The 72,089-nt window shown below is 40.7% G+C and overlaps 1 pseudogene; it reads left to right on the top strand.

Annotated features, from left to right (window-relative positions):
- The first annotated feature begins 20,732 nt into the window (after positions 1 to 20,732).
- Positions 20,733 to 21,112, top strand: LOC116888721 (annotated as a pseudogene).
- The last annotated feature ends 50,977 nt before the right edge of the window (positions 21,113 to 72,089 follow it).

Raw genomic sequence — 72,089 nt, forward strand, 5'->3', positions numbered from 1 at the left:
TCTTCGGGCTACAAATATGAAGAGGTAAGAAAGCTATAGTGAAATTCTCTGTGTGCCCTGTCAATATTTGCATTCAGATCCACGGAAGGCTTTGCCATCCCCCAGAACCTCATCTGAGGAAAGCTTTGCCACTCCCATGGCGCTGAGGCCTTGGTCCTTGACATGACCGTACCCATCCCAACAATACTCTACTCGCTTCCTACCGTAACATATTTATTATTTTAAAATGACAGAACCGCACCGATTCCGTTATTCTTTAAGTGCAAATGAGCTTTAAAGATTTCTTTTTATTTATATATTTGTGAGTAGACTATTTATGAGCAGGTGTCCACACAATTCATAAAGCTACAGAAGATCGACATCTGCAGATGGAGCTACAGGAGGTTATGAGTTTCCCAACTTGGATGCTAGAAACTGAACTGATGTTCTCCTAAGAGTACAGGTGCTCTAAACCCCTGAGCCATCTCTCTATTCCAGATACTGATTGATTGATTGATTATTGGTTTTCTTCCTTAAAACACTTCCTTAGAAATGTAATTGCCCATTTCTAAGCACAACATCACTTGCTACTTGAAACAGAATGACAAGGAGAAACAGTAGAAACAATGAGTCATTGCCCTTTTGCAAACTAACCACAGAAACTCAAGCCTGTCAGCTACACGTGTTTAAAACAACCTGCCTAATGTCATGCTCACTTCCTTAAAATCTCTTGCCTAGAAAGCCAGCAGCAAACCACTGAACTGAGAACGGGACCCCTGTTGAAGGAATCAGAGAAAGGACTGAAAGAGCTTGAAGGGGCTCGGACCCCATATGAACAACAATGCCAAGCAACCAGAGCTTCCAGGGACTAAGCCACTACCTAAAGACTATACATGGACTGACCCTGGACTCTGACCTCATAGGTAGCAATGAATATCCTAGTAAGAGCAGCAGTGGAAGGGGAAGCCTTGGTCCTGCCAAGACTGAACCCCAGTGAACGTGATTGTTGGGAGGTGGGTGATAATGGGGGGAGGGTGGTGAGGGAACCACCCATATAGAAGGGGAGGGGGAGGGTCTAGGGGGATGTTGGCCTGGGGGAGGGGAATAACAATCAAAATGTAAATAAGAAATACTCAAGTTAATAAAGAAAAAAAATAATTTGGCATTTTCTTTTCCCCTCTAGTTGTGATTTATTTGTGTCTACTAAATAGGCATTGTATTTCAGCCTTAAAAAACCTTAACAAAATCTGTCCTTTTGAAATAACTTAATGCCAGTAGTGATTCATGGTTTGAAAAATTGGAAGGTTCTTTTGTCTGGGAATATATATATTTGGATTAATTTCTTTGATTTTCCTTTTTTTGTTTGTTTGTTTGTTTGTTTGTTTGTTTGTTTGAGACAAGGTTTCACTTTATGGCCCTGGCTGTCCTGGAACTTGCTTTGTAGACCAGGTTGGCCTTGAACTCACACAGATCCTCCTGCTTCCTGAGTACTAGGATTAAAGACAATCACCACCATGCCCACCTGACTCGTTGATTGTTCTTAACCCCAACTAGAGTAATTTCTACTTGAGTCATTTTTTGATGTCTGTCCTGATTCGAGGCTTTAAAACTCTTCAGGACAAGTTAGTGCTTGCCATTGAGAACTTAGTTTCTTTATTTTGCTCTGGGTAAAGTTAGAAAAGAGTTTCATTTCTGTCTTTAAGCGTCCATTGATTTTATATACATTAACATGGAAATTATGAATCCAGGTAGAAGGATAGAGTGTCAAGGAAAAGATTTCTTTGTAATAAAAAAAAAGATATTTATTTTAGTTTTAAAGGAAGTCAAGGCTATAAAAACCTCGACAGATTTGAAACTTCTACAATAATCAAGGTACATGCTGTCCTCTAGTGGCAACATTTGAGAAAGCAAGATACTGCCTTGGCGACAAGATTGAAGTGCATTACTTCATTCTGGGTACTCTGACAAGATAATTTAGCAAGGTAATTTGTGAGCAACAGAAATTGCTTACCTTTTTGACATTGAGACATCTATATTTAGTGTGCCAGGAGATTTTATACCTGGTGGGGGTTCTCCTTCTTTGAAGACGATACCTTCAGCCATAGTGGAAAGGGTGAAAGGGCCCTCTTAGAGCTTTTCCCCTGTCTCTTCAGAATTCTAATCTTATTTGTGAAAATAGAGCAATTCCAAAGACCAGGACATCTTACCGTTATAACATTGCAGGTTTTGTTTTATTTGGGCACTGCAAACAATCATACCCTAGCAATACTTTATATAGAGTAACTGCTGTGGACAAAGGCAATAGAAAGCTGTGCTGGAACAGAGGATAAACATATTGTTCTGATTCCAGATATTATAGTAGTGTTATCAAGAGAAACAGCCGACAGAAGACCTCTTCACCTGGATCTGTTTGTTATAATGAATCCTCTTACATGACTATTATGTTTTCACTTGGCATTTACCAGCCTGGAACCTACTTGCTTCTAGTGCATTTGTATGTCTAACTGCAGTAAGGCTTGGACTACAGAGAGGATTTTTAATAGAAAATCTGGATTAATCAAGTTTCTACAGGGAAAAAAATAGAGCTGTTAGCAGATGTGTATACATTCACATATATCTATCTGCAAATACACTCATATACTTATAAGGAATTGATTCACCTGAATACAGAGGCCAATATATTGGAAAAGATACAGTTATCAAGCTGGAGAAATAAGAGAATCAAGAGAGTATGTGTGGTTCTAGCTTAAGTAGAAAGGCCTGAGAATGCGAATGATAATCCTGTACCTTTAGTTTGAAGTCGGTAGGCTTTCAAACTGTGATGTTCCAGTTGCAGGGTAAGAGAAGGGTGGTGTCTCAACTCTAAGGCACACAGGCAGGAGGGTTTGCTGCTTCCTATGACTGTTTGCTACGTCCAGGCTTTCAACTCTTTCCACGATGCTTTCCTTATTATGAAGGATGTTACAGTTTACACATGGTTTTAATGTTCTGAACTCTGGCTGTCTAATGTCATACATCATGTCAAGACTCAGTCAGCAAGAAGGCTCCCACCAATTACAGACTTCCAACTTCTGGAACCACAATAAGCTTCCTTTCTTTCATAACTCAGTAAGTTTGTGATATTTTGTTATTAGAAGTGGAAAATTAATTAACTACAAACAATTAACTAAAAAGGGAAATAATCTCATTTCAAAACATTTTCATGAGTGCCTTCAGAAGAATGTTTAAGCAAGCATCTTGTACCTTATAGCCTACCCAAATTGACACAAAATTAACCCTCACAGAGTGTGTGGCTTTTTTCATTGTATTGGAATTATGCCACAACATTAAAGTTCTGGACTATTTATATTATACTAATGCCAAGTTTGTAAATGCTAGAGGGAGAAAGATTACCTCAGCCCTTTTCTGTTTTGGTTTCCTGGCCAATACATCTTCCCTCTTCTATGGTCCTGTCTCATTGCAAGCACAAAAGCAGTGGGGACAACTAACTATGGACTTATATCACAGAAAACTCGAGCTAAATAATTTCTCTACATTGATTATGTCAAATATTTTGTTACAACAATAGAAACCTGACCGATCATTTATATGTTAAAAATTTGGAACGAGATTAACATTTCACCAAGTAGACTCAATTAAGCACACTTCCTGCGGTGGTAGCTCATTTTGTATATAAATTCAATTGCTTGGGCTGGAGCGATCGTTTAGCGGTTAAGAATATGATTGTATGATTGTTTTCCCAGAAGATTTCGGTTCATTTTCCAGTACTCCTATGCAAGCATCTGTAACTGCAGAGGCTCTTTCCCCCTCTTCTGGCATATATGGGTACTACATGCATACGTTGTGCCAACATACATGCAGGCAAAAAATTCATGCACATAAAATAAATATAAAGAAATGATTACCTCCTCTGTCCTGTGATGAAAACTGTTTAACTATTCAGCCCGGTGCTCTATGGCTGTGACTTGATTCTTCTTTGAACTGTTTGTTTTGTGTCAAACAACTTTCCCAGGTTTACAAAGAAAACAATGGGTTCAAGCAAGTCTTTAATACGCAATTATTTTAACCTGATGTGAAAGTTATAGTGTAAAAAACACTTTTTGAAAGAAACACTTTTGTATTCTTTAGAATTGAGTGAGGAATAGAAATTTTCTGAGGGAAAAAAACTGGCAAAAAACCAGAATTGAATTTTAATGTAGTAGGTAACAGCTGGTTTTGTCCTCAGGCGGATGCTTGCAGCCAACCATTGGACTGAGAATGGGGTCCCCAGTGGAGGAGGTAGAGAAAGGAATGAAGTACCTGAGGGGTTTCGCAACCTCATGGGAAGCACAGCAGTATCTACCTCAAGATCTAGATATACCACTCTTGGGCAGATAAACATCCAAATGGTGCTGCATTCTACCAAAAGGACACTTGCTTGGCCTTGTTCCCTGCAGCTTTATTTGTTTTGTTTTTTCTCTTTTTTATTGGATATTTTTATTTACGTTTCAATTGTAATTCCCTTTCCCCGCTTCCCCTCCATAAGCCCCCTATTGCATCTCCCTCCCCTTCTTCTATGAGGGTGCTCCCCCTCCACAACCATCCCCCCTTCCCACCTCCCCACCCTGACATTCCTCTACACTGGGGAGGGGGTTCAGCCTTGGCAGGACCAAGGGCTTCTCCTCTCATTGGTGCCCAACAAGGCCAGTCTCTGTTATATATGGAGCTGGAGCCATGGGTCTGTCTTTGGGTAGTGGTTTAGTCCCTGGGAGCTCTGGTTGGTTGGCATTGTTGACCATATAGGGTTTCAAACCTATTCAGCTCCTTTAATCCTTTCTCTAACTCCTCCAATGGGGATCCCCTTCTCAGTTCATTAATTTGCTGCTAGCATATGCGTCTGTATTTGTCATGCTCTGGCTGAGCCTCTCAGGAGATAGCTATGTCAGGCTCCTGACAGCATGCACATCTTGGCATCAGCAATATTGTCTGGGTTTGGTGGCTCTGTGTATATGGGATGGCTCCCCAGGTGGGGCAGTCTCTGGATGGCCTTTCCTTCAGTCTCTGCTCCAAATTTTGTCTCTGTATTTCCTCCTATGAATATTTTTGTTCCCCCTGCTAAGAAGGACTGAAGCATCCTCATTTCACTTGTCCTTCATCTTCATGTGGGCTGTGTGGATTGTATCTTGGGTAATTCGAGTGTTTGAGCTAATATCCACTTATCTGTGAGTGCACACCATGCATGTTTTTTGTGATTGGGTTACCTCACTCAGGATGATATTTTCCAGTTCCATCCATTTGTCTATGAATTTCATAAAGTCATTGTTTTTGATAGCTGAGTAGTACTCCTTTGTGTAGATGTACCACATTTTCTGTATCCATTCCTCTGTTGAAGGGCATCTGGGTTCTTTCCAGCTTCTGGTTATTATGAATAAGGCTGCTTTGAACATAGTGGAGCATGTGTCTTTGTTGTATGTTGGAGCACCTTTTGGGTATATGTCCAGGAGAGGTATAGCTGGGTCCTCAGGTAGTTCAATGTCCAATTTTCTGAGGAACCTCCAGACTGATTTCCAGAATGGTTGTACCAGTTTGCAATCCCACCAACAATGGAGGAGTGTTCTTTCTTCACATCCTCACCAGGATATTCTGTCACCTGAGTTTTTGATCTTAGTCATTCTGACTGGTGTAAGGTAGAATATCAGGGTTGTTTTGATTTGCATTTCTCTGATGCCTAATGATATCGAGTATTTCATTTATTTATTTGTTTGTTTATTTATTTATTTATTTATTTATTTTCTAAAGGACAACATTTAATTGGGGCTGGCTTGTTCAGTCCATTATCATCAAGGTGGCAGCATGGCAGCATCCAGGCAGGCATGGTGCAGTAGGAGCTGAGTTCTACATCTTCACCTGAAGGAAGCCAGAAGCAGACTGAGCAGCAAGGAGGGTCTCCAAGCCCGCCCTCACAGTGACACACTTCCACCAACAAGGCCACACCTTCTAATAGTGCCACTCCCTGGGCTAAGCATATGCAAACCATCACATTCCATTCCCTGGCCTCCATAGGCTTGTTCAAACACATGAGTCTATGGAGGCCATACCTAAACATAGTATAATTAAAAAAGTACATTTAATCCAACTTTCAAAGTCCCAATAATCTTTAGTGTTGTTAAGACCCTGAAGTGGCCTTACCTTAGGAGAGCTACCCAGAGAACACAACTTGAGAGATCGCTGCAACGGCAAGAAGTTTAGTGATCCACGTACGGGGGGAGAGGCAACCCTGAACCCAAAAAGCACACAAACTTTATTCCGTACAGAGGGCAGACTTCAGCAACAGGGTTAGCTGGCTCATTCTCATTGGTGGTACACAGGACAAAGGATCTGGTCAGGTATTGGCTGGCCTGCTTAAGGGGCTGTTCTTGGCTCAGTTAGATACTTTCCTTGTCTAGCCCTACACCTGGCCTTGGAAATTTACTGGGAAAGGGCTAAGTTGGCAAGTCCCTTAGAAGCGGGGGTGGGTCGGGTGGGAGGAACTGGGTGGTCTGGCTATGTCAGGATGACATCTTGTGGTTGTTCTGGGGATTTATCACAGGGAGGGGTAGGGAGTCTTTTCCAGAATAGTTATCTTTGTTTTGTCCTAATTTCACTCGGTCAGAGTAGTCTGGCCATTCTTGACTGCCAAAACTTTGTTAGCTCATTAGGCAACCTGCGGTCAGATGTATTTCTCAAAACTTTGTTTTTACAACTTTGTTTCTCATACCTCTGAAAGTATAAACTATTTCTTCAGAACATGCCCCCCTGTTCATTATCACCATCGCTATTATCGCATTATCAGTAGATCCCCTTTTCTAACCCCTTCACTTCCTAAGCTTGGCTGTGCTGGGTCTTGCTCTGTAGATTGACCTTGAATTTAGAGATCTGTAGGCCTGTCTCCTGGGATTAAAGGTTTGTAGTAAGTTGCCTACAGCTAATTTAGCTGGGTGGGATCTTGCCCCAAGGTCATTACTTCCTCAAATCAATTTAATATCCTTGAACACAGGATTTAGCTTCATTTCAGTTTCTGGTGTCCCTTTAACACTCAAACCATATGTATTGTTTTTCTCTTTTTTCAACATCCCTGTTTTTTCCATTAAAATGCTCCCCCCACCAGATTCTATTTTTTCTTTTTCTTTTAAATTGGATACTTTTTATTTACGTTTCAAATGGAATTCCCTTTCCAGGTTTCCCTGCCAAACGCCCTCTATCCATCCCTCTCCCCTTCTCCTATGAGGGTGTTCCCCCTTCCTAACCACGCCCCTTTTCCATCCCCTTGCCATTCCCCTGCACTGGGGAGTCCAGCCCCAGCAGGACCAAGGACTTCTCCCATTGGTGCAAACAGCTGGAGTCATGGGTCTGTCCATGTGTACACTGTGGGTAGTGGTTTAGTCCCTGGGGGCTCTGCTTCGTTGGTATTGTTGTTCTTGTGGGGTTGCAAGCCCCTTCAGCTCCTTCAGTCCGTTCTCTAACTCCTCCAATGGGGATAAACTTCTCAGTTCCATGGTTTGCTGCTAGCATTCATCTCTGTATTTGTCGTGCTCTGGCAGAGGCTCACAAGAGACAGCTATATCAGGCTCCTGACAGCATGCACTCCTAGGTATCAGCAATATTGTCTAGGTTTGGTGGCTGTATATATATTTGGGATGGCTCCCCAGGTGGGGCAGACTCTGGATGGCCTTTCCTTCAGTCTCTGCTTCTGACTTTGTCTCCATATTTCCTCCTATGAATATTTTTGTTCCCCTTACTAAGAAGGACTAAGCATCCTCACATTGGTTTTCCTTTTTTTTCAGCTTCGTGTGGCCCATAGAGTGGATTGTGGGTAATTTGAGTGTTTGGGCTTATATCCACTTATCAGTGAGTGCATACAATGTGTGGTTTTTTTTGTGTGTGTATGATTGGGTTACCTCATTCAGGATGATATTTTCTACTTCCTTCTATTTGCCTATGAATTCTTTATTGGATACTTTTATTTCTATTTCAAATGTTATTCCTTTCCTAGTTTCCCATCCATAAGCCCCCATCCCATTCCTCCCCTTCTTGTATAAGGGTGTTCCCCCTCCCAACCACCCCCTTCTCCCCTCCGTGCCCTGACATCTCCCTACACTGGGGGTCCAGTCTTGTCAGGACCAAGGGCTTCTCTTCCCATTGGTGCCCAACAAGGCACCTGTGCTACATATGCAGCTGGAAACATGGGTCTGTCCACGTGTACGCTTTGGGTAGTGGTTTAGTCCCTGGGAGCTCTGAGTTGGTATTGTTGCTCTTATGGGGTTGCGAGACCCTTCAGCTCTTTCAGTCCTTTCTCTAATTCCTCCAACGGGGGTCCTGTTCTCAGTTCAGTGGTTTGCTGCTGGCATTCGCCTCTGTATTTGACATGTTCTGGCTGTGTCTCTCAGGAGAAATCTACATCCGGTTCCTGTCAGCCTGCAGTTCTTTGCTTCATCCATCTTATCTAGTTTGGTGGCTGTATATGTATGGGCCACATGTGAGGCAGGCTCTGAATGGGTGTTCCTTTTGTGTCTGTTTTAATCTTTGCCTCCCTATTCCCTGCCAAGGGTATTCTTGTTCCCCTTTTAAAGAAGGAGTGAAGCATTCGCATTTTGATCATCTGTCTTGAGTTTCATGTGTTCTAGGCATCTAGGGTAATTCAAGCATTTGGGCTAATAGCCACTTATCAGTGAGTGCACACCATGTGTGTTTTTCTGTGATTGGGTTACCTCACTCAGGATGATATTTTCCAGTTCCATCCATTTGCCTACGAATTTCATAAAGTCGTTGTTTTTGATAGCGGAGTAATATTCCATTGTGTAGATATAGCACATGTTCTCTATCCATTCCTCTCTTGAAGGGCATCTGGGTTCTTTACAGCTTCTGGCTATTATAAATAAGGCTGCTATGAACATAGTGGAGCATGTGTCTTTGTTATATGCTGGAGCATCTTTTGGGTATATGCCCAAGAGAGGTATAGCTGGATCCTCAGGTATTTCAATGTCCAATTTTCTGAGGAACCTCCAGACTGATTTCCAGAATGGTTGTACCAGTCTGCAATCCCACCAACAATGGAGGAGTGTTCCTCTTTCTCTGCATCCTTGCCAGCATTTGTTGTCACCTGAATTTTTGATCTTAGCCATTCTCATTGGTGTGAGGTGAAACCTCAGGGTTATTTTGATTTGCATTTCCCTTACGACTAAAGATGTTGAACATTTCTTTAGGTGTTTCTCAGCCATTCGGCATTCCTCAGCTGTGAATTCTTTGTTTAGCTCTGAACCCCATTTTCTAATAAGGTTATTTGTCTCCCTGCGGTCTAACTTCTTGAGTTCTTTGTATATTTTGGATATAAGGCCTCTATCTGTTGTAGGATTGGTAAAGATCTTTTCCCAATCTGTTGGTTGCCGTTTTGTCCTAACCACAGTGTTCTTTTGCCTTACAGAAGCTTTGCACTTTTTATGAGATCCCATTTGTTGATTCTTGATCTTAGAGCATAAGCCATTGGTGTTTTGTTCAGGAAATTTTCTCCAGTGCCCATGTCTTCAAGATGCTTCCCCACATTTTCTTCTATTAGTTTCAGTGTATCTGGTTTGATGTGGAGATCCTTGATCCACTTGGACTTAAGCTTTGTACAGGGTGATAAGCATGATCGATCTGCATTCTTCTACATGCTGACCTCCAGTTGAACCAGCACCATTTGCTGAAAATGCTATTTTTTTCCATTGGATGGTTTTGGTTCCTTTGTCAAAAGTCAAGTGACCATAGGTGTGTGGCTTCATTTCTGGTTCTTCAATTCTTTTCCATCGATCTACCTGCCTGTCTCTGTACCAATACCAACCCGTTTTTATCACAGTTGCTCTGTAATACACCTTGAGGTCATAGTGATTCCCCCAGAAGTTCTTTTATCGATGAGGATAATTTTTTCTATCTTGGGTTTCTTGTTATTTCAAATGAGTTTGCAAATTGCTCTTTCTAACTGTATGAAGAAATGAGTTGGAATTTTGATGAGGATTGCATTGAATTTATAGAGTGCTTTTGGCAAAATGGCCATTTTCCCTATATTAATCCTGACAATCCATGAGCATGGGAGGCCTTTCCATCTCTTGAGATCTTCTTCAATTTCTTTCTTCAGAGACTTGAAATTCTTGTCATACAGATCTTTCACTTGCTTGGTTAGAGTCAAAGCAAGGTATTTTCTCTAGTTTTGTCTGTTGTGAAAGGCATAATCTCCCTAATTTCTTTCTCAACTTGTTTTTCCTTTGAGTGGATGAAGGCTATTGATTTGTTTGAGTTAATTTTATATCCAGCCACTTTGTTGAAGGTGTTTATCAGGTTTAGTAGTTCTCCGGTGGAACTTTTGGGGTCACTTAAATATACTATCATGTCATCTGTAAATAGTGATATTTTGACTTCTTCTTTTCCAATTTGTATCCCTTTGACCTCCTTTTGTTGTCTGGTTGATCTGGCCAGGACTTCGAGTACTATATTGAATAAATAATGAGAGAGTGGGCAACCTTGTTTAGTACCTGATTTTAGTGAGATTGCTTCAAATTTTCTCCATTTAGTTTGATCTTGGCTACTGGTTTGATGGAGTAACTACTTTTATCCTGAAGAATAAAATAGATATGGAGGCTGATTTATAATTCTTTGATCAAATTCTCATTAGTGTTACTGTGGTTTCTATTATATATTTGGTCTTTAGTGAACTTAACAACTACATAAAAGGTGCCACCTACAATTTTATGAGTAAAACTCATTATAAAAGCTACGGGTTTAACACTTATGCATATAGAATTATGCTTGCCTTATTAAAGTTAACAAGTATACACTGTTAAAATTATCACCATAACTTCAATTTGCTAACCACACCTGTTAAACATTTATTTTTTAAAGAACTTGCTGACCCCATTAAAATGTACTGTATTACAAATTGCATTTCATAATATCATGTAAACTTAATAATTGTGTCTTGGTCTACTCAAGATGCTACAAACATGCTGTTTGGGATGTTATGATTTGGTAATTTATAAATAACAGAAACCCGTTGCTCATAGTTCTAGAGGCTGGGAAGTTCAAGGTCAATTTATAAGCAGATTTGATGTTTGGTGAGAGATATTGATTATGGAAGGAAGGCATCATGTCTATTCTTACATAGGGGAAATGATTAGGAGATTTCTTTAAACATTTTGTGAATAAACTGTTAAGGCTTCAGGTAAAATATTAAGGTCTAGATGGAATGTTAAGGCCTAGGTAACTGTTACTTGTCTAGCCTGCCATTTTGTGCTATTACTAATACTATAATTATAAGAAAACTTTCTCATATGTTGTTTCTGCTGTTACTAGGAGACTTTCTCATGCCCACGTTGTTTGCACATTCTTCTATATTCTGTGCTATTAGGAACTAATCATGATAGAAGTCAGTAGAACTGTTTTGTATAGGTACCCACAAGAAAGTTGAACCTAGACTAAATACCCAGCAGCATTTCCTTGCACCTTTGTATAAGCTTTTATAGTTTTTACTTTTATAAGCTTACCCTGGGTTGGGTCCCAACATATGAGAGACACCTACACCAATATAAGAAACTGTTTGGAATAAGACTTCCATTTTGAATAGAGGTCGAGTAAAGTTCAAGTACCTAAGACATCCCTGGAAACTGACATCCTACTTGGCAGAAAGAGGCATGCACATGGGTTGAAAGACCCTCAGAGAGAATCTTCCTTCGGGAAGGAGATCCCCAAGCCCAATGACCAGGCCGAGACCACGGGATGCAATCAGCAACAGGGTTGATTGTCCAGATACACAGGTACCTGCGGGCGTCTCAGTCAGCTCAGAAGGACTGGCGCACCCAGCAATTCCGGGGACGGGTTTTTATAGGGTTCTGGGGAGCAGAAGCAGGCATACAGAAGCAGATGCATGGTTACAGGGACTTGATTGGTGGATTCAAATGAGGCTCGGATGTATGGTTACGCAGCAAAAGAGTACATGCAGGCTGGGGCGTCCGGAATGTCAGGGGCTAGGGGCTTATCCCTTCCTGCCAGATGGCCTATGAGTCAGCACTGATAACTCGGGCTGGTTCCTGCATTCCTTTTTCCTTATCTTTATGGTCTGTTAGTCTTAACGGCGGGGCAGGCCCACAGGGCCTGGGTGTGCCTGTGCTCGCCCGGGCCTGTTTTTGCTCTGAGTCTGTGAATCTTAAGACTTACTTTTTACTTTTATAGTTGTGGACCTTAAGCTCATATAATTTTCCTTTTAAGGGAGGGTCTTTCAGGTAACTGAAATTCTCGTTGGGAAGTTATGATATGGATGTTAGACAAGACAAGTTTCCTGCCTCACCCAGTGTGAGCAGGATAAGACATGTTCCAAAGGAAATCCCCTATCCCTAAATCCTGATTGGTGGGATAACATGGCACAGATGTTTGTGGATTTCAGGTTGAAAAGGCATATAGGATCTTGACTTGAGGCCATGGTTCTGCTCCCAAATCTGGATTGTGGCCCTAATCAATCAGTTTTGGGGTGTGACATTCAGTAAACCATCCTAATTGAGATTGGTGTTTGAGTGGTTTGTGTGGCAATACCCAGGCCCCAACATAAATAATTTTACTCAAGAAGGCACAATGAGAAAAATCTAAATACTCACTAAATGCCTTTTGCTAGTTAGTTTTAACTTTCAACCCATTATAAATTAGCTTCAACTAGAAAGAATGTCTTGATAAGAAGTTATCTATATCCAATTGTCCCATAGGCATGTCTATAGGGGATTGCTATGGTTATTAATTGAGGTAGGAAGACCTACCCTGAATGTAGGTGGTATCTCATGTGCTGGTCCCTGGATTGTATAAGAACAGAGAAAATGCCAAGCACATACCTCTGATTCCAGTGCTTAGGAATTAAAGGCAGGCAGATTTCTATAAATTGGAGGGTAAGTCTGCTCTATATTGTGAGTTCTAGGTTAGCTGGGGCTACAAAGAGACATGCCATCTCAGACAACAACAACAACAACAACAACAACAACAACAACAGCAGCAGCAACAACAAAACAACAACACAAAATCATCATCAGCAACAACAGAATAGAGGAAGCTAGCTGAGCATGCAGGAATCTATTTATTCCCCCTTGTTCTTAACTGTGGATACGCTATGACTAGCTGCTTGCGTGCCTGCTTTGACTTTCCCAAAATGATGAACTCTAACTTGGAATTGTAAGCCCCCAAATGCCCTTTCATTCCCAAGTTGCTTTCTGTCAGCATGTTTCATCACAGCAATAGAAATGAAACTACTAAAAGCCTCATCTCCTAGTATTGCCCTCAGAGATTAGGTTTCAATCTGTGAATTTTGGGAAGACACAAACAATTATGCCACAGCATTCACTATACCTAAAATTAAAACATCATTCTCAATAAAAGTTCTCTATCAAATAAAATAACATGTTCATTCCCTCTCTGTCTCAACCCCTGATGACCTCTGTTATATTTTACGTCTTCAGGAATTGCTTATTTAAAATACCTTATTGTAGGTTGATGTCTATTGCGGGTGAGGGATAACAGCAGTTAGGTCAAGGCCATGGTTGGACAGTAAAAAAAAATAATAATAAGGTGGGTACAAAGTTGTTGTAAGGCAGGAGAGAAGGAAAAAGGAGGAGAATCAAGATGGAGACAGAGAAGGATAACCCAGATCTGGGTGGTCTTGAGTTGCCAAGGTGGTTGGGATGGATTTCTGTAGGCAAATTTATCTTATCTAGGAGGGCAATTTATATTGTTATCAATTGATTGTGAATTTATTGTGTAGATGTATTGTGGATTGAGAATTTAACATACAAATCTGATTGTTGGTTTGCAGTTTGTTTAATCTTGATTTTTTTTTCCTTTTTTTTTATTAACTTGAGTATATCTTATTTACATTTTAATTGTTATTCCCTTTCCCGGTGTCCAGGCCAACATCCCTCTAACCCCTCCCCCTCCCCTTCTATATGGAGGTTCCCCTCCCCATTCCTCCCCCCATTTCCCTCCCTCCCCCCAACAATCCCGTTCACTGGGGGTTCAGTCTTGTGGGACCAAGGGCTTCCCTTCCACTGGTGCTCTTACTAGGATATTCATTGCTACCTATGAGGTTGGAGCCAGGGTCAGTCCATGTATAGTCTTTGGGTAGTGGCTTAGTCCTGGAAGCTCTGGAGCAGCCTTATTTCTGATAGCCAGAAGCTGGAAAAAAAACCCAGGTGCCCTTCAACAGAGGAATGGATACAGAAAATGTGGTACATCTACACAATGGAATACTACTAGGCTATAAAAACAATGACATGAAATTCATAGGTAAATGGATTGAACTAGAAAATATCATCCTGAGTGAGGTAACTGGATCACAACAAAACACTCTTGGTATGCACTCACTTATAAGTGGATATTAGCCTGAAAGCTGGAATTACCCAAGATACAATCCACAGACCACATGAAGCTCAAGAAGAAGGACGACCAAAGTGCTGATCCTTCAGTCCTTCTTGAAATGAGGAAGAAAAATATTCATAGGAGGGGATATAGGGACAAAGATTGGAGCAGAGACTGAAGGAACAGTCATTCAGAGCCTGCTGCACCTGGGCATCCAGCCCATATATATACAGCCACCAAAACTACACAATATTGATGAAGCCAAGAAGTACGTGCTGACAGGAGCCTGATACATCTGTCTCCTGAGAGGCTCAGCCAGACCATGACGAATATAGAGGCGACTGCAAGCAGCAAACCATTGAACTGAGAACAGGGTCCTTAGTGGAGGAGTTAGAGAAAAGATTGAAGGAGATGAATGGGTTTGTAACCCCATAAGAACAACAATACCAACCAACCAGAGCTCCCAGGCACTAAACCACCACCCAAAGACTACACATGGACAGACCCATGGCTCCAGCTGCATATGTAGCAGAGGATGGCCTTGTTGGGCACCAAAGGGAAGAAAAACCCTTGATCCTGCCAAGGTTGCCGCCCCGTCCCCCAGTGTAGGGTAATGTCAGGTTGGGGAGGCAGGAAACAAGGGTGGTTGGCAAGCTTGAACACCTTTACAAAAGAAGGGGAGGGGATGGGATAGGTGGCTTATGGACAGGAATTTGAGAAAGGAATTAACATTTCAAATGTGTATAAAATATCCTATAAAAATCAACAACTTTGATATATGCCAACAATGAACTTGCTGAGAAAGAAATAAAGGAATTAAAAGACAATTTCTAATAAGAAAATAATAGTAACTGGGAGATAGTTGAGTGGATAAAGCACTTGCCACACAAATATGAGGACAAGAATTCAGATCCCCAGTACCCAATCACCATTGAGAGAGTGTCCCTGCTCACTGACACTTTGGAGAGTTGGAGACTGGGAATCACAGATCAAGGTGGCTGGCTAGACAAGGCAGTCACAGACCTTCCAAATCTACCAAAACCACATCAGAAAAGCGTTCTTCTAATGAAAGGGACACTCAAGCTTCCCATTTAGAACATGAGAGTAGCAAACCAACCTCTTTTTCAAAAAGGCAGCTCAGACATTCTTCAGACTGGAGAAATATGTCCTCTAATCAAGAGTGGATGAGACCTTCAAGTTCTGCCCTAGGTAGCCTCCAACTTACCAGAGCTCCCCAGTCTGTAAATGGGACCTCTAAGGCAGTCCATCTCAAGATGCTGGCCTGGGCCCAACACTTTCTTACCATGGCACTTTCTGTTCTATTTATCCACAAGCCGACCTCATGTTTTCCCACGCTACACCAAATTTGAACAACAGGAGTTTAGAACTTTTTATTCTCATCAACCATCTATCAAACTTACAACTTCTACTCCTAGCTGCCTCAGATCCACATTAAAGCATAAGATAAGACCCTCTGATTAAAAGCACAGCAAGTATTCTCCTTCTGATTAAGAGTAGATCACAATTTGTAGCCGCGAGAGCATGCTATACAATTTGCTCCTCATGGAGAATAATATGTGCTTCCTCTGACCAGTGTGGACCTAGACCTACTTGATCTCACCTAATTGGTGACAAATAAACTCCCTAGATATAAGGTGCACAGAGTGCATCTTACTATGACTCCCTGTCCTTATAACCTCTGTTCCAAGAACAGGTCCCTGGTGCCTGAGGTCCTAGTGCCTAAGAGTAGAAAGCAAAACCATAGACCCAGGATATAGACCTTAAAGTTGGTCAGCAAAAATGAGAAAGCCAGTCATGCTCAGAAGTAGGCAGCTGATTTATCAGGAGACCTAGCATGAACTGCCTCCTAGAATGTTGGAGATTGATTACACTGCTGGTCACCCTGCATGAAATGGATGTCCTAGGTTCCCATGAAGCCTGGATAAGGAAATACTCAGTCCTTCTCTACTCTCCAAACTGACTCTTGATCTTCCCCTGGTACAACAGTCTTTGGCATTTCTGCTTTCCCCAACATAGTATGAGACTTTCTGCCTCTAAAGGATGGGATCCATAATAGTTTGTTTGTAGATACCTCAGCATTCTCATTCTGTCAATGAGTCCTCCAAGTTGTGTTTTTGACACAGAGGCCTCAGATTTATTCCTTCAGAACCATGGAGATTCACACTTTCCCCAATACCTGAAGTGGAGATGAAATCATTCTCAAGGGCTCAAGGAGTCTTCAGGCATACCCTGTCTAAACCAGGAAGTCAAGGGCACTCCAGTCATTCTCCAGTAGGATTCAGACCGACTGCCTAAGAACCACACATTTTCTAAACTACTGTATGGACCTGGACCAGGGATCCTAAGATCTCTCAGAATAGCCTAAGTGACCTTAATCTTACCTGTGTAGAACCATTGAGTTTCACAACTTTCACCAGTAACTCACAGGGGTTTCAGATTTACCCTGTCAACATCAAATGTGTCAGAAACTCCACAGTGTTCATAGGAGCCTTAACCTACAGTTCCTTCAAGAACTAAGAAACGTCATGTGGGAAAGTCAAAGACCCTGGTTCCCAGTTGAGGAGGTTTGAAACCCAGGTGACTATGAGGAATGGTATGCATTTTGCCTGACTCCCAGGAAACCAGGCCAGTCACTAGCCTGCAGTCCTCTATAGATTTGTGACCATTAGTCACTTAAGGGCAACGACCCAAGTCCCTTCACAAACAGAGTACTTGAGCATAGGTCAGTTAGGCACAAGACAGATCTCCATTGTAACGAGGTACATAAAGGCCTAGAAGCTTTTAGCCAATGAGTTTTCCTTTCCAGACACTCCTCTCTTCAAAAGTTATTTAATCTTAGGCCCACCCTGAGAAGTGGATTACAGTTTTACTCATTCACCTTTTGCCATGACAATAAATGCCTCCAAATCATCGACTGCCTCTTTTCCTTGGGACGTGCGATGGGAAGCCACAGAGAAGGCCTTCGCCTATAGAGCCACCATCTAACGTTCTGAAGAAAGCCTCCCTGTGCTCCCAGAGGCGCCCACATTCAGGCCTGGACCAGCCAGATCTCCTCTTTTTCCCCCTTGGCCCTGGGCTAGATTCAGCTCTGTGGGACCCCATTCCATTCTCCCGTCTTCTGTGTCATCCCAGCAGCACCTGGATGCCCCTTCAAGAGCCTAAGAACCAGATGACCCCAGGCTTGTTGCAGGACTGGGACCCCTGAGCCAGCTCTGGCTGTGTCCCATGCCTCAGACAGCACTTCCCCATCCACAGAGCGGTGTCTTGCAGCTTCCCACTGCCAGGTATCCACCTGGCTGTGGCTTGGGGTAAATGCCATCAAACTTCCTGTGTCTTGCCTTCCCAAGCAACCCAAGCCTTGTGGCAGAACTGACACAGGACCTCACCATTAACCCTATAACAGTCACGAATGCCTGGCTAGCTCAGTTGGTACAGCATGAGACTCTTAATCCCAGGGTCATGGGGTTCCACATTGGACACCAGTTGTAGGATTAATTGCGGTATCTGCCGAGCCAGTGTTAGGCTGTGGGACACTGCTCTGGGGTTGGGAAAGTGCAGTCTGAGAGCAAGACACAGCCTGAGCTGGATCGGGGTTTCCCCGGGCCTGCAAGGAGGCTGTCTGGTTCTCAGGCTCTTGGGCGTCCAGGCACTGCTGGGATGCTGCCAAAGAGCTGAGAATGGAATGGGGGCCCGTGGGGCTGGATCTAGACTGGGGCTGAAGGAGAAATGGTGGAGCTTCAGCTAGTCCTGTGGGGAGAGACTTTGGCCTTCTCTGTGGCTCCCCACAGCAGATCCCAGTGAAGAGGCAGTCCATGTTTTCAGCGGGTTTACTGTCATGGCAGAAAGTGGATGAGTACAACCGTTCTCCACTTCTCAGAGTGGGCATGAGATTAAATACCTTTTGCAGGGAAGAGTGTCTGGGAAGGGAAATTCATTGGCTAAGTCTCCAGGACTTTAGGTACTTCATTATACTATAGATCTGTCTTGAGCCTTCCTGACCTGTGGTCATTTCCTCTACCTGTTAAGGGGCTTGGGGTGTCGCCTTTATATGACTGATGGTCACAAATCTATGGAGGGGCTTTGGGCTAGTGACCTGCCTGCTTTCCCTGGAGTCAGGTGAAATGCCTACCATCCCTCAGGGTCACCAGGTTTTCAAACCTCCTCAACCAGGAACGAGGGTCTTTCACTCTTCAACAACCTCAGACATTTATTAATTGCTCAAATTTACCTCAGACTTACCACCATAGAACAAAGGTGTCACATAGGTTTTCAATGATTCAAGAGGTCCTGAGACATATGACATAATAAGCAAAAGGACTTTAGACCTCAACAAAGTCCTAAGAAAGACACAAATATAGCCCTTTTAATATCAGCATGCAACAGAATTAATGAAATAACAACAGGGACTCAGAACTGCCCTTCTAGAGCCAGGAAAATGTATTGCTCCAGCTAATAACTCCACAATTCATGCCCCCTCAGAAGTAAACTATTCTATGACTTCAAGGGGGCTGACACCCAATTGGAATATCCTCTGAAGAGGGCCTGAGGCTTCTTTCCTCTAACCATAGTGGCCTCTGACTTTAATGTTTTCACAAAGGAGTCAGCTGCCCTGGAATAAAACACTTCATTCTCCTCTGTCTGCACTGGAGGGGTCTGAGACATGCCCCTCTGATGAAGCAAGCTATAGAACTGTCCTTGTGACTGAGGAGTGTGTCTCAAACATTCAGCCTCTGCTGTAGTGTGCTTGAGACTGAATCCTTGTGACCAAGAATGCATAGGAGATTCTCTCTTTGTTCATGGCTGACTTAGGCCTACCATTCAAATAAGAGAAGCTATAACTTCTTCCTCAGAACTTATTGGTTAGGAAATATACCTTTAACCATCAAAAACCTCCGAGAACTCTGGATTCAAGTCCCATGGCTGATGAATAAAAGCCCCAGCCTGGATCCAAGGCCATCTATGTAAGTGTTTCACCAGAAAGACCACTGCAACACACACTCACACCTTTGTGGCTTATTGTAAGTGTAAATGGGGAACAGATCCAGGGACTTTGACCCAATGTCGCAGTAGAAACCTCAGATTGCTGTCAATCTGCCGTAGAGTTCTCAGAGATAAGAATTCTCATGAGTCCTCTGAAGATATTGAGGCCTGGAGTGCCTGGACCATCCTCATCTACAGAAGGTAAACAGGGATAGTCCCCTGCTGTCCAACAGCTTTGAGGCCTTTATACTTTCAAAACTTTGATTGTTTTCTTCCTCTGATGATTGAGGCCTTAAAGTTACCACTTTGACCCAATGGTCTCTCAGAACAATCCCTCTGCTTAAGGGCCCATGGGATATTTTACCTCTGACCAAGGAGCATTGCTCCCTGTGGTCAAAGTTCACAGAAATCAAGAAGAGGAAGCAAATCTGGCAACCTTATGCCATTTCCTTGAGTCAAGTCACATGACATGGCATGAAGTCATCAGTCTGGCTCAGTTCTGGTTGGTTGAACATAGTTCTTTAGGAGGCAATCATGCTGAGGACACCCTCAGCTGTTCACAAATCACGGAATCTATATTTATTCTCTTGCAGATTCAGCTAAAGATATGGATACAGTAAAGTATGATGAACAGTTACAAGGTGAGGCAATGCTAGGACCTCACGAGCTATGGTAAGCAATTATATTTTTGCTCTTCTCTTCCCATGGTTACTCACTCCTTCTACCTTTGATTAAGGAGGCATCATATCTTCTCACTGATGCAAGGGTAGCTTCAGATCATTCCAGTTTGTCCATTGGAGGTTTAGACACTCATGTAGGGTGAGGAACCCCACACAACTTCCTGATATTATGGACTGAGCCTCAGATAATTTTCCTAATGTTTCCCAGGTTTCTTCTTCAGTTCAAGGTAAACTGTAGGTTCAATTGTGATACAGTGAAGAACCCCTCACAGACATATTCTATCAAGGAAGATGGCTACATTCTATTTTGTTTGAATAAGGGAAGTCTCAAGATACCCTTAAATTTGGAGGGGGCTTTACCTTTGCATAACCAGGTCTCAAAGTTTTCTCTTTCTCATAAGGGACCCAGTGCTTTCTCTCTTCCCAAGTTACCAACTAAACCAATTCATTTAGTTCATTGAAGAGAATGTCAGACCTCCCTGCTATGACTAACCCTACTGCAGACCTCCACCATTTGCCCAAGCTGGTCTCAAGTACTCATGTAGTGGAAAGACTCGCCAACTTTTCATTTCTTTGAACGTGTGACTAAGGCATTTTTTTCTGGCTAACGAGGCTCCAGCTGAATAAGCCTTGTGTCATTCCCTCTGTAGAAGCCAGAATCAGGCTGTAGCATGGGAAGGACAGAGATGGGCTGCGATGGCTGACTAGATTGCCAAGTCTCACGTGGCCCAGCCCGGTGGTGACAGGATCTTTGGTAAGGTCATCTGCAAAGAAATCCCCGCCAAGATCATCTTCAAGGATGATCGGTTAGTTACTTTTCATGACATTTCCCCTCAAGCACCAACACCCTTTCTGGTGATACCCAAGAAGCACATATCCCAGATTTCTGTGGCAGATGATGATGATGAAAGTCTTCTAGGACATTTAATGATTGTTGGCAGGAAAAATGCTGCAGATCTGGGCCTGAAGTGCTGTAATGAGGTGGTGGTAAATGAAGGTGAGGACGGGGACAGTCTGTCTATCGTAGTCACCTCCACGTCCTTGGGGGTTAGCAGATGAACTTGCCTCCTGGTTAAACATGTTGGGGACAAGTGTCCTTCTCTAGGTATTTGGCAACTCCAGTAAGTTAAGTGGCACACATAGTTTTGCCTATGTATAGAAAAATTGAAGAGATCATTTAAAATTCTGTGCCTAATAAAAGACATTGTTGCACGTAAAAAAAAAATAGTAGAAGAAGAAGAAGCCAGAATCAGGTTCACTTGCATGAAGGTCGGTGTAGGTCAAAAGGAGTCTATAATTTTCTCCTTCAACCACAAGGGCTGTAGACACACTCATATCCTGGCTGAGGGTGTATGTCCCAGGGAACAATGATGACTGAGACCTCAGGTTTGGCTCCGGTGGCCAAGAGTTTCTCATTCATTACATCTATATTCATAGGAGCTTCAAATGTGGCCTCTAGCTATGGGATACCCAAGAGCATTGCTTTGTTCCAAGGGTAACTTACACTTGATTTGATTTCATATTACCTTAGTGCCAGTCTCTGTGACCAAGAAAGACATAAAGAACTCCCTTAGAGAAATGCAGGAAAACACAAGTAAACAAGTAGAAGCCCTTAGAGAGGAAACCCAAAAATCCTTGAAAGAATTACAGGAAAGCACAACCAAACAGGTGAAGGAATTGAAAATGGAAATAGGAGCAATAAAGAAAGCACAACGGGAGTCAACCCTGGATACAGAAAACCAAAGGAAGAGACAAGGAGCCGTAGATACAAGCATCACCAACAGAATACAAGAGATAGAAGAGAGAATCTCAGGAGCAGAAGTTAGCATAGGAAACATTGACACAACCATCAAAGATAATGTAAAACACAAAAAGCTCCTAGCCCAAAACATACAGGAAATCCAGGACACAATGAGAAGATCAAACCTAAGGATAATAGGTATAGAAGAAAGTGAAGACTCCCAACTCAAAGGTCCAGTAAATATATTCAACAAAATTATAGAAGAAAACTTCCCTAACCTAAAGGAAGAGATGCCTATAAACATACAAGAAGCCTACAGAACTCCAAATAGATTGGACCAGAAGAGAAATTCCTCCTGTCACATAATAGTCAAAACACCAAATGTACAAAACAAAGAAAGAATATTAAAAGCAGTAAGGGAAAAAGGTCAAGTAACATATAAAGGCAGACCTATCAGAATTCCACCTGAATTCTCAACAGAGACTATGAAAGCTAGATGATCCTGGACATATGCCATACAGACCCTAAGAGAACACAAATGCCAGCCCAGGCTAAGAGATCCAGCAAAACTCTCAATTAACATATATGGAGAAACCAAGATATTTCCTGACAAAATGAAATTCAAATATTATCTTTCCACAAGTCCAGCCCAACAAAGGATAATAGATGGAAAACTCCAACATGAGCAGAAAAACCTCACCCTCAATAAGCAAGAAAGTAATCTTCTTGCAATGAACTCAAAAGAAGATAGCCACACAAACATAATTCCATCTCTAACAACAAAAGTAACAGGAAAGAGTAGATGGCTCCTGAGAAACACAGCCAGAATACAGCAAATACAGAGGCGAATGCCAGCAGCAAAACACTGAACTGAGAATAAGACCCCCGTTGAAGCAATCAGAGAAAGGACTGAAGAGCTTGAAGGGCTCGAGACCCCATATGAACAACAATGCCAACCAACCAGAGCTTCCAGGGACTAAGCCACTACCCAAAGACTATACATGGACTGACCCTGGGCTCCACCTCATAGGTAGCAATGAATATCCTAGTAAGAGCACCAGTGGAAGGGAAGCCCTGGGTCCTGCTAAGACTGAACCCCAGTGAATGTGATTTTTGGGGGAGGGCGGTAGTGGGGGAGGACAGGTGGGGAACACCCATATAGAAGGGAGGGGGTAGGAGTTAGGGGACGTTGGCCTCCTAAACAGGGAAAGGGACTAACAATTGAAATGTAAATAAGAAATACCCAATTTAGTATAGATGGAGAAAAAAATGAAAAAAATTTATTATATATCAAAAAAAAAAAAAAAAAAATAATGGTTACTCCAGCTTGTTTCTTTGGACCATTTGCTTTGAATTTTGGTTTCCAGCCTTTTACTCTGAGGTAATGTCTTTCTTTGTCTCTGAGGTGTGTTTCTTGCATGGTGCAAAATGCTGGGTCCTCTTCTTGTATTCAGTCTTTTATTCTATGTCTTTTTATTGGGGAATTGAGTCCTTTGATGTTGAGAGATATCAAGGAATAGTGATTGTTGTTGCCTGTTATTTTTGTTGTTAGAGGTACAGTTATGTTTGTGTGTCTTTCTTCTTTTGTGTCTTTGCAAGGAGATTACTTTCTTGCTTTTTCTAGGTTGTGGTTTCCTTCCTTATGTTGGAGTTTTCCATCTATTATTCTTTGTAGGGCTGGATTCGTAGAAAGATATTGTGTAAATTTGGTTTTGTCATGGAATATCTTGGTTTCTCCATCTATGTTACTTAAGAGTTTTGCTGGATATAGTAGCCTGGGCTGGCATTTGTGTTGTCTGAGGGTCTCCATGACATCTGCCCAGGATCTTCTGACTATCATAGTCTCTGGTGAGAAGTCTGGTGTAATTCTGATAAGTCTGCCTTTATATGTTATTTGATCTTTTTCACTTACGGCTTTTAATATTCTTTCTTTGTGTTGTGCATTTGGTGTTTCGACTATTATGTGATGGAAGGAATTTCTTTTCTGGTCTATTCTATTTAGTGTTCTGTAGGCTTCTTGTAAGTTTATGGGCGTCTCTTTCTTTAGGTTAGGGAAGTTTTCTTCTATAATTTTGTTGAAGATTTTTACTGGCCCTTTAAGTCATGAGTCTTCACTCTCTGGTATACCTATTATCCTTAGGTTTGATCTTCTCATTGTGTCCTGGAGTTTCCTGTATGTTTTGAGCTAGGAGCTTTTCTGTTTTACATTACCTTTGACAGTTGTGTTGATGTTTTCTATGTTATCTTCTGCTCCTGAGATTCTGTCTTCTATCTCTTGTATTCTGTTAGTGATGCTTGCGTCTATGACTCCTGATCCCTTTCCTAGGTTTTTCTATCTCCAGGGTTGTCTCCCTTTGTGCTTTCTTTATTGTTTCTATTTCCATTTTCAAATCCTGGATGGTTTTGTTTATTTCCTTCTCCTGTTTGCTTATGTTTTCTTGTAGTTGTTGAAGGGATTTTTGTGTTTCCTCTTTAAGGCCTTCTACTTGTTGACTTGTGTTGTCTTATATTTCCTTAAGGGAGTTATTTTTGATTTTCTTAAAGTCCTCCATCTTCATGATGAAATGTGATTTTAAATCTAAATCTTGCTTTTCTGTTGTATTTGGCTAACTAGTGTTTACTTTGGTGGGAGAACTGGGCTCTGATGATGCCAAGTAATCTTGGTTTCTGTTGCTTGGGTTCCTATGCTTGCCTCTCACCATCAGGTTGTCTCTGGTGTTAGCTTTTCTTGCTGTTTCTGATGATGGCTTGATCCTCCTGTGGGCTTGTGTGTCAGCACTGCTGTAGACCTGTTTTCCTGTTTTCTTTCAGCCAGTTATGGGAAAAGAGTGTTCTTCTCACAGGTGTGTAATTGCTCCTGGTGGCTGCCTTTTAGCTCTTAGCTAGTGCAGCAACCAGAAGTGTCCTGCCCTATTGCTCCTAGGTCCCTGTGCACAGGGGGCACAGATGGTACTAGACATTTTCCTCTTGAGTCGGGAATGTGGGCAGAGAGTAGTCTCTTCTGGTTTCTCAGGAGTGTCCACACCTCTGAGGGTCTAGCTCTCCCCCTCACAGGATTTGGGTGCAGGGAGCCGTTTGACTGGTTCAGTTCAGATCTGGGTGCAGATCTGGAGTGATGGGCTCCTGCAGCTGACTTCTCCTATATTCCTGTGTCCAGAGGCACTATGCAGTAGTCTTTGTTTCTGTTGCTTGTGTTCCTGCACTTGCCTCTCGCCTTCAGGTTGTCTCTGGTGTTAGCTCGTCTTGCTGTCTCTGACAGTGGCTTGACCATTCTGTAGGCCTGTGTGTCAGCACTCCTGTAGACCTATTTTCTTTCAGCTGGATCTGGGAACAGAGAGCTTCAATCTCAGGTTTGTAGCTGCTCCTGGCAACTAGCAAAATCCTGAAGGTTCCTGCCTCTGACTGCTCCTAGTCCCTGGGCCCAGGAGGTACAGATGGTATTAGGTGATTTCCTCTTGCATTGGGATTGTGGGCAGAGAGTAGTCTCATCTGTGTTCTCAGGAATTTCTGCACTTCTCAGCGTCCATCTCTTTCCCCACCAGATTTGGGTGCAGGGAGCTGTGTGGCAGGTTCAGTTCAGTTCTGTGCACAGGCTGGAACCCCCAAATAGTTTCTTATATTGGTTTAGGTGTCTCTCTTATGTTGGGATCCAACCCAGGGTAAGCTTATAAAAGTAAAATATATAAAAGCTTATACAAAGATGTAGGAAGTGCTGCTGGGTCTTTACTTTAGGTCCAATTTTCTTGTGGGTACCTAAACAAAACAGTTCTACTGACTTCTATCATGATTAATTCCTAACAGCACAGAATATAGAAGAATATGCAATCAACTTGGTCATGAGAAAGTTTCCTAGTAACAGCAGAAACAACATATGAGAATGTTTCCTTATAATTATAATTTTAGTAACAGTACAAAATGGCAGGCTAGACAAGTAACAGTTACCTAGGCCTTAACATTTCATCTAGACCTTAATATTTTACCTGAAGCCTTAACAGTTTATCCACAAAATATTTAAAGAAACCCTCAGCCCAGAAAGCTGAACTGGTATCTCTAACCAAGGCATTAGAACTGAGAAAAGACAAGAGACATAGATAGCTGATATGCTCATGTCCATGGCACTATATATAGGGAGAGGGAATGAGGCCTTCTGACAGAGAGGTTCCCAGGACCCATCAGGGATGACATTAGCATAAATAGCCAACAAAGGGGAGATAGAACCTGTAGAGACCATATCCAGTGGTTAGGTATAGCAGGTGATGGATGGGGTCACCCACCGATCTCAAAAATATTAACCCAGAATTGTTCCCATCTAAAGGAAATGCAGGGACAAAGAATGAAGCAGAGACTGAAGGAAAGGCCATCTAGAGACTGCCACATCTAGCGATTCATCCCATTTGCAGACACCAAACCCAGACACTATTGCTTATACCACGAAGTGCTTGCTAATAGGAGCCTGAAATAGCTGTTCCCTGAGAGGCTCTGCCAGAGCTTGACCAATATAGATGCAAATGCTTACAGTCAAACACCAGACTGACCCCAATGGAATAGTTAGGGGAAAAACTGAAGAAGCTCAAGAGGTTTGCAACCGCATAGGAAGAACTGACCAAACAGATCCACCAAAGCTCCCAGGGACTAAACCACCAACCAAAGAGTACATACACATGGAGGGATCCATGGCTCCAGCTGCATATATAGCAAAGGTTTGCCTTATCTGGCACTAATGGGAGGGGAGGCTCTTGGTCCTGTGATGGCTTGATGCCCTAGAATAGGGCAATGCCAGGACAGGGAGGCAGGAGTGAGTAGGTGTGTGGGGGGGAGCTCCCTTATAGAAGCAGGGGGAGAGGACCTGGGATAAGGGGTTCCAAGAGGGAAATGGGGAAGGGGAATAACATTTGAAATGTAAATAAATAAAACAACCAGGAAAAATAAAGCTAAAAATCCTCTTCCTACTAAGCACTGTATGGGTGCCTAAAAGGCTGATCATCATCCTTTGCTTGGCACACCGTAGAGGGAAGGGCCCAGGTTCAGAGGGCAACAATAGGACAGATGAAGTAGCTGGACACTACTGCTACTCCTAGAAACCAGACCTCTCTTGCCCTTAACGTCCCTGGGTCCAGAGGATCTTGTGCTCCCTGACCACCTAAGTATTCAAAAAAATACTTATAACCTGAGCTAGAAATTTGCCTATGATGGATGGTAGAGAAGAGCAGATTACGAACTCATTGTGCCAAAAGTAATGGGACTGCACATACTTCAGAATATGCCTTGCTCTTCCCACATGGGTGTCTGGAGAATGCAGGGTTTGATATGACATGCTAATGTCAGGATTAGGGAAACCAACTCAAAGATTATTGAGATTTAAAAAAAAAACCTATAATCCCTGCCAGCTAACTAACATGGTGGCTAATGAGAAGAATCCCAGTAATAGGTTCAGAGGCACAAAGCCTAGTGCCTATTAGAAGACAGAGGTAAAACTAGAAAAATTTAGATATAAATATTTACTGGTATTTATAGATAACTTTTCAGGTTGGATTGAGACTTTCCCCACCAAATATGAAAGTACATCCATGGTGACAAAGAAGCTCTTAGAGGACATAGTGCCAAAGGATGGTTTCCCCAGATGATAGGGTCAGACATGGATCAGCTTTTGTGTCCCAGGTATGTCAGGGATTAGTCAACATTCTGGGGATTGATTAGAAATTTTATTGTACACACATATGCCATAATTCAGGACAGGTAGAGACAATGAACAAAACTAAAAGAGACCTTAATTAAATTGACCTAAAAAACTGGCAATGACTGAATAACTCTCATTCCCTTTGCTCTCTGTGGGTTATGAAACTCCCCCTACAAGATGGGACTCACCCCTTTTAAAATCATGTTTGGGATACCCACCCCCCATTTTTCTTATCATACAGGCAGAGATTGTAATTAAGTTCGAGGATTGTCAATTGCTGGATTATCTCATAGGTGTCTAGTGGGCTCATAGACATGTTTGGCCTAAAGTTCATGCTCTGTATGAAGCAGGTTTTCCTCCAGCCAAAAGCCTCATTGAAAAGGTCACTATGTTGTCATTTTGACCATACCTACCACCATGAAGATTGACAACCCTGACCCCCTCTAAAATATGACTGGTTATGTTATGAGATAACATTTCTCACCTCAAAACATCTCTAGGCTCCATGGCAGAGAGTATAAAACAGAAGAGGCCTAGATACAATAAGGACGACTATATACAGCCCTCAAAGACCATTCAAAGAAAGTAAAAATTTCAATGGTCAAAGTCAGAGAGGGCCTTACTAAATGTCAGTGAAACTTGGGACTATTCAGTTTGCAGTCCTGTGGAGTCACTATCAGTTCTTCCAAAACTAGACAACAAGACCTATAAGCTCCAGGAATCCCCATGATTGGCACTTCTAGTTACCAGGGAAGAGGTGAATGAGAGACCAGACTAACTCCATCTTGGGTTCAGACTCCATGTTAGAGAAACTGACCTAAGGTTGAACTTGTATTAATAGGTTGGTACCTAGCACTACTTTCCAGGTTACCCCCCAACAAAACCTGCATCTAGTACTGGTTTCCAGGTTGTTCCCTAATAAATCTGCACTTCCAGATTACAAAGCCCCTGACATGTCACATCCTAATATCCACCAATCAGAAGGAAAACAGAAGTTTATGGTTTGGTTCCCAGCACCAGCCAAATTATGTTAAAGGCCATAATGCACACCCCCCCCCAATCAGATGAGTACCAGGCTAGCCACCTCCTTTTGCCTCTATAAATACTTGCCTGAAACTAGGCTTGGGGCTGCTCCCTCTCATTCTTTCGCATCACAGATGATGATGTAGCCCAAGCTTGAGCTTGAATACAGACCCTAGTGCGACTGCATCGGAGTCAGCTCCTTGATGGTCCTTTGGGGTTCATGAAAGCTTCCTGGCACGACAGTCTTAGGTAAAGACATGAATGAAAGTAAGTGTTGGACAAGATGTGGAGGAAAGGGAACACCACTGAACACAATGTGAACTAACACAACCATCATGGAAAAGGGTATGGAAGTTCCTCAAAACACAGAAAAGTGGAATTACCATATGATCCAGTGTTCCCAGTCCTATAAATGAAGTCAGTAAGTTGAAGGGAAACTTAGACTCTCATGTTTATTGCAGAGCTACTGCACAGTGGCTCAAAATGAAATCTACCCAATAATCTATCAATTGATGATTAGATAGAAAAAAAATGAGGTACATATGGTCCGTGCGATGGCCATTGGTCCATGTGATCACTATTCCTGGTTGTCAACTTGACTACATCTGGAATGAGCTACAATCCAGAAATGGAGGGCACACCTGTGATTCTATTTTTTCATGGTTCCAGTTTATACAGAAGGCCAGCCGGGACATGTAACTTCATGGAACTGAGAAACTACTAGATTCTTAGTCTTGTCATTCACAGCTGCCCATCGTTGGGTTAGTTAGACTGCAGACTATAATTCTAATTCTTGAGGCTAGATGACACAAATTTCTGACCTGGACCTTGACATGGGATGACACACACTTTTGATCTATATCTTGAGGCATAGTGGCTTTGAAAAGTGCAGGCCCAGGCACAGTAGTACATACCTTTAAACCCAGGAGACAGAGGCAAACAGATCTCTGAGGTCAAGGCTAGCCTGGGACAGAGCAAGTTACAAATCTAGGTATACAGCTTTAAACTGGGCCACACATTCTGCTGCAGGCCTACATAAGGACAATGGAAGAAGGAAGGGATCTCTACCTGCTTGCACTTACTTACCAGCACATCCGTTGGAGACTATTTCTTCAGGATTCCAGTTTATATAGAAGACAAGCTTAAACAACTAGCCTTGTGGGACTGAACAACTACTAGATTCTTGGACTTCCCATTCACAGCTGCCTGTTATTGGACTAGTTGGACTACAAAGTGTAAGTCATCACAATAAATTCCCTCAATTAGAGGGACATTCCATAAGTTCTGTGATTCTAGAAAACCTTGACTAGTACAGTCCATAACAGTATGAATTCTTGTCATTTATGATCACATGGATGGAACCAGAAGACATTGGGCTAAGTGTAAGAAACCAGGCACAAAGGACCATATGTTTGCACTCATATGTAGAATACAAAAATATTTGATCTTTTAGAAGTTGCTTCTCATGTCTCACAGAATAATTGTTACTGAAGACTGAAGAAAGCACGGGGGGGGGAGATTTAGTTCATCCATATTAGGTGGTACTTAAATAGGAGAAATAAGTCATGTTGTTCTATTACACAGTAGATAATGAAAATGCTGTATGTTTCAAAGCAGGAGTAAGAAATGATTTTGATTTTTTTAATAAAGAAATGATAAATAGGGAAATAGTTATGTTCATGCTAATTTGACATTTGCATACTATATATATGTATCAAAACACAGTAATACGTACAATTACTTTCTGTTAAAAACTAAAAATAGGGGCTGGAGAGGTGGTTCAAAGATTAAGAGTACCTTCTGGAGCAGAGTTCAATTCACAGGCCCACATAGGGTGACAATTCTCTGTAACTCCAGTTCCAGGGGGTTTGACACATTTTTCTGGCTTTCTCACAGACATGCATGTGGTGTAGTGCAGATAAAACATTCATACACATGAAAAGCACTAAAATTATAATAAATAATAAGTAATTATATATTAGTGACTTGTCATTAAAGTGTTAGAAATGTTTGGAAGAGTAATAAAATGCCCAAAAGATAAACAATATAATTTCAGGGAAGAAAAAGGAAGCCTATTAAGTATAACCTGTAACTAAAATTATAGATTTATTAACTTAATGGAGATAAAAGAGACCAAATTAACTTGAGAACAAGTTGAACTTCGTTTTATGAAGGATGTTGCAAGCATTAAAGTCTTTGAGAATGTAAAAATGTCAATAAACCTGAGAATTACTCTTGAGGGGAAACACCTTAGGTCATTAAAAATTATGACTTAAAACAACAGAAGAAAATTCTGTATGAAGTCAAGGATTCAGAGGAGATAGGCGAAACAAAGTTTGTCGCATCATTTCATTTCAGCTATTTCCTAAAAGCTCCTCAATGTAAATTTGATACTTGTAATTATACTTCAAGAAAACATTAGGTTACCTCTTCCTTTAGACATTGATTTATAGCTTTCCTACTTTCTAGATTTCAATATTCTGTGGCACCGCTACAATCAGCAATAAAATAGCATAAGATGCTTCACTCTTTCTTTAAAAGGGGAACAAGAATACCCTTTGCAGGGAATAGGAGGCAAAGTTTAGAACAGAGGCAGAAGGAACACCCATTCAGAGCCTGCCCCACATGTGGCCCATACATATACAGCCACCCAATTAGATAAGATGGATGAAGCAAAGAAGTGCAGGCTGACAGGAATCAGATGTAGATCTCTCCTGAGAGACACAGCCAGAATACAGCAAATACATAGGCGAATGCCAGCAGCAATCCACTGAACTGAGATCGGACCCCCGTTGAAGGAATCAGAGAAAGGACTGAAAGAGCTTGAAGGGGCTTGAGACCCCATATGAGCAACAATGCCATCCAACCAGAGCTTCCAGGGACTAAACCACTACCCAAAGACTATACATGGACTGACCCTAGGCTCCAACCTCATAGGTAGCAATGAATAGCCTAGTAGGGGCACCAGTGGAAGGGGAAGCCCTTGGCCCTGCCAAGGCTGGACCCTCAGTAAACGGGATTCTTGGCGGGGGAGGGCGGTAATGGGAGGAGGATGGGGGAGGGGAGCACCCATAGAGAAGGGGAGGGGGAGGGGTTAGGGGGATGTTGGCTTGGAAACCGGGAAAGGGAATAACAATTGAAATGTAAATAAGAAATACCCAATTTAATAAAGATAAAAAAATGATAAAAATTTAAAACCTACAAATAGTTAGCATAGAATGTCACAGGTAGAGAGTAGACCTAGAGAGGAGTAGGTATGCTGCTGACTGTTGGAAGTGAACAGATCAAAGGGACAATATCCATTGTCTGTCATATGAATTATGGCAACCATAATTTGTGTTCCAATCCTGCTTAAAGCACAGTAATATTGACTAGATACAGGGAAACAAAGGCATTCATACATATGCAATGTGTATGTACATGCATATTATTAAGGATGAAAATGACCATTTATGTACTCAGACACCCAGCTGATAAACAGTAAAAAGAAATGATATACTGGCTGCTACTCTTCTTTTGAACACTAGAGGGAGATCACGATTCGTGGAAAAAAATGAATGCGCCCTTTCAAAGAAGTGAGCAATTTTATTTTCTTTTTCCATCTTTCTCACTGAGCCGGTATTTTCTTACCAGGGAATTAGTATCTTTTTACTTGGTTCAGAAGCTTTAGATGTGTAGGTGTGATTAAGAGGATGAACTGATGTCTGAGGACATAATAGGAACTAGCAAAATTAAGGTTCTTTTTTTATGTTTGATTAGTTGCTGGATATGCCATGTAATTATGATGTACATGTCCTTCCACAGAAATACTTTTTGAGTTCTACACACACACACACACACACACACACACACACACACACAGAGAGAGAGAGAGAGAGAGAGAGAGAGAGAGAGAGAGAGAGAGAGAGAGATGGTCAGCATAAGTGGGCAGCCAATGGTGTGTGAAAGTTTGGTTTCTTTCTTTAGTTGCTGTCACGTAAATGGCATTTCGTTTGAACACAGTACTTAACTGAAAACTGCAACAGGAGAGCAAAGGGAGATTATTATTTTTTTTAAAATAAAAACAAGGACCTTAGTATTTGTGAAATGATTTTCTTTCTATTAGAAGGTAACATTCAAAGTCTTCACTGTAACCTTGTCTAGAAAATAAAGGCTAGAGAGATGAAAACAAGCATTCATCACTTTGCTTGGTCTTGTTCTTTCAGAGGTCCTGGGTTCAATTCCCAGCACCCTCATGGCAGCACACAACTCTACTTCTAGTGGACCCACTGTATTCTTCTGACCTCTTTGGGCATCCATTTGATGTATAGGCACATCTGCATGCAAAACACTAATGCACTTAACAGATGAAGAAATCCAAAAGCAAGCAAGCAAACAAAAAGAGGCAAGGCAGGCAGCGCTATTGAAGAGAAATTGGCAGTCCTAATGTTACAGAAAAGAATGGAATTTGCTTCTGGGTGGAGACTTGCCATGAACAAAAGCAAATTCCGGCATTAATCTGAGGCTATTTTTTTTTTCTGAAATGAGTACTGCTGAATGCAGAGAGATGAGAGTTGAGTGTTCATTCCTAAATAGGATGTTCATTCCAGTCTCTCTCTAGGGCTCAGGGAACATTGTGGAATGGGATGCAGAAGGAACGTAAGACGGAGTGTGAAGTGCTACATTCTGGGAACAGCACAGCCATTGCAATCATAGCACCTGGGCCTTTACAAGATTGGACCTGTCAACAGTCTATCATAGGGCAGGGAGGAGCTCATGGGGGCTGTACCACTATTTTTGCTGTAACTTAGGTACTGGATTCTGAGGGAAGGCAGTACTTTTCTTTAGTTGTGTGTATCTACCAGGTACGGATGAACCCATATTCAAACTGATGACCCTGGTCTTAGTCAGGCTTTCTATTGCTGCAAGGAAGCACTATGATCAAAAAGCAAGTTGGGGAGGAAAGGGTTTATTTAGCTTACATGTCCACACTAAGGAAAGTCAGGACAGAAATGGAAAAAGGGCAGGATTCTGGAGGTAGAAGCTGAACCAGAAGCAATGGAGGGGTGCTGCTTACTTCCTATGGCTTGCTCAGCTTGATTCAGTTTGCCCTCAATGGGCTGGACCCTCCCCTGCCATAAACACCTTATAGCCTGACCTTATGAAGATATTTTCTCAACTGAGCTTGCCTCCCTTCAGATAACTCTAGTTTGTCTACCACAGACTAGTTGACAGAAGACTAACCAACACAGACCTACTTAATCTCAGCAGGTCACAGAACAAGACAGAAACACACACAGAAATGCCAAAAAGGGGCGTGTTGACAGGGCTGGGAAGGAAATAACATGGCTCGTGAGAATCAGCAGAGTATGTCACATACATGTATGAAATTGTGATTTGGCCATGGTCAAAATTTATTATGAAAACTATTGAGCTTCAATGAGCTATGTGGATCAGCTGGAATCATAGAAGAACATGCTTTCAGAAATATTTTTGATAATACTGAGACATTGTCCCGAATGGCTGCAGTGCAATTGAAATTTGCTTTGTGAAAACAAGGCAATGTTTGAGAATTTCAAAGACTACAAAGATGTAAATAAAACATTTGAAAGATAAGAGATGTGAAAACACAAAGAGAAGATTGCATGATCACTGGAGTAATTAACTTGATTTGTTTAAAAAGAACATTTGAAAGCACGAATATGAAAATATATCAAAACCGAGTATTTGCTCAGTTGAAAGTCTTGAAATAATGAGGGCTTTAAAAAATCCAGTATAAAAGAACAGCAACACAATGGTGGTCTAACCAAATACATTGGCTTTTTACATACTTGGTAAAACATTCATGTGAATTATAGAAATATTGTTACTACCTTTGCAGAAGGATGCTAAACTCTTCATTTATTTTAAACAGAGCAATGCTTTCTGAATATTTGTGTCACAGGTAGGAAGGATCACAAATGTGTGGGAAAGTAGGATTGCCACGATGAAGTAGAGCAAGGACCAAGTCACTAGACTAGAATTTGGTGTGTGACTTATTTTATGGACATGTAGAGACTCAGTGGTGATGCAACAGATAGCTATGAGACAAGAGCAAGGGTCTCTTTATTATAGGCCTCTCTGGATTCAAAAGAGTGTTAAATTAACCTCCACAGACATATTCATGGTCTAGTCTCCCAAGAGTCTGTAACATAATTGCATAGAACGTGTCTAGACTAGGGGCAGGCGAGAAGGCAGCAAAGCTCACTTCCTAACCTAGCCATTGAACAAGAAAGAAGAGGTATGAACCGGGCTAGTTACTGGGAAGAAAGTGTTGATTTTGGAGGTTTGGTATCCTGGGAGTGTTTATCAAGGGAGCAAGAGCACAACGGTGAACATTTGTTCCTGGCACAAAAGGCAACTTGGAGTGGCGTTCAAAACAATTTTGATCTGTAAAACCTGGGACCTAACAATGATTTTGCTTTTCTTGAAAGCCTTTATTACCTTGCTTGGGAAGTCCAGTTGGCTGGTTTTGCCAAAGTGTTGGAAACAATAGCAAGTATGAGACAATGAGGCATTGTAGAACCATGGCAGAACACTCATGCCCATGTGATAGGTACCGTGACTATGGTTTGCAAACAATACAAGGGGTGCAGAAAAGAGGCTATGGCAAGTTTCCTATAACAGCATGTGTGGGATTTCCATCCTGAAGGAAAGACAAAGAGCTAGACAGAAGAGGAAAATGCGAAGCTTAGGAATATGAGAATACAATGATGCGGTGGCACCCATTCAGAATGCCTTAGCCAAGTAGCTATACATGTATGCATATATATTCACTTGGAAGTTAGTGCAGAGATAGATGCCTGGTCAAGATGCTGAGAACAAGCAACTGTTGAGTGTTCAGCTTTTAAGAGGACATTCACAAAACCCTCTCCAAGGCTCAAAGAACATCAAGGAAGTGATGGATCATGAGGTGGATGGTGGGGATTATAGGCTGTGGCACTGATTTCCTGAGTGGCAAAATTATAGCAACTGATTGCCTGTATAAGGTCTGTATAAGACTGGAGCCCTTAACATTAAATGGGTGAGGGTTTCTTGGGGCCCAGCCATTCCCTGAGGGAGATAATATTAGGCAATGGAAGGTTGCTGAAAGCTGTCTTCAGTGGGGTAGCCACAGGGAGTTACTCATGCTCAACACTCATGTTTATATGCTTAGCTCTGCTAAGCCCCACACACCATAAGCTGAAAACACAATAGAAAAAGATGTGAAAATGATATAAGGACTTAATGGAAAGATGGGGACAGCTGAAGGAAGAGTGGATAGAGTTGGGTGTTAGGGATGAATATGACCAGAAGGTATCCTATGTGTGAATCAAATGTCTAAGAATTAATTAAGCATTTAAAAAAAAAAGAAACACAGCAACAAGAGTGACAATATATAAGGTTGTATACAGAAGGTAACTGAAGGTGGAGGGAAAATATTTTTAGATGGGAAATGCTTGAATACGTTCCTAGTTTGAGAGGAATAATTCTGTAGGTACAGAGAAATATTGTGGATGTGAGATAAGGCCATGAATGACTGACGGGATAGTTAAGATTTAGGAAAGCAGTTTTCAACCTGCAATCAGATATTTACATTAGGATGCATAACAGTAGCAAAATGACAGTTATGAAGTAGCAGTGAAATAATTTTATGGCTGGGGGAGTCATAGCAATGTGAGGAATGGTATTAAAGGGCCACAGCATTAGGAAGGTTGAGAAGCATTGATTTAGGATGTAAGAAAGAGCTAATATCAAGGTGATGGACATTCAGGTGGGAGTTGTAACCCTGAATGGAATGCATTCACTTTGTCTCGTTAAAGCATTATATAAAATCTGGTGGAAATTTATGTTTGTAGGTGGAGGAGGAGTGAGGTGTGGTGAGCAAGGTGTCATATTGCAGTGTTGATTTTCTCAGAGCCCAGATTTTGAGGTGGCCTCTGAAAGTGAATCAAGAGGATGTAGGTATATGTAGCTTGAAGAGACAAGGTTTAAAATTTTGACATTAGAGAACTATAAAAGGAATTCAGTACCAGGACTGGTCCCAAGAGTGTGTGATCTTATCCAGAAGGAGCTTAGTGTTTGAACTTAGACAGAGTTGAGGTTTAGTAAGCAGGTATGAGAGAAAATTAAGGGAGAAATGTAATTCAGTTCAAGAAAAACAGTGACATGACGGGCCAAGGGACCTATGCTGATTAGTTTTTTTTGTTTTGTTTGCTTATTTGTTGGTCAATTTGACCCAAGCTAAAGTCACATGGGAAGAGGGAACCTTAGTTGAGAAAATGTCTCTATCAGATTGGCTTATGGGCAAGTTTGTGGGGGCAGTTTTTGATTAGTGATTGATATGGCAGAACCTGGCCCATTGTGGGTGGTACCATCCCTGGGCACATGCTCCTGGGTTCTATAAGAAAGCAGACTATGCAAGCCATGAGGAGCAAGCCAGTAAGCAGCAGCCCTCTATGGCCTCGGCATCAGTTCCTGTCTCTAGGTTTCTGCCTTGTGTTCCTGCCCTGACTTCCCTCAGTGATGGGCTACAAGCTATAAGATAAAATAAACCCTTCGCTCTATAAGTTGCTTTTGATCTTTGTCACAGCAGTAGAGAGCAAGCTAACCTAGGAACAAAGGATTCAGGGAAGGGCTAATAGTGTTGGAAAAGCTGAAGAGGGTAAAAAGACCTTGTTGAGAGGCAGACTTCTTGCAAATAAAAGCAGAGCTAGATGCAAAACTATGCATTCTAACTAAACCATGAAATTGGTGTGGTAGGTAGAATTTAAATGTTTAAAGGTAGAAGCTAGGGAGATGGTTTAATGGATTAGATAGAACATTTTTTTAGATTTTAGATAGAACAAGCACAAAGGTTGGAGTTCAAATCCGCAGCATCCACTTTAAAAGCTGGGGATGGTCACATGTATGTATAACTCCAGCTTTCAGGGAGCGAGCCAGGTGGAGGCTGGGAGCTCTGTGGCCAGTTAGTTTAGCCAAAACCAGTGAGCTTATGGGAAGATCATACGATCTGTTGGAGGCATTATGAAGTTTTCTCAGTCCAGTTTGGCATGTTTATTGGGCATCGTTGCTCAGCTCATGTTTGGGTGGTCATGTTGGTAAGAGTAGGTGAAGCGTAAGAGCAGACAGAACATTGGAAGGAGGCAGCAACTACCCAGCTCTAGGTGAGAGTTGCCATTTGGAAGGATAGGCCTTGATTGCTAGAAATTTCCATTTTTAGGAGAAATGGTAAAGCTTTTTAAAAATGTGAAATGTCCCATTTTCAAATATTGGCAAGTAGTTTTAAAAAATACTGTGAAGGCCAAAGAAAGCTTTTTCATAAGCTGCCAGTTTGCAACTCTAGGATAGAAAGGATTAAACTAGAATTTTCTTGAGATGCAAAGCGAGGCAACTTTTAAAAATAATAGTGAATATCTTTATTTCTTCCTTCCTAGACTGTGATGGAGATCCCCACAGTAATCTGATCAGGTAACAGGGCTCCTGGAAAGCCAAGAACCAACCAGTCGTACTTGGCACTCAAGACAAAACCTAATTTACCATATTTCTGTCCCTTTTCAAGATCATTTTGGAGTCCTTTGAAGTCTCTTTGGTCTTTAGGAAAAAGAACAGGGATGCTGTAATGTTCCGATTCAGTTTGGCCTTTCCAGACTTTTCAGGTGAGCGTTCTTGTTGAATGTGTGCTTTGTATGTTTACAGAAACCTCTTCCCACCAGCCACTGCGTTTTAAAAATTTCCAGTAATGTGCTCAGACGTTCGGAGTGGGAACCAGCGAAAGCTGAAGGTGAACAAATGAAGCCTTTCATCTGATCCCAGGTATGCCTGGCTTATAGCAACTTTGCCATTAAGACTTCAGAGGCTGTTTGCTGCCTGGAACACTGAGAGGCTGTTAAACAGCTCCTGCCTTTTAAACCGAGTGGAAGATGATTGGGGCCTTCTAGACGAAGGTAGGAATCGAAAATGTCATGCATGTTTAACTACATGCCTTCTGAGATCATTTACTGAAGTGTGTGCTTGATTTCTGTTATATCTTTTTAACTTTTGCGCATTCTTGCAATTGAGAAATCTTTCCTGTGGGTATTTAAATATCCCAATAAGTCATTCATATTCAAATTCCTCCTGTAGTACATTTCTAATTTCTTTTATATGCAAAACGCAGTGGTTCTTTGCTGGAACCATTTTCGGTCCTCACCCCATGATTCCCTAGGCCAGCTGTTCCCACCGCCTGTGCAGTAAGCCCCCAGGCCACGTTCACATGGCAGGATGGGGAAGGAGAACAGCTGAAGCTGGAACCCCCAGGAGCCTTGGCTGCCAAAGTCCACTTGACTCTGACGCAATGCAACTGCAGTCTCCATTTGTAATTTGTTCCTGTTCTACTTTTCCTTTTCAGCCTCTGCCACGCTCTCCTTACCCTCAACCCACAGTTACTGCCCACAATCCTCAGGTTTCTGAGGTACCCGGCCTGCTCGACTCTGCACAGGATCCAATTTGCCGGCTTTGCTGTGAATCACCATTCCTCTTGATCATGCTCGCACTTGCTTCTAAGAGGCCCTGGGCTCTGCTCCCAACTAGCTCCCCACGTGTTACTGTCTTTGGCTCTGGGTCCAGTTATCTGTTTCTGGCTGCCTGCCTGATCCACACTGCCTTAGTGACTGGTGTGTCACAGATTTGCTGATTTTCTGCGACACCTGAAACAATAAGAAGCTAAGGAATCCGTGACTTGTCCATTTCTCCCTAGTTTTTTATTTTATTTTATTTTTTGTCATATCCTTAAGTGTACCCAAATCGCAAATGAAACTTTCCAGGTACCTAGCAATCTGGACTTTAGTTAAGCAACAGAGTCAGGGTTAAGATTGGTCGAAGTGACCATGTAGGAAGGAACACTTCTCTTAACATGGTGGGAAAACTTGTTTACGGTGATTCCTAAATGGAGAGACGTTTGGATTTGAGTAGAGTGGTGTATTTTGTGTGTTTTCATGGATTGTATTGCATGCTGGCCTTCTCGTTTACCAGAGCTAATCCAATCCTCGATGATGGGAAAATAATTTTTTAGAGGAATGGTGGCTCCTTAACAAATTTCATTCTTTTAATCTGCCACATTTTGGTCTTCTGAATATAGTCTGTTTTCTTACAAATGAAAAGATTTGCATCGGTTTAAGATATCTTCATTCGTTTATCATCTTCCTTGAGAATGAATTGATTTTTATTTGGTTAAAATGTTAAAAGAGGTCAACAACACAACAAATATTAGCACCACATTAAAATGTTTATATATCATTTTATTTTATGTGTATGGGTCTTTTGCCTGCAAACCTGTCTGTGTACTACTTATGTGCCTGGTATCTGTGTGGCAAGAAAGGGGTTTCAGATCCCCTGGAACTAGAGTTAACAGATGTTTGAAGTTGAGAGCCATGGAGGAGCTGGGAATTGTACTATGTTCCACTGGAAGAGCAGTTGGTGCTTTTAATACCAGAGTCATCTCTCCAGCTTCCTATCTTGAAAAGTTAAGATAATTTACCGATTTTATTTTTATCACACAATTAGGAAATTAACGCATTACTAATAATGCCAATAGTAAATATGATTATGTTTTCACTATGGGTTGGGTACCACACTAAGAACTTTATGTGCTTCACAACACTTACAGCAAAACTGATGTAACTGGAAATCATTGCTAAGTGGAATATAACAGACTCAGAATGACTCAGGGTCAAAACATCACATTTTCTCTCATACTAAAAATCTAGACTTTAAATTATACATGTGACATTAATATATATACATATACATATAATATACATATACTTGTACATGTACATATAGATACACACACACACATATGGGGGTTGTGAAACTAGAAAGACTACAATAAGAGGGAAGGAAGAGGTCTCAAAGAAGGAAGGAAATAGTGTAAAGGAATACATGGGATAAAGACAAACTGGTATAGTTCCTATACAAATCAGTGTGGATGTTCCTCAAAAATTGAAAATCAATTTCCCTCCAGATCTTGCTATACTTCTCTTGGGCATATTCCCAAAGGACTCTACATCTTACCGTGGAAATACTTGCTTATCCATGTTCGTTATTGCTCTAGTTTTAATAGCCGGAATTTGGAAACTGCCTAGATGTCCAGGAACTGATGAAAGGATAATGAAAATGTAAACATTCACATTATGAATTATTATTCAGCAGTTAATAGAAACGAAATTATGAAATTTGCAGGCAAATTGATGGGGTTAGAAACAACCATCCTGAGTGAGATAACTTAGATTCAAAGAGACAAATAGTGCATGTTTTCTCTTATAGGTGGACTTTAGCTTTTAAGCTTTAGATATGTGTGTTTCAATCTGAATGACATCAGAGGATAGTATGTAGTAAAGGACCAAGCAAAGAAGGTGCTCTTCCAAGGAAGGGGAAACATAGTGTTATAAAGAGATGACAATAATTATTCAAAAAGGGAGCCAAAATTTTAAAAGAGAGCAAGGAGGGGCAAAAGGGAGGAGGAAATTAAATAATGATATTGTAATCTCAAAAATTGACAGGACTACAAAATGAATATAAACTTTATCACAGTCTCATCCAGCATGTATCCTAGGATCAAGATGAGGTTTTTGACAAGGTCCTGTAATTCCTGCTACAAGAAGATCCAAGAATCTAATATTCTTGGGAACCAGCATGCCCATGTACATGTACCCAAACACATGATGACATCACATAATTAAAATTAAATCATTGTTAAGCAAATAAACTTTTACTCATGAATGCTTTTCTTTTATAATCATTCATTTCTGTAACCCAGGCATTGAGGCATCTAAAGGCTTACCAATAGAGTTTTCTTCATCATGAATTGGTTCACGTAATAGAAAGCAAGCGTGTCAACTTGAAGTCAGAGAAAACCTTCCTTCTCAGTTGATAGTATCATTTGGGACAATTTAGGAAATGCTGACCTTCTGGATGAAATATGCCACTGGGGGTGGGCTTGAGAGTATGTTTACCACCATTTATAGTGCCCATTCTCTGCTTCATGGTGCAGGTCGAGGATGTGAGCTCTGAGTCTTCTGATTTAGCTGCCATACATGACATTGTTAAGTTGCCACTTTCATGGTTGACCCCATAATCCTCTGGAACCATCAGCCAAATTAAACTCTTTTATAAGCTGCTCAGGTATTTAGTTTTTAAAAAGTAACTCTACTTTCAACAGAATGCATGATATAATAGTCGACAACGAGTCTCCATGATGACTCTAATTCTGTAAGTCTTATTCAGCTTTAATGGGAATATGGATAAAATTTCTTCTACTGTTAGGGTTCAAACACAGGTCAGGCATGGGTGTTGAGTACTCTGCCATTGACCTGCATCTCCACCTCTTCCCATACATTTTTCTTAATGAACATAATAATGTAATAATAATATATTTTCATACACTGTATTCTGATCACGGTTTCTCCTCCCTCAACTCTTACTAGTTCCTCCTCACCTCTCCACCTACCAACTCCACAACTTCTCTTTTTAGAAAACAGCAAGAAAAACAGTCACCACCACCAACAACGAAAGAACCCACAACCAACCAACCAACCAACCAACCAACCAACCAACCAACCAACCAAAAACAAAGCCTAGTTTCATCGTAGTAACAGAAAAGTGCATCATTGTGTCATTTGGCACAAGTATCAATACTCTAGTTACATGGTAACCTTACTTTAGCCTTGAATATGCTTGATCCAGGGAATGGCACTATGAGGAGGTATGGCCTTGTTAGAGAGGTGTGGCTTTGTTGGCGTAGGTGTGTCACTGTGGGGATAGTTTTTGAGACCTTCCTCCTATCTGCCTGGAAGTCACTCTTCTCCTAGTTGCCTTCTGAACAAGGGGTAGAACTCTCAGCTCCTCCAGAGCCATGCCTGCCTGGATGCAGCCATGCTTCATGTCATAATGATAATCCACTGAACCTTTGAACCTGTGAGCAAGCTCCAATTAAATGTCATTTATAACAGTTGCTGTGGTCATGGGTATCCCTTCACAGCAATGGAACCCTAAGATAAGCCTTAAGTAGTTTCTTCCATGTGAGGACAAAATGTAGAATTTCCTGTTTCTCTTCATGATCAGCCTACTACTTGCCATTGCTTTCATGGATAGCTGTGTTTTTAAAGCATCATGGTTTGCCTTCTTTGGCTCAATATGTTGGGAATGCTCAAATTATTTTTGAAAGAGACCCTTCATTTTGCTTAATGTATTTCTTGTTCTTAGATGATAATCAGATCAGTCTTCTAGAAGGTACCATTGATAACTTGGAAAACCTAGTTCAATGAAAGGCTCTTGTCTCCCACTCACCCCTGAAAGAGCTTGAAGAGGCTTGAGACCCCATATGAACAACAATGCCAACCAACCCGAGTTTCCAGGGACTAAGCCACTACCTAAAGACTATACATGGACTGACCCTGGACTCCAACCTCATAGGTGGCAATGAATAGCCTAGTAAGAGCACCAGGGGAAGGGGAAGCCTGGGGTCCTGCAAAGACTGACCCCCCAGTGAACGTGATTGTGGGGGGGGTGGTAATGGGGAGGATGGGAGGGGAAACACCTATAGAGAAGGAGGAGGGTTAGGGATATTATCTGGAAATCAGGAAGGAATTACAATCAAATGTACATGAGAAATTCTCAAGTTAATAAAGATGAAAAAAAAAAAAAGAAGTAATTAGGCCATGAGGGATATAACCTCAAGAGCCCAATTGGTACTGATTGGCGGTCTTCTGTTTTGCTTTGTGAGAAATCATTTTCCCCTTTCTGGGGGGGATTCAGCTTTTTAGGCAACATCATGAAAGGTGAAATTTGGCTCTTACCAAATGACAAATTGCTATTGCATTGATACTGAATATCTTAACATCCTAAACTTTAAGAGATAAATTTCTGTTTCTTATAAATTACTCAGTCATTGTCATCCTGACAAAAATAGAATAATATAGCCCTTTGAAATCATTAGTAGGATGAAAAGGAGACAACCAAACAAAACTACAATTCCATCATGCTACACTAAGTATTATCTATGACATAGAAAACTGGACAACTCATATACTACTTATATAAATGTATAGTAATACAACTACATTGTAACCCTTTATCAATTTCTTATAAATTAGGTAGTATATCTATTATATAATCTAGCATTTTACCCTTTTTATTAATCAAAGGAATTGAAAATTTTTGTTAACAAAAGAGTTGTATAAAGATATCTATAACTGTTTTAATATTAATGTTAAGATGGAACTAACTCAAACTTTCTTCAATTGTTATATGGATAAATATAATGTCTATATAATGATACATTCCCCAAGCAATGATAATGAGTTAATTATAGATATATACATGGCACATCATAGGTGTCATATTAAGTGAAAAAAAGCAAACCTTAAAAAGCATGTGCTATATCATTTAATTTACATGAAATTCTAGAATAAGAAAATAAATTTATATTTATAGAAATATGATGAGTGTATTTCTGTGTGGGTGAGATTGATTGCAAAAGGACATGAGCATGAGAAATTTTTCTTTAACACTGAAAATACTTTATATCTTGATTGGAACAGTAATCACACAGATATAGACACTTGTCAAAATTCATCAACCCATACATTTAAAAATCTGTATTTTATTTCTGTAAAATATATTTAAGTGAATTGATTAGAAATTATGACAGCAAGATACATTGTAGGGCAATGTAGAATCACGTAACTCATGATGACAAAGAAAGAGAGAGATAGAAATAGATCACTCTGGGAAGATGTTTTCTTGACTGATATTTAATAAAACATTAGGAATAAGAGAAAACTTGGGGAAGGACATTATGGCAAAGAAAGTAGTCTATTACAATTTTGAAGCATGGGGGAAATGCCATATTTAGGGAACTTTAAGAAGCTTAATTTGACAAGTATGTATGATTCCAGGATAGTAGTGGCCAGAATGTGTCTGAAAAGAAAGATGGTACTAGATAGCTATTGTTGAGGCGAGCATTTTCTGCATGTGGTTAAGCTGCTAGAGCAATTGAAGTATTGGAGATTGATGTCTTTCGAGCAATAAGTCTAAGAAGTGTGACTCTGGTTGCAGAACATAGTGGCATCAATTATCTCACACTGAGCTGGAAATTCCCTCCCTGCTGGCTTCTATGCAGGCTGCTCTGGAAGAAAGGAATCAGTAGTCTTATCCAGAGTCAAAGACTGTGTGCTACAATACTGACTTGCCAGGCAAGATGTACCCACTGATGCAATAGCATCACTGCTAGAGTAACTAAATGTTTTCTGATTGAATTTAATACCTGTTCCACAGAAGAATTGTATGCCTGGCACTATAGTCCTGTCCGAAAGCCCATAACTGAGGAGGTCACAGACTCTAGGTAGAATATGCTACTCTTATTTTGTTCAATGGTAATGCTGTCTAATTGTCTCTAGATATATATGCTTATACCCATTGACCTGGGTTTCTCAATAAAGTTGGTACTACATAGTCAGTTTTTCTCTGCATTTTGACCAGGTGTAGTTGATTAATGGCCTCCTCCATACTCAAAAGCAAGCTTCTTGCTAAGGGGCGGAAATGACACTGCTTGTTAGTATAAAGTCAGGTATTTGAAATACACTTAGAATTAATTATATTAGGTTGTAGAGCCACTCTTTCTTGAAGGTATTCTTCCTTGTGGTTTTTCCATGTTCTAGTGGTACATGCATGTATGAGCAGTAGTAGTTGGATTCAGTGGGTTATCAAAGGCAATGGTAAAATAAAAAAAAAAACAAAGTTGAGAGGGTAACTTTTGTGAAGACTTCAGGGGAATTGTAGAAGTGAAATGGAGGGTGTACATGATAACATTTTATTGTATATATGTATGAAATTCCTAAGATTAAAAATTATAACAAAAAGTATGAATAAGGGCTAACATGCAGCCTTAATATTATACTGCATATAGTGACTTTGTAGGGTGAAACCAAAAATGAAAGTTACCTTAACTAGTCTATTGGCATAAATCTTAGCATCTAACAAGATATTTTACAATAGCAGAAGCAGAGAGGGAAAGATGAAAGGAATAATCTTTGACAGAACTCTTAATAATCATAATGTGGAATCTAAGAGTGCAGATTACATTTTTTATTATAATCACAATGATTTAGGTAACATCTGCATTTGCACAAAGCCACATCTGTGTTACACTTAAAATGTACTTATAATTCCTTTGGATAGAAATACAGAGCCTTTTGCAAAGAAGCATCCAGTTGGCTTGAGAGAAAATAAATGACCGTGGGAGGAACATACTCTCAGAATGACCCTCTCTTCTTCAGCAAAGGGATAAAGAGCTGCAAAATAAGTTTCTGGCTTGCCAAAGTAAAATTCTAGGCGAAAGCTTGCTTATAAGAAGGGACAATTCAACCTCTCCAGTGCCTGAGTTTTATTTGTTTGACCTTCAGTGAAAAAAAAAATCTGAGGCTTAAAATACAAATAATTTCAAACCCCTTGAAAAAAGACCGACAATTCTATTTTGTTCTTTTGGACTGAAATTTGGTTCAGAAAGATAAGATAACCACAAAACAAACAAACAACATATCTTTCTGACGTTAATGTGGAATAGTGTTTTAATAGATTTATGGATACAATAGTTCATTTCTTAGGGATGTGGACTTTTATTTTATATGACTGTGTAGTTTGGTTGTGTTCATTTCAAAAGCCTGTTTTACCCCTACATCCTATTTAACTTTTGTGATAGTTGATCATTTCCCTTGGACTTCTTTCTTGTTCACTGTGGTGTGTTACTCTCATTTATCTTTCAGAATCTCATTGTCACTCTCTTTGTCAAGTTCTGCTAGATATGGATGTGCATACCAAGGCTTCCATTTCATTAATCATTTCATGGAGCTAGCCACCAACCCAGAAGGAACATCCAAGCTTTTGCAGCACTGCATTAGAAATATGTTCAAAGGTGAGAATATGCCATCTTCCTCTGGTATTTTAGAGTCCATATTTTCTTGAGAGTCCACCCATGGTCAGTTGTTCACCGTTGTTCCAAATAAAACACATAATTCCAGCCACACTCTGCTGTCCCATTTAACCCATGCTGTTCTTTCTATTATTGACTGTACTTCACTGTTTCCTAAAAATCCATATCTCATAAGCAAATTTTTATGTTTAACCTTTTATGGGAGTACTGTTTTCAACTCATATCTAAGTGTTCTGAAAAATATATTAGAAATGTGTCTAACAATAGTTTTTTCCATGAGTATACAGGTATATATATATAGTTGGTGAATTGAAGAGAATTTAATTTGGCAGATAGCCCATGCTGAGTGTGTCAGATCAGTGTGGTGAAACCACCACCAATAAGGCAATATTCAGATATGTCACCTATAAGGAGCAAATAATTCATTTTTGGGGACTCTTTTTGGTGACATTAGGGGATACATAAAAGGCTTGAGGAAATAGGTTTGCTTTCTCCTGTCTGTTCTATTAAGGGAGAACACAGGACATGTAACAAAAAGGCAGTGCGTTGAAGCTGAGGAAAAACCCTCATCAGACATTGGACTTGCTAAAGCTTTGAGCTTTCCCTTCCCAGCAAAACTTGAAAAGAATACAGTGATGTTCTTTTTAAAATTACCTGCTCTCAGACACTTTGTTATAGCATCATAAATGGACTAAGATACCCAGTATTACTGTTTGATTTTGTACCAGGGAGGCCTGGAAGTGAGACTCAATTTCTCTTTTGCTTCCAATGCAGCAAGCTTTTGCTTGGAAGCATCATACATTTGTTTTAGGAGACCGGATTTTTCTATGTAGTCCAGATTGCCCTAGAATTGTATGATCCTCTTGTCTTGGCTTCTAAGTGTTAAATTACAGACATGAGCCAGTATTCCCAGCAACATTCCATGTATATGTATTTATCTGCCTATATTTTTGAAAATGAACTTCTTCTAACTGTGTTTTTCCCACATATTATTCATAATTTGATTTTTATTAACAACTATATGGGCAATATTTCTTATTGGCATTGAATATTTTCTAGAATGACACTTTAAATGATTCTTGGTGTGTCAGGGATCTATGCAGAAGAGGGAGCAGAGAGATTGTTAACAGCTAGAGGTATTGGATGACTTCAAGGAAACAGCGTTTTCCAGATGTAACAAGATTACTGCATATATCAATTCATAGAGACTGTGCCAGCATGTATGATCCCTACACTACATAGTACCTCATACCTGTTAGGTTGCCCAACATAACGTTTTCTGAGAAAGTGGAGTAAAGGAAACACTATGTGGATTCCCTTTTCATTAATTAAGTTATTTATATACTTTACTTACCAGTTGCAACTTCCCCTCCCCCTTCTCCTTCCATCTGCTCCCCCTCACCTCCTATTCCCCTATCTATTCCTCCTCTCCTCCTCAGAAAAGGGCAGCTCCCTCATGGATATCAAGCAGCCTTGGACTATCAAGTTGCAGTAAGACTAGGCACAACTTCTTCCATTGAGGTTAGATAAGGCAGCCCAGTTAGGGGAAAGGGATCCAAAGGCAGGCAATGGAGTCAGAGACAGCCCCTGTTCCTGTTTTAGGAGTTCCGCATGAATATGCAACTGCACATCTGTTACATACATGCAGAGGGCCTAGGTCCAGCTCATGCATGCCCTATGGTTGACAGTTCAGCTTCTGTGAGCCCCCGTGTGCCCAGGTTAGTTGTGTTTGTAGGGTTTCTTGTGATGTTCTTGACCCCTCTGGATCCTTTCATTCTTCCTTCCCCTCTTCCCAGTGTGTTGATTTCATTTCCTTTGGTGTCCATTGCAGCATTATTTAAACTAGCCAAGAAAGGGAAACAACCCAAGTGTCTGTCAGCTGGAGAATCGGAAAAGGGAATGTGGTACCTATGCACAATATGCTATTTTTTTTTGGCTTTAAATGAGAATGAAATTCCAGCAGGTTTAACAGCATGGATGGATCCAGAGGACCCTGTGAATCTAGCCAGGCACAGAAATGTAGTATGGTCCCACTGATCTGCTCTGAATCCCCAGCTGAGGCAGAGTGGTGATTACCAGAGGCTTCCAGGTGGGTTTTTGGCAAAGAACATAACAGTTCAGCTAGCAGAGAGAATTCCCGAGTTCTACTATGCATCGTGTTGTGTGTAGTATGGTCCCACTGATCTATATTGAGACCCCTGGTTGGGGTACAGTAGTGATTACATATGCTTGTTTTTATTATTTCTTAGATTTCCTCATGTAAAAGTAAATTTTTTCTATATTTTTATAAAATGAAGACATTAGGGTAGTTTTATTTATCGCATTATCTCTGCCCTTTAATTTCACTCTATTTTAAAATTTTTATTATTTTTAGATGATAGTTAACTCATTCATATTGCTCAAATTCAGATTCCACAACAAGCTATATAGTGAGCATTTTCTATGAATTTTGTTTCTCAACCACTTATGCTGAACTCTTTCCTGTAGGCAATCAATATCTGCCAAACTCATGAATTATTATGCTACTAATATTACCTTGCTATTCTACTTTTTCTCCTTGAAGATTTATTTTCTTTCATTCAGAACAAAATACTTTTAAGCTTTCTTTTACTAATCAGTAAAAGGTAGATGAAATTGGTGGTACTTTCTCTACTTGAAAAGTATTTGTGTGTGTGTGTGTGTGTGTGTGTGTGTGTGTGTGTGATGTACGTGATATATGAGTGTTAATGTGGGCATGCATGTGCCATGGCACATGTGTGGAGGTCACAGGATGACATTCAAGAATCAGTTTTCTGCTGCTGCTGTGCTTTCTGGAGATCTAACTCAGATTTCCAGCCATCTGCCCTAATTGGTTTTACGTTCTCTTCCATCTCACTAGACTTGACCTGCCATACCTAATAATAATACAGAACACCAAACATGCTTGAAAAGGCCAAATGGAAACCTACTATTTTAGATTATTTTCCCCTGTAATTTATTATTTGTATTCACTTTACATTCTGATTGCAGCCCTCCTCCTTTCCTTCTACCCTGCAAATCCCTCCCCCATTACCTCTCCTCTTCTCAGAGAACGGAAAACTCCCCTCCCCTCTCCCCGTTACTACCCCACTCTGGGACATCTAGTCCCAGCAAGACTAGGCACATCCTCTCCTGATGAAACCCAAATAGTCAGTGAAGTTAGGGAAAGGGATTCAATGGCAGGCAACAGAGTCAGAGACAGCCCGTGCTCCAATTGTTAGGGGACCTACCCGAAGACCAAGCTGCATTTCTGCTACAATGTGTAGGGGGCTTAGACCTATCCCTGCATACTCTTTGGTTTATGGTTCAGTCTCTGGGCCCCATATGCCCAGATTAGTTGAATCCTGTACGGCTTTTGTGGTGTTTGAGCCCTTCAGCCTGCTCAGTCCTGCTGTCTACTCTTCCACAAGATTCCTCGAGCCTAAGGTCTCTGTTGCAAATGGTAAATTATTCAGGGTTTTACTCCACCTTAAATCATTTTAGTTCTAAATAAAAGACATAATAAAGCACTGGGGCTGGAAAATATCAACTCTTTGGTCTTTTTGTTTGTTTTCTCTGTCAATGCTGCAGGAAATATCACTTGTCATATTCCCTAGGCCAATTCTACTCCAACAGGCAGGCCCTCATGGCCATGTGCCAACAATCTACCTACCCTATGATAACTTCTTCCTTCTTCCTCCCTGTTCTTCTTTCCCTGGTGCCTGCCTCATATCCCAAGCTGGAGAATTCCAGGCCCTCTTACCTCTCTTCTGCTCAGCTACATGTTGTAGGCATCTTAACCAATCAGGGAAAACTTGGGGAGGCAAGGTTTACACAACAAAAGCTGGTATAAGTCAGGATGTGCTCACATCTTGGAGCAACCAGACCTTGGGATACAGAATTTATTATTGAATACAAGCAGCATCAGAGCAACCCACTAAAGGTCTCTCCATCTGTTTCCATCTGCTGCTGGGTGAAGCCTCTGAGAGGACAGTTATGCTAGGTTCTTGTCTGCAAGCATAGCAGAGTATCATTAATAGTGTTAGGGGTTGGCTCTCTCGAATGGGGTGGGTCTCAAGTTGGAGCAGTCATTTGTTGACTGTTGCCTCAGTCTTTGTTCCATTTTTATCCCTGCACATGTTGTAGGCAGAACAAACTTTGGGTTGAAAGTTTTCCCTTGGTGTTGGATAAATGGCTTACTCAGTGATTTTGAGCACTGGCTTCTCTTTCAGAGGACACAGATTTGACTCCTAGCATCCACATGGCAGCTGAGAAAAGTCAGTGACTAAAGTTCCAGAGGGCCTGACACCACCTTTTGGCCTCTGTGGGCAAAAGGCATGCATATGGTACATAGATGTACACACTGCAAAAACACCCAATATTTAAAATAAAAATCTCTCTCTCTCTCTCTCTCTCTCTCTCTCTCTCTCTCTCTCTCTCTCTCTCTCTCTCTCTCTCTCTGTATAAGAGAGAATTTCAATAGAGTTACCCTGGCATGAAAGACCACACTTTAGAAAACCATATTATCAAACAAAAGAGCCAACTCTAGATTTGAGATAGTCTCTTTCCAATTGCTGGTCAGCAGATGCTGCAGAGATCCCCAAAGAATACAACGCTCTTGGTTACTCTTGAGAATTCAACAGTAAGATCCCTTTTCTGAAGAAATCAGATACTAGACTCAAAGGACATGGAGAGATAAAGTAGGTACTAACCCAAGAGTTTCCTCCCTGCTGGCTAGCAGCATAGCACTGGAAGATGCTTTGCAGAGTGTTAAGGGAGAGAAATCAGCAACACTCTCAGCTATCTGTAAATCTGTGATCTGCAATAAGTATTAACAGGGCAAGATATGCCATTGGTGCAATAGTAGGATTAATATCAACGGGGATGAATAACCAACAGATTTCTTTTTTTTCTAGTCAAATGATTTTTTTTATCTTTATTAACTTGCATATTTCTTATTTACATTTTGATTGTTATTCTCCTTCCTGGTTTTTGGGCCGACATCCCCCTAACCCCTCCCCTCCCGGTCTATATGGGCTTCCCCTCCCCATCCTCCCCCCATTACCACCCTCCTGGAAGCTCTGGTTGGTTGGCATTGTTGTTCATATGGGGTCTCAAGCTCCTTCAGCTCTTTCAAATTTTCTCTGAATTCTTCAACGGGGTCCCATTCTCAGTTCAGTGGTTTGCTGCTGGCCCCTGTATTTGCTGTATTCTTGCTGTGTCTGGGATGATTTTTTTTGAAATAGATCACTTTCCTTTCCCAGAGTTCTATCTATTATTCATCTTTCATCTATCATCTATCAATCATCTGTCTATCTAGTCCTCTACATCTATGTATTGCTATCATTTTCTACTTAACGTACCACCTACTTAACTGTTTCTATCCATGCACTACCATCCCCAGTGCTACCCATTCTTTCCTGGGGAATCATCTTTCTGTCTAATATCATTTTCTCCTGGCTAAAGGTAAATGTGGAGCTTCAACAATTCTTATATTAAGAAGTTTCTGGAAATGACTTATTTTACCCTTGTATATTTAAAGCTAATTCGAAAGCTGTTGGTTCAGAGCTTCCAGGGACTAAGCCACTACCCAAAGACTATACATGGACTGACCCTTGACTCCAACTGCATAGGTAGCAATGAATATCCTAGTAAGAGAACCAGTGGAAGGGGAAGCCCTTGGTCCTGCCAAGACTGAACCCCCAGTGAATGTGATTGTGGGGGGAGGGCGGTAATGGGGGGAGGATGGGTAAGGGAACACCCATATAGAAGGGGAGTGGGAGGGGTTAGGGGGATGTTGGCCCGTAAACTGGGAAAAGGAATAAGAATTGAAATGTAAACAAAAATACCCAATTTAATAAAGATGGAGAAAAAAAAAAGAAAAGTAAATAAGATATACCTAATTTAATAAAGATGGCTACTCCAGTTTGTTTCTTCAGACCATTTGCTTGGAAAATTGTTTTCCAGCCTTTTATCACTGAGATCTGTTTTCTGTGTGCAGCAAAATGCTGGGTCCTCTTTATGTATCCAGTCTGTTAGTCTATGTCTTTTTATTGTGGAATTCAGTCCGTTGATGTTGAGAGATATTAAGGAATAGTGATTGTTCTTTGCTGTTATTTTTGTTGTTAGAGGTGGAATTCTGTTTGTGTGTGTCTCCTCTTAAGTTTTTTTTTTTTTTTTGCAAGATTCCTTTCTTGCTTTTTCTAGGGTGTAGTTTCCTTCTTTGTGTTGGAATTTTTGTTTGTTTGTTTGTTTTTTCATTTATTATCCTTTGTAGGGCCGGATTTGTGGAAAGATATTGTGTAAATTTGGTTTTGTCATGGATTATTTTGGTTTCTCCATCTATGTTAATTGAGAGTTTTGCAGGATATAGTAGGCTGGACTGGCATTTGTGTTCTCTTAGGGTCTGCATGACATCTGTCTTAGCATCTTCTGGCCTTCATAGTTTCTGGTGAGAAGCCTGGTGTAGTTCTGATAGGTCTGCCTTTATAATTTACTTGACCTTTTCCACTTACTTCTTTTAATATTCTTTCTTTATTTTGTGCATTTGGTGTTTTGACTACTATGTGATGGGAGGAGTTTCTTTTCTGGTCCAATCTATGTGGAGTTCTGTAGGCTTCTTGTACGTTTATGGGCATCTCTTTCTTTAGGTTAGGGAAGTTTTCTTCTACAATTCTGTTGAAAATATTTACTGGCCCTTTAATCTGGGAGCTTTTGCTCTCATTTATACCTATTATTATACTTCAGTTTGATTTTCTCATTGTGTCCTGGATTTCCTGGATGTTTTGGGTTAGGAACATTTTGCTTTTTCCATTATCTTTGATATTTGTGTCAATGTTTTCTATGTCCTCATCTGCCCCTGAGATTCTTTTTTCTCTTTCTTGTATTCTGTTGGTGATGCTTGTGTCTAGGACTATTGTTCTCTTTCCTACCTTTTCTGTCTCCAGTGTTTTCTCCCTTTGTGCTTTCTTTATTGTTTCTATTTCCATTTTTTAAATCCTGGATTGTTTTGTTCAATCCCTTCACCTGTTTGGTTGTGTTTTCCTGTAATTCTTTAAGGGGCTTTTATGTTTCCTCTTTCAGGGCTTCTACTTGTTTACCAGTGTTGTCCTGTATTTCTTTAAGGGAGTTATTTATGTCCTTCTTAAAAATCCTCTATCATCATCAGGATGTGTATTTGTATTCAAATATTGCTTTTCTGGTGTGTTTGGATATCCAGTATTTTATTAGGTAGGAGGAGTGGGCTCTGATGATGCCAAGTTGTCTTGGTTTCTGTTGCTTAGATTCCTGTGCTTGCCTCTCTCCATCAGGTTGTCTCTGGTGTTGGCTTGTTTTGCTGTGTCTGACAGTGGCTTGACCCTCCTGTGGTCCTGTGTGTCAGCACTCCTGTAAACTTGTTTTTTTTTTTTCAGTTGGATTTGGGAACAGAGAGATGCTCCTGGGTTTTTGTAACCTGAAGCCTCCAGGCAGGCTACTTGGAGCAGAAGAGTTGATCTTTCCTCTGCTCTTAGGTGTGTCAGAGCACTAGGCGACTGACGTTTGAGTCTTGGTGCAGGCAGAAACCAGAAGGTTCCTGCTACTGACTGCTCCTAGGTTCCTGTATCCAGCAGGCACTAGGCACGTTCCTCTTGGGCCAGGAATGGGAGCAGAATTGGCAGTCTCTCTTGAGGTCTCAGGATTGTCTGCATTTCTGAGAGTCCAGCTCTCCCTAAAAGGGATTTAAAAGGAGGGATGGGAGCAGTTCAGCTTGGGTGCAGGCAGAAACAAAGTGTCCCTACCAGGATGTCTTCTGCCTTTATGAATTGAGGCCACCAAGCAGGTCACCTGGAGAAGAAGTGTTGGTCTTACCTCTGCTCTCAGGTGTGCCTGAGACTGGCTTTCAGCTCTTGGTGCAGGCAGAAACTGGAAGGGACATCATCTATTTTCTTATTTCTTTTCTGCATCCCAGAATTCAGAGTCTTTGACATATGTTTAGATTTCTTTAAGTGAACTGTGCCCTGGAAATATATGTGTCTCCAAACTTGATTAACTATGGATTTAAAAGGAGTTTTGTTAAAATCAAAATCAATCATTATGATTAGACATATACACACATACACATAGGCTTTTGGAAAGGTATATTTTAGATCTCTCTGGCAAATATCTAGGTATGAATATAGGAATCAATATATATATATTAATTTTCAAACAAGTCTTAGCACAATCTTTTTTATCACATACAATTTACTCAGTGAGACGGAAAACAGACTTAAACAGTATTATTTAATCTTTAGATAAACTAGAAATATTTTTACAAGTTTCTTTAAAAGTATACTGTCAGTATAAAGGGTGAAAAGAGAGAGTAATAAGGAATATAATGATGAGAATGAGGCATAGAAGAAAGAGAAAGAATAGGAAAAGAAAAGAAAATGAAAGAAAAAAGAGGATAAAGCAAAGAACAAAAAATACCCTTTAAAGGCATGACCCAGTAACCTGGTGCCTCCAATAGCCCCTAACTTTCAAAAAGTCTTCAGGTCCCTTTGTAGTAGTTTGAACATCAGAGGATCAATACTTCAAACACATTATTTTAAAAAATGTTTGTTTTTCTACATTCATTCATCTATCTATCTCCATCTATCTATCTATCTATCTACATTCATCTATCCATCCATCCATCCATCCATCCATCCATCCATCCATCCATCCATCCATCCATCCATCCATCCATCCATCCATCCATCTATCTATCTATCTATCTATCTATCTATCTATCTATCTATCTATCTATGTGTGTGTATGTATGTGTGTGTGTGTGTGTGTGTGTGTGTGTGTGTGTGTGTGTGTGTGTTGAGGTTAGAGGACAGGTTGTGGGAATTAATCTTCTCCTATCACGGGGGCTCCAGGAATTGAACATTGAACTCAGGTTGTCAGGTTTGGCAGAAAATGCTTTTTACCTACTGAGCCATTTCTCCAACCAGTAAATACTTGCATTCTGATACACAGTTAATAACATTGTATTAGGAACTGGAATTTTAATAACAGAATGCATTTTGAGTATAAGCTAGCAAAATTATAACTATATTAACTTTCTCCAGTGCAGTAATTACTTTGCTATGTAATACACAGAAAATCATGTTGTGTACCAAAGGTACACAATACAGAAGAAATGACTTACCTGTTTTTAATAGTGAGTACACTATTTCACACTACCTTACATGAGATTTCCCTTTGCTCTTAATTGTGCTTCATTTCTTTTAGATAGACCATTTCTGATGGATTTGGGGAAGTATCTCATCCCCAATAAGCAATCATAGCAGATATTTTTTCATATTTTCTTTGGCTATTTCTACCATTTTTAAATGACTATCTGTTCCCCTTTCCACTTTTGAGTTATTTTATTTTTTTATTATTGAATTGTAAGAACTTTTCTATACTGAGTTCTAGACCCTTATCGGACACATGCTTTACAAATGGTTACCCCAACCTCCATGTTGTATTTCAGTTTCTTGATTATGTTTTTTTACACACTGAAAATTTTCATTTGATGAAATCTATCTTAGTTTTATTTTTTGCTTGTGCATTTGATTTCACATCTAGAAAAATGTTGAAAAATGAAAGTTCATGAAGAGCTAACCAGTTTCCTTCTATCATTTCAAATATAGTTTGTAGAAATCTAGGGAAAAACTTGTCTTTTTACAAATGGTAAAAGTATTCTAATAATTAAATTTAGAAAGTAGTTTTATTTAGAATAGTACCACATATAATAAATCCTGTAAGAATATTAAAACACAAAAATATAAGACCTCCTTTGCCCTGAAAATGAGACAAAAATGAGATAATTTGAAAAAATTAAAAGAAACCACAAATAAATGGGAAAGTAACACCATGCTTATTGATTAGAGAAAAACATTTTAAGGTTGTCTTTAAAATGCACGCTCTAAGTTGATCTACATACCCAATTGAAAGACTACCAAAATTCTAACTTCATTTTCTTTCAGATAAGAAAAAATGGTGCTAGACTTTATATGGAATTGAAATGGACCCACAGTAGTGAACAGTGTTGAAAAAGAAGAAATGAAAGGACTGTTGTAATATACTTTAAGACCTCACAAAGCCACAGTAGTCAGGAGAGTATATTACTACATAAGAATAAACATTTATTTATTGCGGACATAGTTTGGTAGGATATTTGCTGACCTTTGTAGGACCTGACTTTAAATGCCCAGTACTTTTGTAAATGCCAGGGCATGGTGGCAGCATGGAAGGCAGACAGAGAGTAACTCTGGGGTAAGCTCAGCTCTGACTTTAACTGAGAGATTCTGTCTCAATACATAAAGGTAGAAACTGAGTGGTAGAGGCATCTATTGCCAACCTATAACTTCTACATGTATGTGCTCCCATATCTTGTCACAATTGCCCATACACGTTTAAACACACAATATGAATACCATGCATTCATACATATACAGATACACGCACATGAACATATACATACACATACTTATACACACTTCAAAGCAGGCCTATTGACCAAATGATGATTTGGAATTCCTCAAAGTTACTGAAACCTTCCAGTAGGCATTCAAGAATGGTGAGAGCAGGCAGCAGCTCTCTGCTCCCAAGCCCCGTGGGAGAGCCTACACCGCCTGGTCAGGTTGGCACTCCTGAGGCTGCAGAGCGGAAGAGACCACCAACACTGCCCACCCCTGCCCATCCCTGGCCCAAGAGGAAACTGTATACAGCCTCTGGTTTTTGGGGAGGCCCAGGAGGCGGGCAGGACCCCTGTGCCTGAGACACCGCTGAACCTGGAAGGAACAGACTGGATAAACAGTTCCTGCACCCAAATGTGGGAGGGAGAGCTAAACCACAGAGAGGCAGACATGCCTAGGGAAACCAGAAGAGACTGCACTCTGCACACATCTCAGACGCCAGAGGAAAAACACCAAACGCCATCTGAACCCTGGTAACGGAGGCTCCCTGAAAGAGCGGCTCAGATCTTCCCAGTTTGCCGGGCCATGAGAGGTCGAGGCAGCACCTTAACGAGCAAACTTTGAGCCTCGGGACCACAGGTAAGACCAACTTTTCTGCTGCGGGTGACCTGCCTGGTGAACTCAAGACACAGGCCCACAGGAACAGCTGAAGACCTGTAGATAGGAAAAACTACACGCTCAAAAGCAGAACACTCTGTCCCCATAACTGGCTGAAGGAAAACGGGAAAACAGGTCTACAGCACTCCGGACACACAGGCTTATAGGACAGTCTAGCCACTGTCAGAAATAGCAGAACAAAGCAACACTAGAGATAATCTGATGGCGAGAGGCAAGCGCAGGAACCCAAGCAACAGAAACCAAGACTGCCTGGCATCATCGGGGCCCAGTTCTCCCACCAAAGCAAACAGGGAATGTCCAAACACACCAGAAAAGCAAGATCTGGTTTCAAAATCATATTTGATCATGATGATGGAGGATTTGCAAGAAAGACGTGAAGAACTCCTTTAGAGAACAAGTAGGAAGCCTACAGAGAGGAATCAAAAATCCCTGGAAAGAATTCCAGGAAATCATAAATAAACAAAGAAAGCCCATAGAGAAGAGTCACAAAAAATCCCTGAAAAGAATTCCAGGAAATCATAAAATTAAACAAGTAGAAGCCCATAGAGAGAATCACAAAAAATCCTGAAAGAATTCCAGGAAATCATAAATAAACAAAGAAGCCCAGAGAGGAGTCACAAAAAATCCCTTGAAAGAATTCCAGGAAAAGCAAATCAAACAGTTGAAGGAATTAAAAAATGGAAATAGAAGCAATCAAGAAAGAACACATGGAAACAACCCTGGATATAGAAAAACAAAAGAAGAGACAAGGAGCTGTAGACACAAGCTTCACCAACAGAATACAAGAGATGGAAGAGAGAATCTCAGGAGCAGAAAATTCCATAGAAATCATTGACTCAACTGTCAAAGATAATGTAAAGCGGAAAAAGCTACTGGTCCAAAACATACAGGAAATCCAGGACTCAATGAGAAGATCAAACCTAAGGATAATAGGTATAGAAGAGAGTGAAGACTCCCAGCTCAAAGGACCAGTACATATCTTCAACAAAATCATAGAAGAAAACTTCCCTAACCTAAAAAATGATACCCCATAGGCATACAAGAAGCCTACAGAACTCCAAATAGATTGGACCAGAAAAGAAACTCCTCCTGTCACATAATAGTTAAAACACAAACGCAAAAAATAAAGAAAGAATATTAAAAGCAGTAAGGGAAAAAGGTCAAGTAACATATAAAGGCAGACCTATCAGAATCACACCAGACTTTTCGCCAGAAACTATGAAAGCCAGAAGATCCTGGACAGATGTCATACAGACCCTAAGAGAACACAAATGCCAGCCCAGGTTACTGTATCCTGCAAAACTCTCAATTAACATAGATGGAGAAACCAATATATTCCATGACAAAACCAAATTTACACAATATCTCTCTACAAATCCAGGACTACAAAGGATAATAAATGGTAAAGCCCAACATAAGGAGGCAAGCTATACCTTAGAAGAAGCAAGAAACTAATTGTCTTGGCAACAAAACAAAGAGAAGAAAAGCACACAAACATAACCTCACATCCAAATATGAATATAACAGGAAGCAATAATCACTATTCTTAATATCTCTCAACATCAATGGCCTCAACTCCCCCAATAAAAAAGACATGATTAACAAACTGGACAAGAAGCGAGGACCCTGCATTCTGCTGCCTACAGAAACACACCTCAGAGACAAAGACAGACACTACCTCAGAGTGAAAGGCTGAAAACAATCTTTTCCAAGCAAATGGTCAGAAGAAGCAAGCTGGAGTAGCTATTCTAATATCAAATAAAATCAATTTCCAACTAAAAGTCATCAAAAAAGATAAGGAAGGACACTTTATATTCATCAAAGGAAAAATCCACCACGATGAACTCTCAATCCTAAATATCTATGCCCCAAATACAAGGGCACCTACATACGTAAAAGAAACTTTACTAAAGCTCAAACACACATTGCACCTCTCCACAATAATAGTAGGAGACTTCAACACCCCCTCTCATCAATGGACAGATCATGGAAAACAGAAATTAAAACAGAGACGTAGACAGCAAACACAGAGGCGTATGCCAGCAGCAAACCACTGATTTGAGAATAGGACCCCCGTTGAAGGAATCAGAGAAAGAACTGGAAGCGCTTGAAGGGGCTCGAGACCCCATATGTACAACAATGCCAAGCAACCAGAGCTTCCAGGGACTAAGCCACTACCTAAAGACTATACATGGACTGACCGTGGACTCTGAACTCATAGGTAGCAATGAATATCCTAGTAAGAGCACTCAGTGGAAGGGGAAGCCCTGGGTCCTCTAAGACTGGAACCCCAGTGAACTAGATTGTTGGGGGAGGCGGCAAGGGGGAGGATGGGGAGGGAATACCCATAAAGAAGGGGAGGGGGAGGGGGATGTTTGCCTGGAAACCGGGAAAGGGAATAACACTCGAAATGTATATAAGAAATACTCAAGTTAAAAAAAAAAAAGAATTAAACCCAGGTAATGGACGCTTGAGCACAAAAGGCTGTGAAGCAATTGCTCTCCTAGTAGCTTTCATGGACTTGTCATTTCTGGTGGTGGATAAGTACATAAAATACATTGATAGTAAAAGCAGAAAATCAGATGTGGAGCTCCAGAGTTTCTGAGTGGTTGTTCTATCTGAAAGTTCACTGAGATGGATAGACTTCAGGCTTGTTTAATTTCACCGCATGCTTCTCGTTTGGTCCTTACAATAAAATTTTAATAAAAAAATAGAATTCTGAAAAAAAAAAAAAAAGAATGGTGAGAGCATCTATCTTCTCACCAACCCTATTAGGGGAAGTATACAAATGGCCAAGATGTTAATTGGATTTTTGTGTGATTTGTTTTCTCTGTATAAGTACATTTTTACGTATTTTGAGTACTGAGAGAAAATTTTATTGAATATGGATATATGGCAAATTTGGGCTGGATGTGCTTGTGCATGCCTTTAATTCCAGCACTGAGGAGGTAGAGGCAAGCAGATCTCAGAGTTCTAGGCCAGCCTGGTCTACAAAATGATCTCCAGGATAGCCAAGGCTACACAGAGAAACCTTGCCTTGAAAAGAACCAATTTTTTTAAAAAAATATTATGATGATTGCATTTGTTATGTTTGGATGAAAACTGCCCACACCCTATCAGTTCATAAGTTTGAGTATATGGTTCTTACTTATTTAATGAACTTTCAGGAGATGGTGCCTCTACTGTGTCTTTAAGTTCTGGTCTATGGAGGAGTGAAGAAACTGCCATTGGCTCTTGCGACCACAGCCTTGAGCTGCTCTTGTCACCACACCCTCCCTGTTGTGATAAACTGCATCGCTCAAACTATAAGACGAAAATAAGTCTTTCCATCCTGCAGTTTCTTCTTGTCAGGTATTTCATCACAGTGATTAGAAAACTTAATAATATAGTTTCTTTTTTTCTTTTCTTTATTTATTTTTACACTCCAGATTTTATTCCCCTCCTGGTCCACTCTCTGATTGTTCCACTCCCATACCTACCTCCTCCCTGCCCCCTGTCTCCACGAGGATGTCCCCACCCTACCCACCCCACTAGACCTCTAAACTTCCTGGGGCCTCCAGTCTCCTGAGGGTTAGGTGCATCTTCTCTGACTAAACCCAGACCTCGGAGTCTTCTGCTGTATGTGTGTTGGAGGCCTCATCTCAGCTGGTATATACTGTAATATAGTTTCTTAAACATAGTTTGATATTACTATACAATATGCTGATTGATTTATTTTTAATGTTTTTCTTTTTTTTATATATATAACTACATTTTCCCTTTCATTCCCTCCCTCCAATATACCCCTCCTTGCTCCTTTTCTAATCCATGGCCTCATTTTTCATTAATTGTTGTGACATGCACATGTGTATGTACATACATACATGTTCTTGGATATACCCTGATCACTCTGTATAATGTAACCTATATGTATGTTTTCAGGGCTAACCATTTGGTATTGGATATCTAACTGGTATAATATTTCCTGAGGAAGTCTATTTCTCTGCATTGTGAGTTGGCTGTCGTTCTTTGCATAGGGCTGAGGCCTTGTGGACTTTCCCCTGTCCACTTTAGCCTGCTGGAGTCATCTTCGCTAAGCACCTGTTTGGGCAGTCCTGTTGGTGAGATTTTACGGCTATTGCTTCTGACAGTACTAGGAAACATGATCTCATGGCAAACTCCCTGACCAATCTTTCTGGCCCTCTTACATAATGTTCCCTGGGCCTTAGGTGAGGCATTTTTTGTAGATGCAGTCACTGGGAATGGGCCTGACTTATTGTTCAATGCCGAATTTGCTTTGCACTAATAAGAACACTAATAATTTTCTAGTATTGATAAAGATCATTTTATCTGCAAGAGTTATTGATTTTTACTGTTATTTCATGTTATTGTGATTTTTCTTTGGTTTTGAAATAACTAATAAATATTTATAGAAATATTTGGGAAGGCTTCCTCAGTGTTCAAGAGTTTGTGTAGAATCATTACTTCCCTGTTCCAGGTGTCATTTCAGTCATGAGGGAAAGCACCTTGGCCTGGAGTTTTCCTTCTTGGAATGTTTTCAACTATGAATTCATTCATTTATTTAAAAAAACTGGGAAGAGTTCCAGGTGTCTTCAACCTCAAATTTACTATGTGGACCAGACCAGCTCTGAACTCATGACAAGACCTCTTGACTAAGCTTCTTGATTGCTCTGGTTACAGGCATATGTCATCACATCTGGCTAATTTAAAAATGAAATATAGAAATATTCACTTTACAGTTTGAGTTTTGGCTTGTGTATATAACTCATTTCCTATATATTAACATGAGACATGTTCTGTCTAAGGGAGAACAATATAAGTCTCTACTATTATCCATTTCATTATAATTACTATTTCTAAAACAGTTTCAAAATGTTTTAAAAAATGGTAGTTGATTTCCCAGAATGAAAACAGAAGTTGTCGATCCTCTTAAAAAGTTAGTTCTAAGACCTTCCCAGCATCACTTGTATCATAGTAGTCTATTGCAGTCCCTATATGAAAACTGGTAGGAAACCCAGCCTAGCTACAAGGGTGACCAAGAATGGCCCCATTTCATTGCAAGAATGGAAATTGGTCTTTAGAGAGTTGGGAAAATGGTGTATAGTAGCTTAGAGATCACTTATATCTCTGTATTTTGTGCTTGCAGGTGAGTTTCACAACTTGGATTCTCTTTTGAGTTTTCTTTCTACTTCACTGTGATACACTTTCCTCAAAAATGGCAGGGACAAAAATGGAGCAGAGATGGAAGAAAAAGCCATCCAGAGACTGGTCCAACTTGGGATCCATCCCATGTGCAGGCACCAAACTCTGACACTCTTACTGATGCCATGTTGTACTTGCAGACAGGAGCCTAGCCTGCCTGTTCTCTGAGAGGCTATACCAGCAGCTGTCTAAGACAGATGCAGATACATTACAGCTAACCATTTGACTGATGTTGGGAACTCCTTTGGAAGAGTTGGGGGAAGGATTGGAGGAACTTAAGGGGATTGTGACCCCCATAGAAAGAACAACAGTATCAACTAACCTGGACCCCTCAGAGCTCCCAGAGACTAAGCCACCAACCAAGGAGCATAAATGGCCCCAGGCACATTTATAATGGAGGACTGCCTTGTCTGGCCTCAGTGAGAGAGGATGCACCTAGTCCTGTAGAAACTTGATGCCGCAGGGAAAGGGTATACTGGAAGTGGACAAGGTGGGGGTGGATGGGTGGGTGGGGTGAGTGGAGGAGCACCCTCTCAGAGGCAAAGGGGAGGGAACATGGGGTGAAGAACTCTGGGAGGGGAGACTGAGAATGGGGCAACATTTAGAATATAAATAAGTAAAATAATTTAATAAAAATGATAGTCATGTTTTTATGACATCATGTACTGATTTATTAATTTGTTTGGTACTGAATTAAGTATTGGAATCTAAACATTTTGGCAGGTGATGTAGATATAACAATAATATAAATGAATATAATTATTTTTCATAGATATTCTACTTTGGTTCTTTCTTCGTTGTTGGTAGTTTGTGAACATTTGTGTGATAAACTCAGTTTTCACTCGTTGCTTTTTCCTTAATAAAGGAAGCTCAATGGTATCGGGTCTCAAAGCACTGAGATAAAACTGCTTCCTAGGTTCCTTCTCACATTAAGTTACTACTTAGGATATAGCCACCAGGGAGTGAATTGAGTTTTCTAGGAAATTCCTTTAGTTATAGGGCATATCCTTCCACTCTAACTACTTCCTCTTTCTACTGCCGAGAACATGTGCCTGATGAGTAAAGCTGAAGCAGCCATTCAGAAATCATGAGATCACCAGTTCAAAACTACATTCTGAAATTTTGATGCAGAAACATGAAAGAGTTTGATTCTGAAAATTTTTTCAAAGTGACTTTATAAGCCACAAACTTTGTCTCTCACTCAATTTTGCCTGCATGAAAATGAAAACCACTTGCTCATCTTATTGCATTTCTTTTATTCTTTATTTTATTTTATTTTATTTACATTTTAAATAATATCCCCTTTTCCAGATTTCCCACATGCAAACCCCCTTATTCTCTTCTCCCTCCCCTGCTTCTACAGGGTGTTCCAGCTGGCCCACTCCCACCTCCCCACTCTAGCATTCCCCAACACTGCGGTATCAGGCCTCCACAGGACCAAGGGCCTTCCCTCTCATTGATGCTGGATAAGCCCATCCTCTGCTACATATGCAGCTGGAGTCATGGGTCAGTCCATGTGTATTCTTTGGTTGGTGGTTTAGTCTCTGAGACCTCTGAGGGGGTGTTGGTTGGTTGGTATTGTTGTTCTTCCTGGGGTCGCAAACCCCTTTTTAGCTCCTTCCAGTCCTTCCCTAATTCCTCCATTGGGATCACCATGCTCAGTATGATGATTGGGTATAAGCATCTGCATATGTATTTATCATGCTCAGGCAGAGCCTCTCAGGAGACAGCTATACCAGGTTCCTGTCAGCCAAGCACTTCTTGGCATCAGCAATAGTGACTGGGTTTGGTGGCTGCAGATGGGATGGTTCCCTATGTAGGGCAGTCTCTGAATGGCCTTTCCTTCAGTCTCTGCTCCACTCTTTGTCCCTGCATTTCCTTTTACAGGAACAATTCTGGGTTAAATATTTTAAGATGGGTGGGTCCATCCCTCAACTGGGGGCTGTGTCTACCTACTAGAAATGGTCTCTACAGGTTCTCTCTCCTCTTTGTTGGGTATTCCTGTTGGGTCTGGGACTCTCTTGCTTCCCTGGTATCTGGGACTTTCTAGTGGCTAACCCTAGTTCCCCCTCCCTGACTACTACATATTTCAATTTCCTGACCTTCTGTACTTCTCTCCTGTCCCTTCCCATACCTGATCCTGCTCCCTGTTTTTTCCTTCTCCTTCTCTCTCCCTTCCAGATCCCTTCCTCCTTTTACCTCCTATTCTCTACTATGTTTATAGTAGCCTTGTTTATAATAGCCAGAAGCTGGAAAGAACCCATATGTCTCTCACGGAAAGAATGGTTACAGAAAATGTGGTACATTTACACAATATACTACTCAGATATTAAAAATAATGACTTCATGAAATTCATATGCAAATAGATCAGACCAGAAAGTACCATTCTGAGTCAGGTAACCCAGTTACAAAAGAACACAAATGGTATGTACTCACTGATAAGTGGATATTAGCTCAAAAGCTCAGAATACCCAAGATACAATCCACAGGCCACATGAAACTTAAGAAGGAAGAGCAAAATTTGGATGGTTCAGTCCACCATAGATGAGGGAACATGTTTTTTATTTTATTTTTTTTCCTTAAAGATTTTTATGATTACTTTTTTTATTAACTTGAGGGCATTTCTTATTTACATTTTTGAGTATTATTCCCTTTCCCGGTTTCTGGGCGAACATCCCCCTACTCCCTCCCCCTCCCCTTCTTTATGGGTGTTCCCCTCCCCATCCTCCCCCCATTGCCGCCCTCCCCCCAACAATCTCGTTCACTGGGGGTTCAGTCTTAGCAGGACCCAGGGCTTCCCCTTCCACTGGTGCTCTTACTAGGATATTCATTGCTACCTATGAGGTCAGAGTCCAGGGTCAGTCCATGTATAGTCTTTAGGTAGTGATTAGTCCCTGGAAGCTCTGGTTGCTTGGCATTGTTGAGGGAACATGTTTCTCATGTCACCTTTACAAAGGCTTGGGATTGTTCTTTGCTTCCACAAACAACTTCTTATTAGGTGATAGTTAACTCAAACAGCTCCATGCTCCATCACAGTCCTGAATTTTAAAATTAATTACTTTTTTTTGAAAATGTCATACGTAAGTACTGTATTTACATCCTTTACACACGTTCATCTCCTTTCTTCTATTTCTCCACACCATTTTAAACTTATGACTTTTCTTTATTACATACACACACACACACACACACACACACACACACACACACACACACACACACACACACACACACACCCTCCTGAATCTACTTAGCATTGCTCACATGTACATATATTTGGGGCTGACAATTTTGGATTGCATAAACTTATTCCCTGAATCTCAGTTATAGGGGTTGTGTTACAGACTTACCAATTGAGGATCAGAACCCTACAGTCATTTATTCTCTGTATTTTTGACTAGTAGTTAATATCTACAGTAGCCTCTATCTGCTGTACATTGAAGCTTGTTTGATAAAGAGTGAGAGCTATACTTATGTATGGGTCTAAGGATAAGTGTTTAGAATTAAGTTAGAAATTACAATGAAATGGCAGTAGAGATTGTTTTCTAGGTACTATGACCTCTCCAGCAGAGCTATTTGGCTTGGTTTACAGGAGTAAGCATGAATTCTTTTTTTGAATTAAATTTATTTTACATTGCCATCACTGTCTCCCCTCCAGGTCCTACCCTTTTCACACACCCCCCTCCCCTTCTCCTCTAAGAGAATGGAGTCCCCTCTATATATCCTCCTACCCTGGCACATCAAGTCTGTGTAAGGCTAGGTGATTCTTCTCCCACTGAGACCAGACAAGATAGCTGAGTTATGGGAAAGAATTCCATATAGTGGCAGCAACAGCTTTAGGGATAGCCTCTGCTCCAGGACCTGCATGAAGACCAAGCTGCACATCTGCTACTTATGTGCTTGAACGGGGGAGGGCATGACGGTTTAGGTCCAGCCTGTATGTGCTTTTTGGTTGGTAGTTCAGTATCTGAGGGCCTCAATGGTCCAAGTTAGCTGATGGTGTTGGCCTTCCTTTGGAGTTCTTATCCCCTTTGGGGCCCTCAATCCTTCCTCCAACTCTTCCCTAAGAGTCCCCAAGCTCCATTCAGTGTCTGGCTGTGGGTGTCTGTATCTGTCTGAGTCAGCTGCTGGGTGGAGCCTCTAAGAGGACAACCTGCTCCTGTCTGCATGCATAACAGAGCATCATTAATAGTGCTATGGATTGGTATTTGTCCATGGGATGGATCTCAAGTTGGGCTGGTTATTGGTTGGCCATTCCCTCAGTCTCTGCTCCATTCCCCGTGCCTGCATTTCTTGTAGGCAGGATACATTTTAGATGGAAAGGTTTGTGGGTGGGTTAATGTCCCTATCACTCCCTGGGGTTTCTGCCTAGTTACAAAAGGTGGCCCCTTCAGGTTTCATATCCCTACTGCTGCGAGTGCCAGCTAAGCTCACTGTGCCCATTTGGAAGCTTCCCAGGTCTTTGGCATGTCCTTAATATTGCCCCTCCCCCAGCCACCTACAGATCTCATTTCATTCTTTTGGCTATCAGGCCCTGTCTCCTATCTCTCCTCACACCTGATCCTGAAAAAAAATCCCTTCCATCCTTCCCTCCCTCACTTTGTTCCCTCCCTCCTTCTGCTTCCTATGATTATTTTATTCCTCCTTCTGAGTGAGATTCAAGGATCTTTGCTTGGGCTTTCCTTCTTTAGAGTAAGTGTGAATTCTTTCCCACTGAGTTGGCATTAAGAACAATTAGACAACCTTGGTGTATTATTTTGGGTCTTCTCTTTTTCTTTTGACTAGTTATGTTAAGGGTAGGACAATCTTATTAATCTTTATGAAAAACCAAGTTCTTGATTGAGTCTATCTATTGCCCTTTTATTCTCTATTTCACTAATTTCTATTTCAATATCTTATTTCTTGACACTTGTGTTTAGGTTTGATTTATTCCTACCTACATAGAGTTTCTTGGTGCAATGTTGGGCTATTGGTTTGAGATCTTTTTGATCGTTTTTCAAGGCAGGGCTTTTCTGTGTAGTCCTTGTTATTCTGGAACTCTCGTCTGTCAGGCTGTACTTGAACTCTCAGAAGTCTGTCTGCTTCTGCCTCTTGAGTCCTGGGATTAAAGTTGTGTGACACCATGCCTGGCCTTTCTGATTTTTAATATGAGCACTTGGGGCTATTACCTTTTCTCTTATAACTGCCATTGCTGTATTCCAGAAGTTTTGGCAAGTCATCTATTTATTGATTTATTCACCAGTCCTTTGTATTTTTTTAGTCTCCAAGTAGTTTTATTATATTGTGGTTTGGCAAAATGTAGGGGAATTATCTCAATTATGCATGCATGCATGTATGTATGTATGTATGTATGTTTGTTTGTATGTATGCAAATAAGTATTTTTAATTTTTTTATGCATATGAGTGCAGTGCTCACAAAGGCCAGAAGAGGGCACCAGATCTCTTGGGACTAGAGTTACAGACAATTTTGAGCTGCCAAGTGGGTACTGGATTTGAGCTTGGGTACTCTGGAAGAGTAGTGAGTCCTTTTATCCTGTGAGCCATTTCTTCGGCCCCCATTTTTATTTATTGATTAAAGCTTACTTTGTGTCTTATAATGCAGTAGATTTCAGGGAATGTCCCATGCATTGCAGAGAAGAAGAAAAGAAAAACCAACCAACCAACCAAACAAACAACCCAAAAGTTCCTTGTTGGTTGTGTGGTCCATTCAACTGATCTGTAGCATAATTTAGTACTAATGCTTCTCCACTGATGTTTAGTTTAGCAGACTCATTTAGATGTGAAAGTGGTAAGATGTCCCTCTCTATTATTGTGTCTAGACTTCCTTAGTTGTTTGCTTTGTACCTTTAAAAATGAGATGGGCTACCCCCAAATTTGATGCATATATATTTACAGTTGTTAGGTTCTCTATGCAGTAATCCTCCTTACAGCTTCTTCTTAGTTATGCTTGAGATCTACTTCATTACTTTGTGAGATATGAGAACCAGTTTGCCAGTTTCTTTTCATTTTCTATTTTTTGGTGGTTTGGTTTCCAATCTTTGAGTCTCCGTTTATGAATGTGTTTCCTAGCTTTGTGTCTCTTGGTGGCAGCAGTTAATTGGATCATATTTTAAAAATCTGCATTTTAAGCTAAGGCCACCTTTATCAAGATTAAAATTGAGAAAGAGTTGATATTTTCTTTTTGTTCTGTTTGATTGTTTAATGGGTAAATCATTTTCTTCCTCTACTGCTGCGTATCTTCTGGCTTACTCTGTTAGAATTGAGTGATTCCTCCCTTGTTCTCTGTTCATCTGCCACTTTCACAGATTCTATTGTTCCTGTGTTGTGTGCAAAATTGTCTTTCTTCTTCCTCTATGTATAGTATTCCTTTAAGAATTTTCTATAGTGCTGGCTTAGTGGTCATGTGCCAAAGACCAGCTTTGGCTTTGAGAGGGGTTCTGATAGAAGGGGTGTCTGGAAGCATAGAAAACAAATGACTCCAAAGTCAAATTGTGGGTCCAAGCTGGTCGCCTATGCTCTGCTGGAGACATATTTCCAACCAGCATTCTTTTGAGATCTCCAGACACTTCTCTCTTTTTAGTCTGCTTGAGACAGTTCTTCTAGCTGTTCTTTCTTGCTATTCTAAAAAGTTCTCTGGATAGCTCATCTCCTGCAGATCATAAGCCCAGTCTTTTATTTTATATATCAATCCAGTCATTTACTTCAGATTTCATTTTGATTATCTTATGAATCAGCATCCTGTGACCCCAGCCCTTTAATTCTTAGGAGATAGCAAGCACACTATTTTCCTTTAACATTGCAAAAGAGTTCAGAGGTCTGCCTGCCATGGTTAAAAACAGATGATAGACTAGCTGGGTGGGACCCCCATCCTGAAATTACTATTTCTAGCACACCTGGGCCTGGACTTGCTGTGTCTCAGGCTGACCTTGAATTCAGGAATCTGACTGCCTTTGTATCTGCCTGCCTTTGTATTTTTCTGACAAGCTGGTTCATTAGTGCAGCTGAATTTGTTCCTTGAGATTCATGAAACCTTCTCATAATTCATATTGCATTTTATTTTAACATAGTTGAGAAGTTATATATTTTCAAACTCATGTTTGTAGAGTTCTTTTCCACAGCCTTAATGGTATTTACCATTTTTACTAAGACTTGAGCCTCACCTTCACTTCCTGGACTCATGGTGTCTTTGATTATCATGGAGTCACTAATGTGAACAGAGAAGACATTTTTGTGGAGGCCTATTTCTGGCTGGCCCTGTCGCAGGGGCAGGAACCATATCATTCTGTCCCCAATAGGGCTATGCGTGACCCAACAGTCATGAATTTCTTTAAGTTCTTTTTCTAGTAGTTTTGAATGTGAAAAAACTGTCACAGTGGAATGCTGTCTCCTGTTGTTATGAGCTTTCTGATTTAGGAGTTTCTTTATTCTTCTGTGTCTTCATTTATATTTATCATGTGAAAGTAACAATGGTACTTGTCTTTTTATTTTCCTCTAGTCACTTCAGTGTTTCCTTCTTACAAACCGTGCCTGCATCTTTACTGGAAATATGATCAAAATTTACATAAAAAGACAATTAACGACAGCTTTTACTTACCAATGGCTTATTGTCACATTTTGCCTGCATCATTGACATCAAAAATTGCTTGTCTGGGGCCACAGAGATGGCTCAGTGGGTAAAGACACTTGGTGCTAAGCCTGATATTGATGGAAGTTGAATTTCCAGGACCTGCATGACAGAAGGAGAGAATTGACTCCTTAAAGATGTCCTCTGTCTTCTGCACATGTTCTGTAGCACGCACATCCCCTCAAATAGATAGATAAATAAATAAATGCAATAAAATATTGTTTTTAAGAAGAAAGAAATAGCTTTTCCCCTGAGGCAAAACCAATCCCTTATCTTAAGGGATGATTGCTTTTCCATCTGTCAGGCCACGGAGGATAACCATATCTGGAAAAAACAGAACAAGCCCAGCATTTATATGTGTAAATGTCATCCCCAGTTCGGCCAGGGCCAAGCTGTTCTTATTGAAAACATATTCTGTAAGCGATTATACGTACAGTTCCAAATGTAGGCAAATAGTGCTTTTAACAATTCATGTGGTGTAGAACCAAGCATATCTGATTTATGTACTGGGAGATTTCACAACATGTATCTTTGAAATGAACTTTTTCATATCAAGTGTTTAGAATAGAGAAGAACTATGTACTCCGGAGCCAAGGAAAGCTCATCGCGGATGGAATGCAAATTTCACTTTCAGAGTCAGCTGACACTTAAACTTTCAACTTTGTAGACTGTAGTCACCTTCAGGTGCCAGGCTCAGATAGACCTAAGCTACTGACAGATTACTCTGCTGCTAAGATTAAATTTTGGTCATTGATTCTTATTTCAGACTTTGTGCATGTTTTGATGGAGAAAAAAAATAAAAAGGAGAAATGAATAGTGTCCCTTTCCATGGCACGTAACGGAGAATGACACCCGTGGTTGTGCTAAAGTGTCCCACGACTGTGATAAGACTCTAAAGAAAAAAACAGCTATGTCTCATTTCAGAAAACTATTTTCATTTTTTTCAAAATCTTTAATCCTGTTAGTACTCATTTGGAAGTGAACATTTCTCAGAATCACATATGAAGTGAGGTATAGTCTATGAATGACTTTCTTGGGACGTTCATGTGCTTCGGATGGTTTATGAATATCTAGTTTCAGATTCTCACAATGTCCAAATATTGAGATTGATCTTTGTTTTCTTTATTTTTCAGATGGGGTAGATTTTTCCACATTATTTTGAACTGGCGTATATCTTACTACCTTTCTAGTTAGTATACTAAACAATGTGTGTATCACTGCACTCAACTCAGATTCACCATCCCCCATTACTCTGCCTCTCTACTGGTCTCGTTCCTTCCTACAAATAGTCTGCCTTTCATGTCACACACACACACACACACACACACACACACACACACACATGCTATGTTTATAAAATCTTCATGTGAGAGCTTTTTAAAGGTCTAAAGATAAATGATTTGTCTGTGTATATGTATGCAAATTGTACGTGTGTTTGTGGAGACCACAAGAGGGTGTCAGATCCCCTTGAACTGGAGTTAAGGATGGTTCTGAGCCACTATGTGGGTTCTGGGAGCCAAACCAAGGTTCTCTACAGGAGCAGACAGTGATGGTATTCACTGAGCAATCTGTCCAGCCCACGGGGGATATTTTTTCACATAGTTGAAAGTGTTGTCTGTTTTTCTTTCAAATTTCCTCTTCTCCAAGCAAAGCACTCTGATTTCTTTATTGCCAGTAGTTATGTAATTCCAAACGTGTTGCAATCCTGGTTGCCTACACAGGCCATTAGAATT

The sequence above is a fragment of the Rattus rattus genome, chromosome X (genome assembly GCF_011064425.1).
Source record: "Rattus rattus isolate New Zealand chromosome X, Rrattus_CSIRO_v1, whole genome shotgun sequence".
NCBI classification, from domain to species: domain Eukaryota; kingdom Metazoa; phylum Chordata; class Mammalia; order Rodentia; family Muridae; genus Rattus; species Rattus rattus.